This window comes from Haliotis rubra, unplaced genomic scaffold (assembly GCF_003918875.1).
Source record: "Haliotis rubra isolate DU_JTF1 unplaced genomic scaffold, ASM391887v1 Scf105, whole genome shotgun sequence".
Taxonomy (NCBI): domain Eukaryota; kingdom Metazoa; phylum Mollusca; class Gastropoda; order Lepetellida; family Haliotidae; genus Haliotis; species Haliotis rubra.
Genome location: NW_025764948.1, coordinates 1,007,941 through 1,080,029, shown reverse-complemented (window position 1 = coordinate 1,080,029; position 72,089 = coordinate 1,007,941). Strand labels below are relative to the sequence as shown.

Genomic DNA, 72,089 nt, shown 5'->3' with positions numbered 1-72,089 from the left:
GATCACAGGACGGTTTAGACTGATTGACTGGAAGACGTGTAACGATCGACAAGACTGCTTGAACTTATTTGACTGGAAGAAGCGCAAGGATCACAGGACGGTTTAGACTGATTGACTGGAAGACGTGTAACGATCGACAAGACTGTTTGAACTTATTTGACTGGAAGAAGAGTAACGATCGACAAGACCTCTTGGACTGATTTGACTGGAAGAAGCGTAACGATCGACAAGACCTCTTGGACTGATTTGACTGGAAGAAGAGTAACGATCGACAAGACCTCTTGGACTTATTTGACTGGAAGAAGAGTAACGATCGACAAGACCTCTTGGGCTGATTTGACTGGAAGAAGAGTAACGATCGACAAGACCTCTTGGACTTATTTGACTGGAAGAAGAGTAACGATCGACAAGACCTCTTGGGCTGATTTAACTGGAAGAAGAGTAACGATCGACAAGACCTCTTGAACTGATTTGACTGGAAGAAGCGTAACGATCGACAAGACTGTTTATACTGATTGACTGGAAGAAGCGTAACGATCGACAAGACCTCTTGGACTTATTTGACTGGAAGAAGAGTAAGGATCACAGGGCGGTTCAGACTGATTTGACTGGAAGAAGCGTAACGATCGACAAGACCTTTTTCGAGAATGAAGACTATTTTTATGGATATACAACTTCTTTATTCTGTATAGGCGGCGTGTCGACATAGACTCTAATGTCGTTGTCGTGCTTGACAATATTCATTGACCTTCTAAGAATATACGCTTAACCCTCTGTTACATCAACTGCGAGAAAACTCTCTGGATGTGTAAGCAATTAAGTACAACCTTCTGTACCTCCACACATTCATATATTCCGTCTTCCCACCAAGTACATCCATCAATACAGAATTAATGTAGGATACACACCCATCCATCACGGCATCTACATCATTCTCCTCCCCACCTACGTATTCCCAATCCTGGGCATCCGCATTTTCGTCCATCTACCAGAAAGTCTATCTACCAGAGAGTCAATCCAGCACGTCCATCTACCAGAAAGTCCATCTACCAGAGAGTCCTACCACAGAGAGTCCATCCAGCACGTCCATCTACCAGAGAGTCCATCCAGCACATCCATCTACCAGAAAGTCCATCTACCAGAGAGTCCATCTACAGAGAGTCCATCCAGCACGTCCATCTACCAGAGAGTCCATCTACCAGAGAGTCCATCCAGCACGTCCATCTACCAGAGAGTCCATCCAGCACGTCCATCTACCAGATTGTCCATCCAGCTCGTCCATCTACCAGATTGTCCATCAAGCACGTTCATCTACCAGATAGTCCATCCATAGAGAGTCAATCCAGCACGTCCATCTACCAGAGTGTCCATCCAGCACGTCCATCTACCAGAGAACCCATCCACAGAGAGTCCATCCTGCGCGTCCATCTACCAGAGTCTCCATCTACCAGAGAGTCCATCCAGCACGCCCATATACCAGATTGTCCATCCAGCACGTCCATCTACCAGAGTGTCCATCTACCAGATTGTCCATCCAGCACGTCCATCTACCAGATTGTCCATCCAGCACGTCCATCTACCAGAAAGTCCATCTACCAGATTGTCCATCCAGCACGCCCATCTACGAGATTGTCCATCAAGGACGTCCATCTACCAGAGTGTCCATCTACAGATAGTCCACCCAGCACGTCCATCTACCAGATTGTTCATCCAGCACGTCCATCTACCAGAAAGTCCATCTACCAGATTGTCCATCCAGCACGCCAATCTACCAGATTGTCCATCCAGCACGTCCATCTACCAGAGTGTCCATCCAGCACGTCCATCTACCAGATTGTCCATCCAGCACGCCCATCTACCAGATTGTCCATCCAGCACGTCCATCTACCAGAGAGTCCATCTACCAGATTGTCCATCCAGCACGCCCATATACCAGATTGTCCATCCAGCACGTCCATCTACCAGAGAGTCCATCTACCAGATTGTCCATCCAGCACGCCCATCTACCAGATTGTCCATCCAGCACGCCCATCTACCAGATTGTCCATCCAGCACGCCCATCTACCAGATTGTTCATCCAGCACGTCCATCTACCAAAGAACCCATCCACAGAGAGTCCATCCTGCGCGTCCATCTACCAGAGTGTCCATCTAACAGATAGTCCATCCAGCACGTCCATCTACCAGAGTGTCCATCTACCAGATAGTCCATCTAGCACGTCCATCTACCAGAGAACCCATCCACAGAGAGTCCATCCTGCGCGTCCATCTACCAGAGTGTCCATCTACCGGATTGTCCATCCAGCACGCCCATCTACGAGATTGTCCATCAAGCACGTCCATCTACCAGAGTGTCCATCTACGAGATAGTCCATCCAGCATGTCCATCTACCAGAGAGTCCATCTACCGGATTGTCAATCCAGCACGTCTATCTACCAGAGAGTCTACCAGGCATCCGAGGGTCCTGTCACTACAGTTAATATCCAAGAGAACAAACATATTACCGCCACTGACATAGACGACTGCATTAAACCACCGGTGTATCATCCAATCAGCCCCGAGTCTGCCCTTTTTAATAGCTAGTTGATAGTTCAATGATGTACAAGAGAAAATTGCGTGAGACGAAGCACTTCAAATTAATTCGTCACCATGGAAACGTGGAAATCTCTACGGATTAACAAGTATTTGACGACAATAAAACCTGCCCCAATCCTCCCAATCCTCCAGATTAAGATCTGTCAAGACAGTACCATCTCACTGTAGATGATGTCGTCAATGTGCGTGATGTGGGTCGGTAATTGATGGAGCTGCGAATGACTTTTGTCTTGTCGTTTTTCGGATCAGATGGCAGCAGTCCGGTGATAAAACTATGGGTTATGTCTTCATGTCTTTCGTTAAGAAAGTTTAAAAGAATCACAATTGTAATTCAAGCGCACACAGTTGTCTCCGGAGTTCAAATGGTTATACTCTGTGACACTATGGCATAAGTACCATTAAAGCAAACGACGAATCAATCTCACAGATGAATGTGGATCAAAAGCATTGGAAAGCGGAAGGTCGCTGGTTCGACAAGAATTTGGAGTTAATATACTGGAGTCGAGTGGAATACATGCTGCATGATATATCAGTGGGATTGCACTGCAGAACTTACATCAGTCCGGGACTAGTACGCACGCACGCACGCACTCACAGCGCTATATTGACATAGGTTTATGATGGCACATGATGTACATATTCAGCCACAGAAGTGGGAGTCAGGTAGCTGGGTAATCCATTGCTTTGAGCAATATTCCGGTAAAATCACGGCAGGGGGCACCAGAAGCGGGCACCACACACATTGTACCGACGAGGGGAATCGATCCCGAGCCTAGTTGTGACAAGTGAAACTTTAACCACTGGGCTACCTCCTATCGCCGCGCTCACACAAAAGACGCCAACCTACACCACTTTTGGTGTCCAACGATGAGGTATTCCTAAGATCTTCTAAAAAGATATGAATACCAAAAGTTGCCCGAACACACACCGTTTTACGTTGAGCTTGATAACCCGGAGGAAAACCTTTCCAGAACAAGACTCATCTGTTGGTCAATGGTACACATGCTTAGTGTTCAGTATGCAGATACAACGTTCTCGTGTTTCTTGCGGGTTTTCTATTGACAGCTTCTGTATTTTTGTTCTGGCCAAATGCAATCAGATCTTTGCAAAGAATATATTTTAAGACACGTATTTCACTGCAGTCTGTCAGACATTACAGTCTATACACAAACATACCAACATACCATGTTGTTAAGACATTTGTGTAAAAGATTTCCCACGTACAGTGCGTTTCGAGCACACGTGTTACGTGATGACAGGCTTCACACAGAGAAATGTCAGGCAGGATCAGTAAATGGTCAGTCTAGAGTGCAGGCAAAACATTTGTGCAAGTGAACTCTGTTCTGTTGAAGTTGTAAAATGTTATAGGGTACACCCAAACAGCCCAACTAATGCCTTGCGTGTTTTTCGACAAATGGCAATAGTAAACAATGATATTTTTATTTATATGAAGATTTAGCAAAGTAATACGTAGCTGTACAACAATAACTGTTGATAAGTAAGTGCTTGACCTACTAGGTCAACGTCCTTGTTTGAAGTATTTACTTTCAAGCACATATTCCTGTGGATTGAGTCAGCATAGACTTGTTTTCAGCTATTAATGGCAATAACATCATGGGTCTTGAGTCATGGGCTTTTTGAATATGACTCGCCAGAATATTTAACACATCGGAGGAAGGAAAGCGTTCTTGATACTCGCTGACAATGGGTGTGACTTTCAAAACTTTAATATCCGGGAGTGATTGACCAACTCCTCCACGCCTTGGGGAGCGCTTCCCCTCGCAGGCCAGTTGCCTTGGTAAGGAATGTGACAGGCGGACATGCGCCTTCGGGCATACCGGAGACTACACAATGGCCACGTCTCTCAGAGACGCCAACAGCGTGGCCCTGGTGAGTACATTAACTTCAAAGTACCTTTACTAGAATTACCAGGGAGAGATTAAAAATTACCTCGAACAGAGCTTTGGCAATCATTGTAATAATATCGTCGAGCTGATCGATAGTGATGGAATAGAGGAACTCTCGGGTTAATAGCATTTGAGAGGATAATAGGTCGACCGCCACAAAGCTGAGAGAGCGGCCGGAGCTATTGCTTACATACTAGTTAACGGTCATCAGGCTATTTGCTAGAAAAAGGTCCGCATTTCATATAGTTCTGATTAGTGGAGTAGCAAAGTAGATGAGTTAGAACTGGGATATGACAGCCGCCATCGGGGCTCTGTGTTGCTGCCATAAATGTTTGGTGGTGGTAACAATACAGTGAGTATATGGGGAGATGAGTCAGTGAGGGAGAGAGAGAGGGGGTGAGCGTCCGGCTGAGCGAGTGCGTGCGTGCGTGAGTGAGTGAGTGAGTGATATGGAAATGGGTTTCTGGAACAATGGGTGTTATGCTACAACGCATGTTTTAACAATGTTCCACCATAAATCGGCTTCAAATATGGAAATCAAGTAGGCTCGCGATAGGTACCAATTACAGTAATACTAGGTCTTCTTCAGTAAAGAAACGTATCATAGGAGGAAATGATGGGCGATTGAGTGGGTTGATGAGTCTTATCTGAAACACTGCGCTGATTTTAAACAACAGAAACGTTTGTTATTGGTTCGAATGAAAGATTCTAACCAATTTTGACCACTGGTACACAAATGCCCTCAAAATTATTTCTTAAGCCGTTAGCATTAGTATAGTGAACAGAATAGTACACAGAAGATCGGTTGGCAATATTAAGATAATAGTTTTTGTGCCTTAATCTTTATTTTGAAGATTACGGGAGACGAAGCTGAACTGGGCTATGGAAAGCTAATTGTGCTCTCTGACGTTGATCAATATCGGATGATATTAGGGCCAATTCATACAGAAATAGCTACTCATATAATGGACCCGGAAGTGACCGTGTAGCTCCCTATACACTTGATGCCTCCACCTTCCGGATTAGGCGTAGGGATACAACAGAGAAACAGATAAATGCCTTTGAAATACGCTGCTCATGACACACAATTTAGTCAAGCAAGAGGTTATTAGTTCTGCCCTTGTAATATTCCCTTTTAAAGTAACTTGCGGTGCTTCTTTTCCAAATTCGAAATAGTGAAACGAGACCTTTATTTTATGTGGCTGCAGCGTCTGACTCGACGAGATTTCTCTATTTCATATTCTTCACTTGCCCTATAGGTAGGTTTGATCTTTATCCATTCTGGAAAGATTCATATATGCCGTAGCTCTAAAATGTCAGATTGAGAGCTATCTGAATGAAAGATTGTGTGTCCAGCTGAAAACCAGTAAATACAAGAGTAAGCGGACAAGAAGGAACTCACGCCACTGTGAACGGAATGAAGTAATAACCCGGCGTGCCTGATTAATGTGACAGGAACAGATTCAAGATGAAATGCCCGGGGAAAAGCAGCCAAATCTGAAATGACAATATTTTCTTATGAATCATAATTTGCTTAATAAGTAAGTTAGGTGAATATGAAATTCTTCTAACCTACGACTTCAGGTCATACTTTGGCAATCTAAGTGAGACATTATGTACAGAAAAATGTCTATGTTGGTAAACTAATCTATATTTACCTGTCATATTTGTCAAAGTGCTAATTGAAATACGTATTAAAGTAACCATTAGTAACTAAAATGATATATGCTGTAAATGGGTGTTGAAGGATTCAGATGACAGAGACCTAGTTGCCCCCTCTCTCTCCAACAATTTGGTGCAGCCTTACCAGTCATGTCATGGTGTCATGTCATATAATTCGGTACCTTTAACTTCGAATTGGCCTCTTTCCTTTAAGTTTAATGACAGAAATTTAGTTAACGATAATGTGCAGCAGCTGTTCATTTTAAAAGAACCTAACTCGAAGTTCCACAAGACGATATGCCTGCAATCTTTAAAACTACACTTATAATGAATGTTGTCTCTGATATATCTATGCGAAGGAAGAGACGTTGAATACGGCCTACATGTCCCCACTGAAAAGAAACCTCTGACAAGCCTTCAAGAATAATACGCGGCCCACGATATCGGAACTCTCAACACTGCTCTTGTTTGACGTTAATTCAGTTGGAAATAGTCCTCTAACGCCCAGAAGAAGAGTCTCCTTTAACAAGCTGTACATTATAGCGGTAGTAAACTCCTCACACACCTAGTCTGTATGACGTTAACAAGGTTATCCATGCTCCTAACACAGCTGCGACAAGCGCATCCTTTAACACGCCCGAAACCAAACGGATAATGACAAGGCAATAAATACATTTTGCCAGTTCAGTGTCATTCAGTAAAAAGGAATCGATAGAGACGTGAGATAATTGATGATGTGATTGATTTTGTTGACGCAATCATATATGTTCTGATCACTTGTTTAGATACGGCTCGGTAACGTCCCAACAAGACGTCTAAGTGATTCTAATCCATCAAACATTAATACGACGTTGTCTTCTCGTTCTATATACGTTTGCCATTTCATTTCATGCAACTGCATGGAGCTTCTGTAATGATTGTGCCGGGAGCTCTCACAACCAGTTTCAACGTGATACTGAGTCAATACAAACTCGCATCTAAAACAATTTCCCACATCGTTCTATCGACGCTTTGATGAAAGCTTTAGTGAAAGAGCATTGTAAATAATCGAAATCCGATGTCATTTTCTGAAACAGTGCGTAAATATCGATGACAGTGCATAAGTGTATTAGAAAGAGACTTGGGTAGTTTACGACCGCCGGTGTATTTGTGAGGAAATGGTGATTGTAACAGAATGTCCCTGTGTGTTTACTGAAGAGATGATCTTGTACTATTGCACTGTAGCGCATTAACTGATGATCGGATTGATCCGATACCAAATGTACTTATTGCTATTCTGTGAAGACGAATATTTGGATGGATAATAATATGGATAACTTGATTTGTATAACTATACAGTATCCGATAAATACTGGAATCTAATGAAAATCAGAGTAGGATTGATTGTATGGTTTCGTCTTTGTAACAATAAGCGAGTCATCTATGATCCCGCTGTGTGGAGCTGTCCCATTGCGTTACCATTACACTACTTGCTTGCGGCGTAGAACATGCATTCTCTCTAAAGGAGGGTCTTTATATGGTGCGTTAACGAACCGCCGTTATATTTGAATGATGAATTTACAAATCACGGCTGAGATTATCCCCTTGTGTTTGTCCCATGTCACATCACAGGTTCATCATGTAAGAAAAATCAACGTTTTCTGTTTGAGAAAATGAAAGCAGTATTCCAGCAATTTGCCAACTAAATGATTGATTAATCGACTCATCCACGCACTCGAGTGTTTTTAGCAAGAGCAGCCTTCAACGTTACAGTTTGCAGGTGGTTCATGGTAATAAGTGAGTATCACCCTGTAACAAAAGACACATTCTTAGTGATGGAGATACAGGAGGAATGAACTATAATTACAATTTACAGTAACTGTTTTCTTAATGCGACAGTTCTATAGAGTTACATAGATATTCATATGCTAAAGTTGTGAATGATAAATAATTGTACAATTTTGAGGACTAAAGGTTTTCTTCAACAACGTGGTGATGTATATTTTCCAGGGCCGGCTTATAGCTGGCTCTTATGTATGACAAGCCGATTTCACATTTATTAAGGAATACGGATATCTTTAATTGTTTTAAAGATATCGTGAACGAAAATAGAGATATCATGAATTGAATAAAATATATCTCAAACAATGTATTGAAAAACTACTGATATATTAAATTGTTTTGAAATGAATTAGATATAACTATTCCTGTTACTTGTATAAATATATCAATAATTGATTTAAATATATCTTTAAATTTGTACATGATATCTTAAATTGAATTAATATATCAGTAACGATCAGAATTGAAGATACCTCTAATTGAAATAAAGATATCTATAGTTGAATTGAAGATACCTCTGAGTTAAAAAGATATCTGTAATGCTTTTGTGGATATGTATAAATTAATTTAAGATATCTTGAATTGAATTCAACATTTTAATTAATTTGTGTACAGTTGTGTACATTATAGTTTCTGTCTGTCGTCGCTATCAGGGTTCAGTTTCAGCCCGCCGCTTTGTGTTTCGTGACTCTCATCATATCATTTTCTGATCACAATGAAATGATCATTTATTTATCATATATCATATCATATCAGTATTGAGAGAGTTCACTTAGGTGGATGTCCATTCTCCCTTCAAGTTGATAATGTGGCCACCCGCTTCGAGGAACTGAAGGGTTATCTTCTTTCTCAGTCCAGGAACGGAAGATATGTGGTCGCCAATGGTACTGCATTTACCTTTACATTGATATATGACGCACTTCCAGTGTGTGGCTACTTGTCTCACAACATTCAGTCGATACATGTGTAGTACCTGTCTTCCTCTTCTCTGAGACAATATGAACTCTGGCCTCTACGGGTTAGCCATTGTGACTATCAGTGCTTGGCAAACACTCCATTTTATAGGGTTACGCTGGTTTAAAGCCTATTAGTAGCAGAGAACTGAGTATTTTACAGTGAGAAATTAACTACATGTATATCTCATCATTGTTTTTACAATTTAGCTTATGCAGTAATCCCTTTCATCTTATTATAATCCAGTTGTAACTTCTTCGTGGATGCACTAATCCTCTCTACTCCACTACATATCCTTATAACAACAGTCGATCAAGATTAGTATGGCCCTGACCAGTGAGTCAGGCTCATTATAAGAGTATGGGGGTGCATTTTTTAATCACAATTAGCCTACATACTGTAGAGACTAAACCTCCTCACATCCAGGGTTGGGGGACACAGAGGGTGGGGCGGGTGGCGCCTGGTGAGTGCTACCTGGTGGTGTGGATGGTGTCCAGCGTCTACAGCCAAACGGTGTCGGTGTGTGTGTCCGTTTGTCTGTGAGTGTATGTGAGTGTATGTGTGTGTATGTGAGTGTATGTTTGTATGTGTGTGTATGTATGTGAGTGTACGTGTGTATGTGTGTGTATGTGTCACTGTGTATGTGTGTGTATGTGTGTGTATGTGAGTACGTGTGTATGTGAGTGTACGGGTGTATGTGAGTACGTATGTGTGTGTATGTGTGTATGTGAGTACGTATGTGTGTGTATGTGAGTGTATGTGAGTGTATATGTGTGTGTATGTATGTGTGTATGTGTGTGTGTCTAATATCTTTACAAAGGAATTCCAGATACGGGAACCCATCACCGAATATCAAATATATTTTATTCGACATATGATGCGGAAACCAATTTAATAACCTCAGTGTATGAGCAAGCGTATCACGTGATCATGAATATGCAAATATAATCACTTAGCTAGAATACTTTGTGAGCAATATATATCACTATATAACTGAATAAACTAATAAATAACGCTCTCAATTAGTTTGGGATGGGTTTCTCTACGAAACCAAAAACACTATAGCATTCATCTCTGTCTCCAAACTCTCGCTTAATACGAGTTGTGTTCCTAGTATGTGATGGCGGCTATACTATGGAAGCGTATTGGTGCCACTGTCTAAAGAAACTCATCTTCTACATAGATGTAAAAAGATGATAAATACATTTTAGAATGTGGCACCCTTACGCTTCCATATTATACGGGTTATAATCTGTATTTAATTGACGTTATCGTGTATCAGTGATAAAAGGGAAACGTAATAAAAAGCCACAAGTCACCCGCATCGTGACCCTGACGTTTGACGCCAGAGAGCCCATGGTCCATGTGTATCAATCTCTGTCACTTAACGGTTCCAGATGGTCCGTCACCGGATTTGTATCCTGAATATTTATAACAAACTCGACAGGATCATCATTCACTTGGAGTGCTGACAGAGCATGAAGCATCACATACCACTGTTGTGTATATAGGTTAATAGCCATTGACCGATTCACAATATACATTGGTATGTCGATTTGACACTCCGTCACTCGTGTTCTGCAGTGGAAATGACTTACAATGATATACAGTGATGATGTTAAACAAATGCAAGCTAAACATTTATTGAAACCAATGGTCGTGCTATATATAGTATACTGAAAGTCAGCTTAGTTTAACTATTTAAAACATACCTTTGACGTCAATGCATTGTTTATTCACAGGCTGACTGTCAGGTATTGATGTGTGCGTTATCTGGAACCCACGTTTCAGTTAATGTGGAAGTGACAGAACTTTTACCTTCCACACTCTAGGGAATGATTTCGGATGTTTGTCGGAAATGGAGGTTCGTGAAAAGATCTACAGTCCTCGGTATTTGTATTCATGAACCGAGACTTGTATATTTTCCAGTGTATAATTATTACAATGTTTTTACGACAAACGCGTTGGACGAAAGAGAGAATAGGCATGCTACTCTCCGAGGTACAACGTATGATTGCTTAAGTGGGTGTATAAGGTGGGTTATGCGTACCACAGGGCCGGGAACCCTTGCTGATTCTACAGGTTGTTAGTTGCATCTGTAAGCCCTGGCTCTGTGTCGATCCGAAGCATAGAAATGGCGTAATATTGGAGGTTAGGTCGGTGAGTTGAAGTGGGGATTACCATCTCGTTCACGTTTATTGAACTCACATAGCATCGTTAATTTATGTGTGTGTGACTGCTAGTACCGGTCCAAACGTATGCCAGTTTTTTTATACTAGCCCATTGAGCATTTGAACATGGATACTCTTAGACTCAATGAAGGGAGTCGAGTGGTCTTTGTTTATTCACTTTCAGGTTTGGAAGAACTATTGTCAGTGTGTACAGCCGTTCTCAGACGACCATGCAGAAATTGGCATATTAAAAAATAAACACAAGTCGCTAACTGTGAGTATGGACAACTCTGATGGCGACATTCCTTCCAGAAGGAGCACGCTTGGGTCAGGATTGGAACCCGCTGAGGAGTACGCCCACATGCACAATGCGGAACTGAGGGATGTCGGGCTTGAAGACCTATCCTGAACGACGTCATCAAGGACATAACTCATCGCACGACATCGTCACAATCTAGTCACCTGGTGACGAATCTACGGACCTGAAAACTCCCTTCTGACTAAATGGCAGATCTTGCGTATGGACAAGAACAGCATATGTTAGGAGTGCGGTGATGTTCCTACCAGTTTCAAGGACAACAATGGTCATCCTAATTGCGATCATTCCCCGATTCGAAAGTTATTGAACACGAACGGGTCATTTTAACCACAGGGGCAAAACATCCAGGAAATGTATGCAGTGTTCCCCCAGGAGTAACAACAACAACAACTTACACTGAGCAGGGTCTTCAACTCACACTGATGAGGATGTTCAAGTCACATTGAGCAGGGTGTTCAATTCACATTGAGCAGGGTGTTCAACTCACATTGAGCAGGGTGTTCAGCTCACACTGAGCAGGGTGTTCAACTCACATTGGGGAGGGTGTTCAACTAACATTGAGAGGGTGTTCAATTCACATTGAGCAGGGTGTTCAACTCACATTGAGCAGGGTGTTCAGCTCACACTGAGCAGGGTGTTCAACTCACATTAGGGAGGGTGTTCAACTAACATTGAGAGGGTGTTCAACTCACATTGAGCAGGGTGTTCAACTAACATTGAGCAGGGTGTTCAACTCACATTGAGCAGATGACGATAGCTAGCACAGTGGCGGATACAGCTTTGGGGGTGGGTGGGTGCACATTTCATGTTCACCTGAGACTAAATAGATCGGCCTATGATTAAAAAACCTTTCAGGATAAAAGGGGGTCGGGCTGGGGACGCGCACATCTGAACCCCTCTCTGGATCCTCCTATGCTTGCATACACAACTCCATCAGTTAATAAATCACGTTGACATGTACATGAGCCATCTTTGGCGTTCATGCATATCAGATCTGAAATTAGGATACGTTGCAGGTTAATACTTTTCCTTTTTTAAACTCAAATATTGTGGTCATTTGAAGACTGATTTAGAATTGCTTGTCAAGATTTAGAATTGTTTACACAAATATCACGCGATTTTGATTTGTCTGTGTTTCCATGCTTTTATCAACACGCCTGTTGTCTGTGGATACCAAATTCAGAAGCCAGTCAGTTGGGTTCTGTCACGGCATTAAGTTCCGGATTTCACTGTGCAAATTTTGTATTCGAAGCCATAATGATCTTTAGTCTGCCAATACCCGTGCTCAATAAATTGATCAAAGTGTTAGGACATCAACAACATACGGGTCTCCGACTCGACGCTGACGTCATACATGTGTAATATACTGCACGTCGTGGACACGAAGCCGGACGATGACATCTCGTCAACGTGTGGCAAGGTATGTTCCGTCGTTGACATGTTCGACGATCTGAGTGGGTGAACGGGAGGTTTCCAGCGATGTCACGGCGGAGGACAATATACTTGGACTTCACACATTGTACCTATGTTGGGATACTTTGTATCTTCACACGTGTTGCACATGATCGTCTTCTAAAGATGACTGGATGAGTGGGTGAATGCTATTTATCGCCACACCCAACAGAACTCCACATTTATCATAACGGTTGAGTCTGGACCAGACAAACCAGTACCTAACAGCTATCGATCCCCGCTATCGGGACATGATGCCACTTCATCTCTGAGTGTGAATCCCACCACAAGCCATGGGGCACCGCGAACCTGATCCAACTCCTGTCCCAAGGGCTTCTAAATAGCATGTAAAACTAATTCTACTGCTACATGTGGAGCTGGATGTCTGGGTTAGGGCGCCCTGCCCTGTCAACACTGTCACTGTAGACCTTGCTGCATACCATATACAATGCAAAGATGCAACATTCAACATTCAACAGATGCAGTACTGTAACATCTCTCTTCCGCTTCTTCAAATACGGAGGTTAGACCGACTCGACTCACGAACCACCCGTTCAGAGATCTCACTTTTAAAAAATGTAAACTTTCTACTCTTTCGTTTTTAAACAATTGCCGAGAAAAAATAACTGCATCAGTCAAAGAGAGAAAATAACTCGTGGCGGCAAGAGAAGCATGTGTAACTTGGTATGAAATGTTGAGAAGTTACACGTTTTGTGTTAAAACGTGTATATAATTTATTCGCTTTGGTTGGGTGAGTTGAGTGAGTGAGTGAGTTGAGTTTTACGCCACACTCAGCAGTATTCCAGCTATATGGCGGCGGTCTGTAAATAATCGAGTCTGGACCAGACAATCCAGTGATCAGCAGCATGAGCATCGATCTGCGCAATTGGGAACCGATGACATGGGTCAACCAAGTCAGCGATCCTGACCACCCGACCCCGTTAGTCGCCTCTTACGGCAAGCACGGGTTACTGAAGGCCAATATTCTAACCAGGACCTTCACGGGAACTTTGGTTGGGAAAAAATGAAAATCATTGTGCGTTATCCAAAATGTGTACATGTGTTTAGACAGACTTACGATCAACGCATAACCGGTACGTCACCAGTACTTAACGAACTGTGTTATAGTAAACATCAGTGAGTTGATAGTATTGATAGCATTGGAGCAGTATTGACGTGCAGGACGTCCACGATCTCAACAACAGAGGCTGTCGAGGAAGGACTACAGACGAAGAGGTTGCATGTTCCAACCGAGGTTGCCAAAGTGTTGTGTTAATATATGTGTTTTGGTTGTATCTACCTTAACTTTCTTATTAACCACTTCCTCCACTTCAACCGTGCTGCACTGTACGCTTAGTCTCATCGGTCTATCTTGTGAGGAAATAGGAGGATGGTTGGTATAGGATCTGAGGTTGGTTGGATGGTTGGTTGGTTGGTTGTTTGTTTGTTGTTTAACGCCGCACTCAGCAATATTCCAGCTATATGGTGGGGGTCTGTAAATAATAATAAAAGTCTGGACAAGACAATACAGTGATCAACAGCATGAACATCAATCTAAGCATTTAGGATACGATGACATGTGTCAACCAAGTCAGCGAGCCTGACCACCCGATCCCGTTAGTCGCCTCTTACGACAAACATGGGTTGCTGAAGACCAATTTTAGTCCGGATCTTCACGGGTCAGATTTTTAGGACTCTTTTGTGAGGAAATAGGAAAAATGTTATAGGACTCATAGTCTCTCGTGTAAAGAAACAGAAGAACGGTTGTTAAAGAAATTGTGGACTCTCTTCAGAAGAGATGGAGGGATGAGTGGTATGGGACTTGCGGAGCCTCTTGTGAGGCATACGACTGGTGGACTCTTACGTTAATCAAAGGTATTACAAGGCTGGGATGTTCACGTTCATTTCCAAATTGTTACAGCCAAACTTCGGCTGCTTCCAATGAAGGATCCTCTATATTAACATTACGAACCTAAAGAGCGTTGTTCCTATAATAAAAACCTATAATAAGAGAGTAAAGAAATGAGCCGGGAACTATAGTTTTGCATGAATTAGTTTTAAAAAAATACATTGGAATGTCAGCGTCGGTTGGAAGGTCACGATGTCGTCTGCCACCATGTAGCTGGAACCTCGTACAACAAATCCAGGGCTGGACTGAGGGTTTGAATCGCTTACATTTACAATTCCCAACAACGCTAGCGCATCAGTAATGGGCTGTGTATCGATCGACAGTGTCTGTTTTCAGATAACGAACCACAATCTTCCTAATGCTCCGCTGCAGCTCGAAATAGCGCCGGAGCGATCACGGGTTCATTTTTTAGCCGCTGCAAGTTGGTCATATATCTCGTCCGCTGGACGACAGTCGTGATGTTCACAGGCGGCATGCTGCGGGGATATGTCGGTACTGCGCGAGACAAACAACCCCTCCCTCAACAACAACAGAGGGCACATTGGGACCGTCAGCTGCTGCCGCACGGAACAACGGGGAAATACATCCAACATCAATGGCAGCTGCAATTCAAACATCCACAGCCAAGCGACCATGATTTGCACGATGTCATGGCTTTAAAGGAACACAACGGGCACGCTGGACTTGGAAGGGTATTTGAAAACGTGCCTAGTTAATAAGTCGGTTGGATCAGCTGGAATCCCATATGACCAATGTCCAGATCACTTGGGCGTGCAACAGCCTTGATGCGCTGTCAGAGAAAACCGTGATCTTTCTCTCTGCGTCTCCTCGAGCTTCATGCAATTACCCCAGTGAGATCAATACAGTCTACTTACTTAAGTACTGACCCAGGGAGTGGAACAAATAGACCTGAAGATTTCTTGTATTACCAGCTTATCGTGATAAGAATCGCCTATAAGGATTAATTTAAGAAAATATACTTGACATATTCGAACTCTGACTGAGGTATCTATTAACTGTCTCTTTGTGCGGACGGGACGTGTTTCTACAACTGAGTTTAAATTGAGTTTATGGGACTATAGGGAGGGGAATGGCACTGTAAACTTTTCTTTTAATTTTCTTCTGACCTGGAAATATTGTCAGGGCCATGGGGGTGCTGTCGTCGACTCATTCTGTTCATGAGTGAATCGTCTGGTCCAGACTCGATTATTTACAGACCGCCGCCATATAGCTGGAATATTGCTGAGTGCGGCATAAAACTAAACTCACTCACTGTCGTCCAAGGCGAAGAAGTTCGCTTTCGAGGCGAGGTGAGGAGAGAGTTCATCGCACTTATACAGAGACTTGAATGCACGTGCGTGTGAGGCGGCTTGTGCTATGCACATTTAATTCTGGTTTTAGAATACTAGCCCTCTGAGATACAATGCCGTAGTTTAACATAGACAACCCACTCAGACACAGTATACGGACTCCAGACGACCAGTACGTGGTTTCATCAATGACATCATATGGGTAGGTTTCTAGGCAGCTAGCAACCAACGTATCTCTGGGGGTCATACAGACATGTCGTGACAGGTCATGTAGGAACGCTTTTAGTGTTTCCGATAACCATTTGTCGCCCTTGTCAGTCAGTAATCGAGTTAGAACTTTAGAGGTATAAAATTGCGAAACAATTTAGCGAGGACTTCAACCCAGAGGGGTCAGTTTCATGTAGACCTCTGCGAATTGTGTCCTTTACTCAAATGTAAAGACGCCCGAAGTACGTCCGAATTCTTAGGGTTTCGTTTTGCTGCAGTGTGAACATCTAACTCTGCACTTCGTCAGCATATGACAACCCCCTCAACCGCTAAACGCCTCATACATGGAGTGAGAATAACCTCCCTTTGATAAAGCGCAGGCACTCTTATCTGCGCTGTAGATATCATCTGTAGTTGGGCTACCGTCTTAAGGTACGGGAATTACATTGATTGCTGTTACTGTTGACATAACACTGGCCTTCTGACGTAATATATATCAATGCGCACATTCCAAGAAAGCTCGCAATTTTAGCATAATCTTTACATGAGTGAGTGAGTGAGTTGGGTTTTACGCCGCTTTTAGCAATATTCCCGCAATATCACGGCTGGGGACACCAGAAGTGGGCTTCACACATTGTACCCATGTGGGGAATGGAACTCGGGCCTTCGCCGCGACGAGCGCGATCACTAGGCTACCCCCACCGCCCCATGTTTACATGAGATGAGAACAGGTTTTGTAACGAGAGAATCTAAGAGCTATCTACATACAATGTTTATTCCCGGGAGAAAATCATTACATTGAAAAGACACCCTCGTGTTATAATCTCCAAATCCACTGATCATCAGGACTAGGCAGGGTATCAAAATATAACATGTTAAAATCTTCTGGTATGGTGTGGCCGGGATCGAACACCGACCTTCCGCTCTCCATGCAGATCCTTTATACAACGGCAACCATGATTATCATATTCAAGACAGATTTCAAAGACTTCATTTGGAATTCAAAGGACCAGTGTGCGGGGTGACATGTGATCGGAACTTGCGTCAGGTTTGCCGGGACTAGGCTCGCTATACAACATTCAGTCACACATTAATATTCACCAACCTGCAAACAGTCCACAACCGTGAGCTGTATGACAGGCATACGGCCACCGGAAACTGGTACGGATTCAGGAGCGTGAAAACCTGAACTATGCATAATTCCCAAGTCATGAAGTCACGTAGTTAACATGTAAAGTGTCTGGGGAGTGGGGAAGAGAAAGAGACCCCTCCCTCCTCCCGGATCCGCGACTGTATCTGGAACTGCCCAGGAGCGGTTGATGGTTCCATTTTCTAATTGAATGCATACAATTTGAATTGTCGTTAGAGCGTGCTTTATAAAGGCTTAATTAAATTTTTTGAAATACTGATACATTTTACTCTCAAGGGATGGAAGCTCATAGGTGCAATCAGTAAACCTGCAGCTGAGTGTTGATTTATTACGCTGTGACACGAATGTGTTGTGTCTTTATGACCCTTCCATACAACCTCCGGGTAGGGTAACGATGCTTCAGTCGGCGTATTCCGCTACGTACATACTACCCCAGGCGGCGCTATAGCTAGCGTACGGAGGGACACTGCATGATTTATCTATACATCACGTAATATCAAATCATGACGGATATATTTTGAGTGCAGGTTCATCTGTGCTTTACAAAGTCGCGCTATGGCTGAAATACTTCCTGTGTTACCTTACATTTCAACTTCTATTTAACTTAAATTTGATATACAATGTCAAGCAGAAACAGAAACAATAAGACTGCCGCCAGATTGTGTTTTGTCATGTGATAGTCGACAAAAAACGTGCACGAAAATACTTCCAATATGGCTTCCTGTCGGTGTTGACTGAGCACCTCTTGCCGAATGGTTGGTGTGGGTTTTTGAAGACCTGACTGAAAGAAGGACCATTGATGATATTTACCACAATTTGCAAGACACAGCCGTCAAATAACATTATTCTGCTCGTTACCCCGTCAAGATTCGGGTTAGAATTAGAGGTCCTCACCAACGCACGCTTGTCTTACGAGACGACTGACGAGATAGGGATGCCAGGGTCGCTGAAAGGGGTGATGCATGTCACCGCATCCTAGCTTCGTAGGTCGATGCTAACGATGTCAGTCACTGGATTATCTGGTAGAGACTCGATTCTTTACCCACCGCCGCCATGCTTCAGAGGTATTGCCGAGTGCAGCGTTAAATAATGTGAACAGGGTAATTTGGGAACAGGCATCAGTTTGTAAACAAGATGTTTAAAGGTTTTCATTCGAAGGAATCAAGGGGCGGTGGGGTACTCTAATGGTTAAAGGGTCCGCTCGTCACGCTGAAGACCCGGGTTCGACTCCCCACATGAGTAGAATGTGTGAAGAAAATGTCTTGTGTCCCAGCCGTGATATTGCTGGAATACTGCTAAAAGCGGCGTAAAACCATACTCACTCACTCGAAGGAATCAAATTTAACCCTCAAGAAAGTGTGGTTTCATATCACGTTGTATGTCTGTCATGGCGGCAATTTTGGAACTATTCTTTGAGTGAGTAATTGAGAAGGGTTTTACGCCGCTTTTAGCAGTATTCCAGCAATATCACGTCTGGGATCACCCGTAATAGGGTCAAACAATATACCCATGTGGGTAATCGAACCCGGGTCTTCTGCGTGACGATCGGAGGTTTTAACCATTAGGCTTCCCCACCACGCCAACTGTTCTGTGAGAGCATGCTGGCGAGACAGTCGCGGCATGACTTACGGAATATTTTAGTTCCATTGCCGTCTCAGGACGTCTGATAGCAGATATGGAAATGCACTAAATGAATGCAGATGGACTAAATGTAACCTGTTTCGGGGACTTTGTGGCTTTCCTCAGGGAGAATTAATTTTACTGAATGTGTGAGCGAGTGAGTGAGTGAAATGGGTTCAACGCCCCTTTGAATATTTTTTCAACTTAAACACTGCGTGTTAGCCATTGCGGGTCGAAAGCCTGAAGTCACTCTGGTTCAAGACGTTCATGATTTCAATGAAACCAAATCGTGTGCTGCCGACAGATTAAGGATCGGGGCAAATGTGGAATCCGAACCAAAGAATAATCCCAGTCAATCTAAGTAACTCAACCGGGATCTACTTAGACTTATGCGGCTGGTATCCCCAACGCACAGTTCCCTAAGCGAATAGTGACTAGGCCAGACTTTGGGTCAGCAGATCAGCTTCCATCAGTCACAAGAGTTCCAGCCTTGACATTGGGGTTTGTTTCAGAAGGACCTACTGATGGCGGGAAGGTTAATGCAAGCTGATGGCGCACACCAGGCGGACACTGACAGTCCATACATGCTCACATTTACATATTCCATTACATAGACTTGATATCATGGGTTGCTGTCGGTACGATCGGGTGCGATGTTTCACGCACCAACACGAAGTCCATCCTGGATCTAATAAATCCGCCACATGATTCATTTATGTGAGAGGGCCCCTTGACCGATTGACCATAGAATCACCATATGTCCCCTTTTCATCGCCAACCCGCTAATCGGGAGTGACAAAGCGCAGCTGATGAGGTCGGTTGACGTGGACGTCAGGGTGATGGTGCTTCCACGCTGTCCCCACTACAGCGGTGGAGTATTCGCACTAATGAAGACAAGGCAGGTAATTCACATTGACATTAGAAAGAAAAGTAACCTTCTGTCATTGTGTAACTGCACTGATTTATCCGAGTTAAGCTAAGTAGACAAGAGGAATCGGTTCATACTGATTTCTGTCATCGGGTTGTATTGGCGGTCTCTGCATTTTGACATGAAAGAAATGTTAATCCAAATCTCAACCTAATGGGGACTTTCTATTCTATGAAGGCAGTCTACAAGCCAAATACCAAGTATTCGGACACACACGTCCTACACATCATTAAAGTGTTATCATATTCGCTGGCACAATGTTATCAATGTTAACTAACATACAAGCCAAGAAATATCTTTTTATACATTCATTACACAGAAGAAAATAATATTTTCTTCCAAATGGTATTTTCGAATGTGAAAACTAGATTGGTAATATGATACATATATTCCACATCCATGGTGTGGGACAGTTTAAATGAAGACATAACATATTTTATGTGTCTTGGAGTGTCTTGGAGTATTACCAAGGGAGGTAAGTCTAGCTAGACACTGACTAAACTAGACCAACCTCTCAGACCCACACAGATCCTTCTTGCAGGTGCCAATGTACTGGACGCAGCGTATTGGTTTCGTAACAACGCCATTAGTGAAACCTGACATACTAATTAAATGGAATGCCAAGAAAACAGCATTACGTGGTTATATATGAATCTAAAAGGTCAACAGTGTAAGTTACAAATAGCTAGACTGTGATGGGTTTGGGCCACATATTACATTCATATAGAAATTATCTCATGTAGTCATTAACCAGTAGGCTACCCCCGCGGATGTAGGGGCATATAGAAAACTCATGAAGTTCCTGGATTATGGGAAATCTGCAGACATATTTAACCATAGACCCAACATGTCTCTCGCCCCTAACGTTGCATGGTGTAACGATATATTGAGGTCATGACGTTGCATGGTGTAACGATATATTGAGGTCATGACGTTGCATGGTGTAACGATATATTGAAGTCATGAAGTGGCATGGTGTAACGATATATTGAGGTCATGAAGTTGCATGGTGTAACGATATATTGAGGTCATGACGTTGCATAGTGTAACGATATATTGAGGTCATGAAGTTGCATGGTGTAACGATATATTGAGGTCATGAAGTGGCATGGTGTAACGATATATTGAGGTCACGAAGTGGCATGGTGTAACGATATATTGAGGTCATGACGTTGCATGGTGTAACGATATATTGAGGTCATGACGTTGCATGGTGTAACGATATATTGAGGTCATGACATTGCATGGTGTAACGATTTCTAAGATGCCTAGCGGTTAGAACAATCTAACATCACTTGTGGAAACATTACGTTTATGTTTTCTAACGTTTAAATGTCTCAATTCGACTCGCAAGTTTTCAGCGACACGGTAACGTTCGCAATGTTTACATTCCCACAATGCAATCGTGGAATGTCGCTAGACTACTCAGCTTCGTCTGGATGTACTGATCTAAACATACGTTGGTAGTAGAAATGCGACGTTCGCATGGTGCACGTTAATCACAGATGTAATTAAAATACTTTAGAGGAGATATTTAATCCGAACGTAAACCGTCAGAAAACAGTTTATCATTTGTTTTTCTGATAACGTTCGTCTTAACGTAGGGAGGCAGACACATCAATAGAACAGCGCGCCAGTTATCCCTGTGCGAGGATTCTTAATTTAGGTCACCGACACCGTCGTTTGTTTTCTGCCTTAAATTAATCGTAAGTATCCTAGAAAGTATTAAATTTGGCATCTTAGAAAAGAAATACAGTTCGCTCCACCACCATGTATAGTGTAATAAAACACACTTTCGCCCTGAACTATTATGACGTTAAAGCACTCGGACGCTTGCGTCCTCGTGCTTTAACTATAATAGTTCAGGGCAAAAGTGTGTTTTATTACACTATACATGGTGGTAGAGCGAACTGTATTTCTTAAATATTGAGGTCATGAAGTTGCATGGTGTAACGATATATTGAGGTCATGAAGTTGCATGGTGTAACGATATATTGAGGTCATGAAGTGGCATGGTGTAACGATATACTGAGGTCATGACGTTGCATGGTGTAACGATATATTGAGGTCATGACGTTGCATGGTGTAACGATATATTGAGGTCATGAAGTTGCATGGTGTAACGATATATTGAGGTCATGAAGTTGCATGGTGGAGTGGTAATTTTTTTTTTAAATCTTGTCTTGCCGGGGAAAATATAAACACAGTTAATGCTTGCCCTGATGTTTTCATACTTGCCAACTATTGGAAGGAAATTTAATCTAAAAAGAACTAAGATATTGGTTGTGAATGGTTACTAAACTGTGATTTACTCAAATTTGACTGGAATGTTAATGCACTCAACATACTCACTAACTGATATTTTGTATAGCTTTCAGATGCCAGCAATGGCTGTACTTACCCTCACGAACATGGTAAGCGGAAGTTGTACGCCCATGGAATCTGTATCGAAATGTCGTATTCACGACGTCATCCATCAAGTTTGTTTAATATCAAAACACTGCTGAAAACAGTCTCACAGTCCTAACACAAGTATGATACCCGTACAAACACATCACCGTCATATAACCATTTCTGGAGTGGTTCATCTTACCCACCATTAAAAATGGCAAAAAATGTTTGCCCGGCAGTTTATGACGTGGCTTCCCTCGGCAGAGTAGGGCAAGTATTACCGTTAGTCAGAAAGGATAATGAAGACTGTTATAGACGTGTGAAAATAAACACATTTTAATTAATTTCTCTTGTGATGGTATGGACGACACGTCTTGTCTTCTAACATCAACATCCCCACCACCACCCTCAACCCCACAACACGTCCAAGACAAGGCGTTCTACCACCCTCAACCCCACAACACGTCCAAGACAAGGCGTTCTACCACCCTCAACCCCACAAAACGTCCAAGACAACGCGTTCTGATGTGTTGGGAGAACTCGTAAAATCCGGGATATCTGACTTCACGTTTTCCGGGACAGTCCATCCAGGATATCAGCAAGAGATGGGTGCTGATGACGGTTGATTTACACAGTGCGACGATCTTTGCTATGGGGGTAGTAATGCCGAACAACTGTCTGAGTCCAAGTCCGCTGAGAAATCAAAACAATTGGTGGAAACCGATTATTATCAACACTGTTTACAATGGCACCTCGCTCGCGTTGTGTTTATTTGAAAGATAGCACGTAATGGTATTCCTCGTATTGTTTTAAGATTACTACTTTGACGGAGGGTACTGTCAGGATACGGTGTGGTTGCCACTGAAGCTCCATCAGTTAGTACCACTACATCTTACCACGCATAAACTGGTGCATTATTGTTTCGCTGGGTCGGTAGGGTGCGTTTGGCCGACGGTACATAAAGGTTACATACTGATAATGTCTGTGTTTGTTTGTGCGTGTGTTTGCTGGCCGCGTTCAGCAATATTCCAGCTACATGTCAGCTGTCTGTAATCGAGTCTGGACGAAATAATCCAATTTCAGTGATTAACATCGATCATTCTATACGGTGATCTGTAACCAACAAATCAGCGAGCCTGACCACCCGATGCGGTTAGTCCCCTCTTACGACAGGCATGGGTTGCTGAAGATAAATCTATAAAACCCGGATCTTCACGGGTGATCTTTTTCGTCTGTTTGCCGAAATTCTAGGAACTATGACTGGAAAAAATGAACAAATTTAGTGCTTAACATTGAAGATTACAATACTAGTTCAATATGGAAACCAACAAAAGTAACCAAACTTAAAACAAACAACCCTCCACGGCTCCAAAAACAAATGCAAAATATAACAAAAACATAAATTCAACAAAACATACATGACGCAAAACCGGCTGTAAACATTGAACATTATACTTTTTCGCGAAACTGGTTGAACAATGGGATTCACAATGCATACACAATGCCATTTTCAAAGTGATCAAATGTAAGAAACCTAATGTTTGAGATTACACTTTCTCAGTAAATTACAGATTTTGGGGTGGCTGATTGGGTTGGATTGCTGACTGTGTGCTAGCGACTAGGTGACTAACTACGAAAGTGTCGGTTCGACTCTCGGATGGGACTCGACCCAAAAATGTACTGGAATGGGTACTTTATTGAGAAGGTGTAGTCCCAGGGATTAACGATGTAAAATATATGGTAAATGCCGAAGCATTTTTGTATTTTGGTAAGATAAAAGAAATGACAAATCACATCGAATATATTCAGAATGTGTTAAAGATTCCTGGATGACGAGAAATGATTATGACAGGGAACACGTTGATTGTAAATAACCAAAGTATCAATGCTAGATTTCCAAGCTTCACCGCAATAGTACGATAAATATTGAAGTCATATCTACTCTTCATCTATTTTACGCACGCTTCGAATTACCAGCCATAAATCATGTCTTACGAAGCGCCATGAAAATAACCGTCATGTGTGCATGTTTTGAATGAAATGTAGTGCTGTATTGGTTTCATTGTTTAACGCCGCACTCGCCAATATTCTGGTCAAATGGCGGCAGTCTGTAAGTATGGGACCAGACCAACCAGTGATCGACATCATGAGCATGGACCGACGCAGCTGGGATGCATCCATCAACCAAGTCACCGAGTCAGTGTGCGAAATAGCAACTGGCCCGCTAGCCCGTGGCTAGTAAAAATCCAGTCGGGCCAGTAAATCTCCAGTCACTGGCCCGATAGGCTAGTGAATTTTTCATTGGGTCATTTTGTACATATATCACTCTCCCGCACTTGTTAAGTTAGAATACACTTACTGATACGGACTGATAAAATGTTCATCATACTTGAAGCTTCATGATGAAACCCGTGCCATGCCGACATTGTCTTATTCACATCTATTATTGTAATCTTTTGCTTAGATTCTACATTCAAATTATTAGTGAAATTATTTTGAGGGCAAGGTTTCAGACATAGCTAGACCGACTGGCTAGCATAATTTGGAAACTATTTCGCACACTAGGCCCAGACCAATTGGTCACTGGTTTTGAAAAGGCTCTGGTCCAATACGTCTTCACTTCAATGGTTGCGATTGTGATTCTTTGTGAACTAATATGATCAAACGGGTTAACATGCTGATCCAAACACAAATATGTATAACTCAAAACTGTCCCATTCTCTGTCTTCTGCGTATCCGGGAATATCCGGGTTTGAATTGATCTTCAGTAACCCATGCTTGTCGTAAGAGGCGACTAACGGGATCGGGTGGTCAGGCTCGCTGACTGGGTTGACACATGTCATCGTATTCCAGTTACATAGATGGATGCTCATGCTGTTGATCACTGTATTGTCCGGTCCGGACTCGATTATTTATAGACCAACACTACATAGCTGGAATATCGCGGAGTGTGGTGTTAAACAAAAACCAAACCAAACTGTTTTCTGCGTAGTCTGACCATGTGTTAATCTCACGAAGCACCCTGAAAATGACTGACATGCAAGGAGAGGGTGGGACAAAGTAACAGAAGAGTGGTATGCTGGAAGGCTAACAGGGGTAGGGGTGAAATGTAGTGAGCAGCGGGTGGCACATTGTCAGGCATTGACGGTGGTACATACATTGACACTAGCTGTGAGAAGAGGGTGAAATATAGTGAGGGGGAGGGACCATACTATTTCGGACCTTAGTTTTAAATGAAGCAAATCTAGAATTTCCAAGGGTCTAGGATCTCCTATCTCACCGAGCCTCTTTTTCAATTAAGAGGTAGTAATCTGTTTGAATCAAAATTATATGTAAGACAGAGATTAGCGATAGTCCAGGAGCTGCAAAGAGAGGACGGTGATATACAACAACAGTTGGCATGTCGGCTGCCCCCATGATACTTGTGGTGGGAGGAGACTTAATGGATCGCAGACTCGGAGACTTCCTTCCCAACCTATCTATCTACCAACCAAAACAAAACAAAACATATTTCGTCAGAAAATTGATACAGGTTTTGATGATCATTCATGGAACTATATTTGAAAGTGGGCTGATGTATTTGCAGGTGAACTTCCGAACTTCCTGTCTCGAAGTAAAAGTTTGTCCCATCGTATTCTGTCTGTATTCATTTATTTCTCAGTTTTGTTGAACCTGGGAGTGTTTGGTTGTACGAACAAGACAAGGGGGCCTCTCCAAACAACGAAGCAGTCCAGATGTGTCAAGTTAAGCAGTATGAGAGCACAGAGTACAATAAGCCATACTGGACTAGGTATTGGGGCAAACGCCGATATCTCCATATCTTCACAAACAATACTCTTAGACGTACGTTCTTCTATCTTGGCTTGTATCCGACCATATTTCAAGATCTTTGTTTATTTAACTTCTCAAACATGTGAAGTATCGTTGAATCTCTAGGTATGCAAACACCATAACGTTGTCTATGGCCTCCGAGGTGTGAGAGAGCCACGCTGAGAGCAATGATGACATTGGCAGGGCATCTGCGTACAGTGAAGTGATGTGAGAGAGACATAGATCAACCATGAGAGGTCAGGCAAGAGTCAGCAGCATCACAGTATCCCCGAACATGATTTTAAGCCGACGGGCTGTCTCGAGACCGATACAACACTTAAATGTACCGTTAACACACATTCTGGACCTGAATAGCTTCTCTTGTTCTGTGGATGTAGTTTCTGCACAGTGGTCAGTAAATAATTTTATGTTGGTTAACTAAACTAGTGGGATATTACTGCTGGCGTATGCTGGCTGGAGTAGCAGAGGTCCAGGGTGCCGTTCCACTAACCGATCTTACCTAAGATCAATCTTAGCAAGTTACGCCAATTTTACAATCGTCTTAGCTAAAAGTTACACCCGTTCCACTACCCGATCTTAGGCCGATCGTAGCCGGTCCCGATCTTACGATCCGATTCAAGCTTAGATCGAGACTCTTTCTTGCGAGAGATAGAGGAATGCGAGGCACGAGTTATCTCCCTTTGCATAGTCTAGCCAATGATGGAAGTAGTTTACGAACCAACTGAGTGAGTGAGTGAGTTTAGATTTACGCCGCACTCAGCAATAGTCCAGCTATATGGCGGCGGTCTGTAAATAATCTAGCTAACATGCATAGCGTTCACTAACATGAGCGTTCATGTTAGTGAACGCTATGTATCTTAGCTATAAATAATCGAGTCTGGACCAGACAATCCAGTGATCAACAGCATGAGCATCAATCTGCGCAGTTGGGAACCGATGACATGTGTCAACCAAGTCAGCGAGCCTGACCACCCGATCCCGTTAGTGGCCTCTTACGACAAGCATGGGTTATTGAATTCAATATTCTAACCCGGGCCTTCATGGGTATTTTTCCAACCAAGTGTAAACGTGGAGAAAAAAACTAGAGCAAAATATTAGGGTAGTGAGCACCTTGGTTTCAGGTGCATGTGCGTGTGAACGCTGGGTATCAGGCATAATATAATAATAATAAATGCATATTTATAGTGCGCCAATTCCACATCCTGGGGCATGCTCAAAGCGCTATGTACAGATAATTTACACGAGAGTATTTACAGCCGAGGTTATAAGTAATATACTGAGAACAGGTTTTAAGTCTGGACTTTAAAAATGTCAATTGTGTCAGAGCTTTTAATATGTGCCTGAACCTTGTCAATCAGAATAAACAAGGCGTGAGGAGGCATCCTCTATAACGTATGTAGAATTTGTCAGTGGTCTTGAATAACAGGCGGCCTGCCTTTAGAATCCCCCACCAAATAAGCGCACGTGAAATCAAACATATTTGTATCTTTTTGTTTCAGAACATTGTTCACTTCACGGCTGTCCCTATTCTTAACCATGACTTTGCAATATTGTTGTACAAATGTGTTACACCGACTCGCTCGGCTGTGTTCCCATGACGACAGTGGTCAGACTGGCCTGACATTTGTAAGGTTTCAGTGCAGTGTTTGTTTACATCACAGAAATATACAAATTCATTTCATGGGGGATTTTAGGGGACGCTCACGGTGAAATACTCACTCTTATTTTTCACATAGAATAGAAAAGCCACCATTTTGGTTTCTCTTGATTTTAGCTATCCTAAGTTGGTCATGAGCAACTTAGACTTTGAATCTTAACTTTACGATTGACTTAGGTAAGATTGGTTAGTGGAACGGTATGCCGATCGTAACGTCACGCTAAGATTGGGATTTTAGGGGTTTACGATTGGCGTAGGGCTAAGATCGGTTAGTGGAACGGCACCCTGGTAGAGACTTGTCTAGCTGTGGCGGCAGGTTCATTCTGTTGCTTCAGAAATGATACGTCCTTAGCCCGACTGGCCCTGTTGAAGAATTTGCTGTGCAGAGTCGCCTCCCTTAGGTATGCCACGCGGATGTAATCACCGATTCGCCCGGACCATGACCCTTGGTTTGTCATCGGAACACTTATACTTATTGGTTCCCCAGCATGTTATGAGCAAAGTGACAATAACCCACACTGTACCTATAGGTATCTTCACTCAATTAACACTCAACTGTTCCATATGAATACAGCTATTCTGTCAATGCCCTCAAGGGCAGACAACTGAGACATTTCAGTGTACTAAGGCAGCATTATTAGTATCGACTTGTTCTGTGTAGTGTAAACTGCCAGTAAACATTCAGTTTGTCCTTCTTGGACTGCCCGTGGTAATAACTTGATAATGGTTACTGGAGTTCAGAGAATAATATATAGTAGCCAGTTTCAGATAATCTTTCAAGTATGAAATGTCTCTTGTTTGGGGGGTGAATTATTTTGCACTCATTCAATTTTTCCGAATACTATAGCAAATTGTTCGTCTAATTAGTGCTATTTGATCAAATATAAACACTCTTAAATCTCCCATGTGGGGGGCATTACGACAATTACAAATGAAGAATCGGTATAAAAGTTAGAAGTTACTTAAGGTTTAGAGGCAGAGGTTTTCCACCTAAATAATATCAGTTATATATAATATACTGAACATCATTGAAAACGCACCACTCATAAAAGTTCAGATTATTAAAAGCACGTGTAAGGAATTGATATTTTTTGAGTGGATAATAACAGATGGACGACTGACAAAAACAACAACGCAGAAAAGACGCTCATTCATTGAAATGTTCCACAGTCAGAAAGGATCAAACACACGTGGGGTCAAATCGAAAAGTCAATATCGCGTGTGACCGCCATTTGCATTGACACATGCAGCTCAACGTCTCCTCATTGAGTCAATAAGCGTCCGAATAGAGTTCTTGAGGATGGCATTCCACTTCTGCAGTAGTGCAGCCTCAAGTTCCCGGATGTTTCGCATCTGTTGTCACCACTAAAGACTTTGACCAATTTCGTCCCACAAGTGCTCCATGGGGGATACATCTGGCGACTGTGCTGGCCAACGAATAACCTGGATGTGTTGCTGGGCCAGATACTGCATGGAAAGTCTTGTTGTGTGTGCCCGTGCGTTGTCCTGTTGAAAAGTATGGACATCTTGGTGGTGATTGAAGACAGATACGATGTGATTCTGAAGAATCTGCACACGGCAATAAAGGGCATTAACTCTCCCTTGACAGACATGAAGGCGGTCCTGTGATTGTAATTTATTCCACCCCAGACCATGACACTCCCACCACCCAAAGGTCTGTCTGAACCACACACTCATCAGCATAACGTTCACCACGTCTACGCCAAACACGTAATCGGCCGTCAGCATTACGTAGATGAAGACGTGACTCGTCAGTGACTACCACACCATGCCATTGTTGTAACCTTACTGAAAATGCCTGCAAGCCCATTGTATACGCTCATTACGGTTTCTGTCAGTCAGAATTGGTCCAACGTAAGGACGTCGGGCATGGAGCCCTGTAGCGTGTAGACGGCGTCGCATGGAGTCAGTGCTGATGACCCCCATGTCAACCTTGAACTAGTGCAGCAGTCCTGGCAGTCGGCAGTGTTCAATCACTGATATGGACATGGTCAATATGGCAATCCTGATGGAGCGTCGTAACACGTTGTTGTCAAGGTCATTGAAGGTCACGGGTGCTGCCTGTCTACTGATGTCGTCTATGAAGCCTAACGATGGTGGAGTGGCCAAGTCCAAGTTGTAGAGCAATATCCCTGCTGCTAGTGCCAACCTGAATCATGCCTAGTGCACATTCTCTTTCGTGAGGTGTTAACCTCGGCATCTCTGTCCTCGTTTCACAATCGTTAGTGAAGCAATGACTGACTGACTGACTGAGTTTAGTTTTACGCCGCTGTTAGCAATATTCCAGCAATATCACGGCGGGGAACACCAGAAATGGGCTTAACACATTGTGCCCATGTGGGGAATCGAACCCGGGTCTTCGGCGTGAGTGAAGCAATGAGAATCGGTTCTCATACACCTGCTTTTAATGTCACAGTCAGTATGATTTCAGAATGAAATTCGTGCTTTTTTCATGGAGTGGCTGCATGTTGATGCATTTTGGAATTAAGAGTCATACTGTGGACAGGAATTTGTTTCTAAAGCATTGTTTCAACTGGACATGCCCTTCGACTTTCATGTTAGTTATATTCATTGATCATTGTCATGCTGAAATCCATCTTGATGAAAATATGGACAATTTTAGACTGGTGCAACAGGTCCAATATAAGCATCTATAACTTGAACTAGAACAGTATCTCCCTTGCAGGAACAACGATAAGCACAAAAAACATCCACAAAAACACTTTTTGGCATTTTGGTTCTACCCAGCTCTGTTGATAACATTTTTAAGATTAATGAATTCTGTGGTTTCCCTTTTGAAAACCCATTTTCTAAATTAAGTTTGTAGCCACTTCTGTACCCAAGTATGGTAATGGACATACAATGTATTATGAAGCTGGCTCATAACTTTGTTCTCATCATGTGTACTACATCATATCTAACTGAAAACCAAAATCATATCCATGTGTACATGACTCCACAGGGTTCCACTTTAACATAAGTCCATGCACTCACACTTTATCAGACCTGTACATAATTGAGGCTGGGCCACACAGCGGTTGATAGCATGAACAATGTTATAAGTCTACTACTCACAGCCATAAAACCAGTCAAAGAGTCTTACCATATTAGGATGAGTGATACCTCAACAAATAAGAAACCCTGTTTCTCTTTAAAACAGACTGTCCCCATGACAAAACTCACCTCAGAGATTAAAAAAAGCCAAAACTGTAAGATGCAGGCAGGTATCTTCCTGGTATTTCTTTGTATTCAGAGAATTACAGAAGTCATCACAGGTTTATCCTGTTTATTTCACACATGAATTCTAGGTATGTGATGTGTCCACATGGCAGTTGTCTCGAAAGAGAACCCTGTGTGTGTCTGCTGACCATCTAGTAACATCTAGTAAGGTATTACAATACAAAACTGTATCTTCCTTGATGTCCTGAACACTTGGGAGGATGGAGTAGAGAGGCTCACACACAAGATAATGTGGCCTCCCACCATCTGGACTTCACATAACTCACACGTTCTTGTGGGATTAGATACCAGCATCAGACAGCAACTAATACACTTGTCAGAGACAATAACGCTAACCTAAAAGGGCCATATATTCCTTTCACAACAAACAAAGCCAAGTGACATGCTGGAGCTGAAAAATCCAAAGATGGGAACACTACATCCTGATTGTGAGAAGAAGAATTTCAACACACAGATCTTGGTATCTTGACTAAGTAACACTGCTACCATTCCAGGCCATCAGACACCTAGTCCTTGGTGTCCTTGTATGACTTAAGGTAGATGGGTTTGGACTGCTCTATCTGCCGTTTCTGTGCCCTCATCCTTGCCCCACGTGGCGGTAATGTCTGTTGGGGAATGTTCACCTGTAATCCCACAAAACACTATTACATCTCTGAAAAAAGTGCCATGCTACTGTAGCTCACCTTGATGACTTGTCAGATGTTAAAACGTCAACAAAGACAGACACTTACCAATAGTTGCTGTCAGCATTGCCATTCAAATATTTTCTGCATGTACATGTATATACTTAGAACTAAAACCTGAGTGTCATAAAATCAGCATGACACACATGCCAGTCTAATAATTTCCTTTTACTATAATCAATTTACACTCCCCTTTGGATAAATGCTTAATGACAAGCAATTCAAAGAAAATGTTTGTAGTGAGATGTCATTCCAACTTTACATCACAATTAAATTACCGGTAAATTGATGAGATCAATGCACTGGTGTGATATTTGCTCCAGGCTACCTACCCTATTTTTGGATGGGCTGTCAAATAAGCATGAGTCTTCTGCCATTTGACACACTCTACCATCATCACAATGTAATTGGATAACAGCACACACAGAGGTTCACTTACTAAGGAAAGACTAGATACTGTGAGATAATTTTTCTTTGAAATCTTTTACATAAATACAAATTAATGGAACATGTATTTTATCTTTTGATGTATTCCACTGAATACTTGTTGACCACCTTTGGCTGGAGACATTTCCTTGCACTGTGTTTGCTAGTTTGTGGTTTAATGCTGTACACAGCCATATTCCAGCTATATGACTGGCCTGTAAATGATTGAGTCGGAACCAGACAATCCTGTTACCGACATCATGAATAACGATCCACACTGTCCTGGTACAAATGACAATCAAGCAAGTCACTGAGAGTGATAACAATCCTCTAATTTGCCTCATAGGTTGCATGGGACATGCTGTATTCCAGAATCCAAGCAGCTTGTGTGATGTACTTACTAGTGGTGGTCCGATTAATTGAAATAATCGAAGATTGGTCGCAGTGACTAAACGACCAAGCAATCATGTTTTCTCATAATCGAACACAAACAATTCTAGAGCACTTGTTTTTATTAACAGTATTTTTCACTAGGTTGGTTTTGTCTGTTACATTTCATAAGCACTACAAGCTCGTTCCCAGTCATGATTGAATTTATCTTAAAGACTCTAAGAAATTTATGTTCCTCCATACTAGTCATCCTTTAAAGATGTGAAATTTTGCCAAACCCCCACAAAGAACTACATGTTTTTTTCCTTATTTTTGTGCATTAACACATTTCATAAATGACGCTAACCAATTATTTTCGATGATTGATCGGTTGTAATGAACCAATCATCAATTATGAGATTTTAACCAATTCCCAACACTAGTACTTACTGGACGTGGATAGGGAACCCTGTAGTGAAGAGCTGAAACATACACAAACAGATGTCGCTGAAAGTCCTGCAATAACATAGTTTGTCCTCAAACAAAACTGGGGACGTATTCCACCCCTGATTCTAATTAGGGAGAGAAACCTTGGGTACTGCCCTGTGCCAGAATCACCAGAATGATATCAAAACATGCATATTAAAGTAAGTCCCTAGCCTAAGCAGGAACATTTTCAATATATCTGGGGCAGGACCAATGCTCTACAATGTATGGGCAATAAAGTTCCCTCAATGTCTATCTCAGCTACCAGAGTTGCCTGTTTGTTGCATACTGCTTGGGACCACAAGCCACTGCAGCACTGGGTTTATTTTTTATTTCTGCACTCATGAATATTCCGGCTATATGACATATAACTTAATTTGCATATAATGAAATTGATTCATGATTACATGATCTTAATTCTAAAGCATGTACCCAGAAGAAGAATCAGGGCGGCGTGATAGCCAAGTGGTTAAAGTGTTCACCACGCCGAAGATCTGTGTTTGATTCCCCACATGGGTACAAATACTACAATGTGTGAAGCCCATTTCTGGTGTCCCCAACCGAGATATTGCTTGAATATTGCTAAAATTGGCGTAAACTAAACTCACTCACTGAAGAATCAGTTGATTTGGGGAATATTACTTGTAGTTCTTACATGTTACAAGAGTTTAAAGTTATGTAGACCATGGAGTAATCAATACCCACCTAGTTCTATCCTTGTCTCCGCTTCTCGCACAAATTCGTTTATTTCTTTTTCATCTGTCACCTGTTTGAACAGACACACTTATGGTCAATAGGCCAGGTCATTTGGGGACAGTAAGGACATGAGGCAGCGACAATCCATCCTCACAGATATCATGTCAGAACTTTTGACAAGAAAACACATCATAATGAGGAGTCTGTACTCGTTAGTCCGGTTCTCCAAACCATCTCAAAACGAAACGAGGAAGACATACACAAAATACCTCCATCATGGCACAACTTGTTTATAATTCAGTTTGACTGGTTAATATGGCTAATGTCATTTTGTACATTTTGTGAGCTATATGTTGCTCAGCAATATTACATTATTGTATTTGACATGGCTTGTAACAATCATGCAGTGTGTCCACTTTCTAAATGACATTTTGCATTCATAAACAAGTGTGTTGAGAACAAGGCAATGATCCACACCAACAGGGCACAATGGCATGCAATCATACTGTACAACAAGCCTGGTTCCAGGGGACCAATCCTAAACTTGAGTTCTCAAGAGTCAACTCTGGGGTCAAGTTATGAGGTGGTCAGTGAACAACCTTCATAAAGTTGAGCAACACTATGTAACATGTTATATTTGGGATTACACTTTCTCAGTGGGGGGGTTGAGTCCCATCTGGGATTCGAACCCACACCCTCAGAATCAGGCACCTAATCGCCAGCACACAAAGTCAGACACCTAGACTGCTCAGCCACCGCGGCTTCCACAAAAATGGAAGTTGGACATCTGGTAGTCTAGACTGAGGACTTTGTGTACCCCTCTGATAAGTGTTAATTGGCAAGGCTCCCACGGCCGAAAGCTATGAAATGCACAATCCATTTTAGAAAGTGGTCAAATGTAACATATGTTATATTTGGGATTTTCTCAGTGGGAGCTGTGCCAATTAGGATTGCGATTAGGTGCCTGACTCTGAGGGTGTGGGTTCGAATCCCGGATGGGACTCAACACCAAAAAGTACTAGAATCTGTACTTTACTGAGCAAGTGTAATCCCAAATATAACATATATTACATTTGACCACTTTCTAAAATGGCATTGTGCATTTCAACACTATGGCATGTCAACCACACACCACAGTGTCATTGGTGTGTCCCACTGACTACACCCACAAGCACTGGTATGGTATTTAGAATCAGCTCAATCAGGAACTTTGAACTGAATCGGCAGATCCTGGCAAAGTAAGGAAGACAACACTAAAATCAGTGGCCCACCTGGGACACTTATTAGCATGAAAGTGGCACACATAGTATCAATTTGTTAATTGTTTCATGTGCTTCCTATGATAATGAATATTAACATATATATTCTGAAAGATTTAGCTATGTTCATTTATCATGCCTCCATGTACAGATTTAACATAATTCCAAAATATGAGTCTGATATCTAGCTGGATGAGCTTTTACAATTCTATTTATATTTTTATACTATGTCTGATCGTATATTTCATATTGTAATGTACTATAGGCCTGTGGCCTTATTAAGAGCTGAAATAAAGATACAGAACATATATATTGACCTTGTCTTTGCCACAGGGGCTTGTAACGCTAAAAACTGCCATCAAGGTATATACTGTCACTGACGGGGTCTTAGTACTATAGACCGCCTCCGTGGTGTAGTGGTTAGAGCGTCCGCCCGGAGAGCGGGAGGTCGCGGGTTCGATCCCCGACCGCGTCATACCAAAAGACATTAAAATATGGTACTTGTTGGTTCCTGCCTGGCGTTCAGCATTAATGGGTACAACAAGGACTGGTCAGCTCGGGAGTCAGTATAATGTGTCTGAGTGGGGTATTCATGCTACACTGCGGCATGGTATCTCAGTGGGCTAGCACTATAAAACCAGCTTAAGTCTGGGCTAGTACAAGCAGCCGCACATACACATACACACGCACGCATGCACGTCGTCATATGAGCAAAATATTCTCAAGCACGACGTTAAACCCAATTTCACCTCACCTCTTAGTACTATATACAATGATCCTTTATATAGTACTAAGTGAGTGAGTGAGTTTGGTTTTACGCCGCTTTTAGCAATATTCCAGCAACATCACGGTGGGGGACACCAGAAATGGGCTTCACACAATGTACCCATGTGGGGATTCGAACCCGGGTCCTCGGCGTGACGAGCCGACGCTTTAACCACTAGGCTACCCCACCGCCCCATATAGTACTAAGACCCCCGTCAGTGACAGTATATACCTTGATGGCAGTTTTTAGTGTTACAAGCCCCAGTGGTCTTTGCAATTGCTGAACAAGCATGTGTTTTATGCATATCTTATCCTCAACCAGACACTTACAGTCTTGTTCTTCCTAAACAGCAGCCTTGCTTCAGTCCTGATGTAGTCTCTCTCTGTTTGGGTTTCCGCAGCAACTCCTGACTGTGACTCCCAGGTTCTAGACAGTCGCAGGATCTGTCGATACAGCGCCAACACATGCCCTCTGGTGGTCATCACAATCAACTTGGGTAAAACATTACAGATCTCCGATGATAAATATGTGCTGATTAAACTGAAGGTCCCACTGATTTACAAGTAACCTGCAAATGGAATCATTAAACAACATAAATGAGTTTACAAATACAATAAAATAATATGGACCAAAGAGTAAATATTCTTAACACAAGTCTCATCCTTTTACTTGTCAGCATCTATGAATATTCTGATACACTGTCATGACCGTGCTGGGCTATGGAATGAAAATGGCATACAAGTGTATCACACTGTTGAAATAAGACACCTTGACCAACTATGATATGGAACCAGAACCTTAACCTAGCATAGCATGGTACAGGGAGGCATTTCTGGCATTACCAAGATGTTATGGGTATAACTGGAAACGTTTTGTATAACTCTTTGGACATGTTTTCTGTCACATCACATCTTGCCACACTTGATGAGGGAAGAAAGCCTAAAGTGACACAGGTGTTATCGTTTATCACTGTGCTTGAAACCTTAGAAGCGTGGGCATGTAACAAAAACATGATCAGGGGGAACTGGGATTTGAACCCATGATCTTAGGGTTCAGGCACGCCTGATGGATGCAACACTACACAGAAGATCATTTCCCCAAAACTGTACATGAATAATATACATAATATATATATGTCAGTTCATAATCATATATGGTATGTGCTGTATCTATACTATAGTAGTCAATGGGGGCTAGCGTCATTTTAACTACAGAGTTGGAATTGGTTATCATTATGTATGTAAACCTAGTAATAATATTTCGTTTTTTCCATGCTCTAATTTTCTTACATATTCATCAGCTGACTAAGTGACTTGAACATTGTCTTGAAGCTGCTTTGACTCCTAGTCCTATATAGATCTAGTCTTTTGTGTTATTTAGGTGAGGCGACAATACTACACCTCTGAAGGCTAAATAGGATTTAATCTGAGCAATATTGTAAGGGAAATAAAATATAACGCGGTTACAAGCTAATATCTCAGTTTATACCAGTGAGTCTTCACCTCTCATGCCTCTCACATGTGAACACTTCTCGTCCGGAAGTTTACAATCCGGGTTTAATACAAAAACATGGAATGCAAGATCTCAAACGAACTATGAATAAATAGCTTATGTATTCTTTCATTGTATATCTAAGGCCTAAATCTATAGAATATGACTTTATATAATCTAATATATTTATAATTTATTTGTGATAATATTATTGTAAAGACAATGCTGTGGATATGTGTCATGGTAACTCTGTGACTGCGAACCTAGTCCTTCTTTTCATACTTTACGCTGACTGCTAGGTATACTTCCGGGTTCCAACTTCCGGAAAACATTGGTTGGGGTTTTCCAAAACTTTTTTTGTAGGTGTTTATCGGCCTGTTCCCGAAGTCATGAGCGACGGGAGATTAACAAATGGGTCGGTAGGACACCCACCTAGACTAGGAATGCAGGTGCGTATTGCCACAGGCTTCAAATCCCATTTTTGATCTGAAGCCTGATGCACCTTGACAGCGAGTATTATCCTCTTTCCTCTGCAAGAATTTGGGGGATGCAAATGTTGCAATGACCCGTGCTTTGAATAGTGTGCGAAATGTTATATGTGCTACATGTTTGTTCAATAGCTAAGGGGATGTGTTGTCACTCATGGCATGTTTAATTGTAACGACTGCCCTGTACTTACATCTGTATAGTTGGCCTAACTGTTTAGGGAGGGGCGGGTGTTTTAGAGTATCAAATGCTGGGATGTTAAGAAGTTAGCGTACATGTGTAATTAATTGCTCCCGTTTGCTTATTTCCAAAATCGTGTATCCCAAAACAAATTGATCCTAAGGAAAAATGGTTTGATGACAAAACAGTATTTAAAAGGGTGTTATTCAAGTTTCTCCTGAGTGCATTGTTAAAGTTAAAATCACCCACAGAATCATGGAGAGAATATAAACATTCATTGTTATTGTACTTGATGTAATCCAAAATTCAGTGAAATGTATGACAAAGACTTCTTATCAATAATCATGGATGATTATATTATGCTAAATTACTAGTATAAATAACAATATTGTGACTTGATCAATTCCGAATAAACCTGGATATATAGTCCCATGAACGTGTAAAGTCCTTAACAACAGACATGTTTTGGCCTATATGCAAAGAAGTAAATTGTCAGGCAACACCATCATACCCACCCATTTGTCTGGTGTCCAAGAATGATTGAACTGTATGATTAATAGCATTTAGGGCATGACAGTAAGTTAATCAGGAAGTTAAAATCAACTACACATGTTAAACTTAGGAAAAACATTTTGTAAGCCAAATAATATGAACCTGAAAGGCCAAATTGATAACAAACTAGTGGCAAGTACCTCATATTTATGCACCATCTTGCACCAAGTGCATTTTAATAATTTCATGATATCATGATACAGTGTTTATATATCCTGAAATAAGGATAGCGCTTATTGTATTATTTACAAAACTGTAAAGATAGTTAGCCATTTTAGACAATATGTAGGCCACAAGAAGAGGATGTTAGTGTTGCTATTGATTTGGACGCATGTCTTGGAAGAATGTGTATGTTCACCAGGATTACATGTGACCATACAAACACATTTTTGTCTGGTGCAAAAAAGTTATTACCTAAGGTTGCACTGGGTGCAAGTAGGTTTAAATTCCTTAAAATGAGCCCGGACTATAATGTGGAGTTTTTTTCCATATATTTCATCGTAAACATGATAACATCAAGTCATTGACGTATTAAAAGTTAATCCACTGTGTGCATGGTAAATGATCTTCGAATCTCAATATTAGCTGTAACTCTTCCTGGTATCATGGTTATGCCCCTTTTTTCAGGGTCACGCTCTGAGCTGGACAGATGACCTGCCAGTGTGCTATCTGTCTGGTGTTGGTTTCTCCACCAACCAGATTTACAGAGATGATGGCCACCGACGAGAGGAACATGAGTTTGAAGACAAGAGCTTCCATTTTAGGTTTGTATCTCATCAATGTTATCTGTATCATGTATATTTTTATAATTGCTGATGTGTGTTATTTTTTAGATGGGAATCCAAGTAAGACAATCATAATTAATAGCAGCGTAAAATGGCAGTGTCCTCAGAGCATACTATAGTGAAAGATATGTTTTAATAAAACGGAAATTCACAAAGCATGTTATGTTAATCTGTCATCGTATAGGAGTTGAGGAGGGAACAGGTCAAAATGGCCACACTGACCCTAGTCAAAATGGCCACACAAAAAATTCAAAATGGCCACAACCCCTAGTCAAATGGCCATACCAAAAAGTCAAAATGACCATAGAAAAAGTCAAAATGGCCATACATTATTTTTGTTTCATGTTTTTATCCTGTACTTTGAGGTGTTTTTTTCATGTAATACTTTGACAATGTGGAATGTGGTGGTGTGGAAGAAGTTGTTGATTTCGCTGAGAGAGACAAAGGGAGACAAAATGTTCTTGGCAACTCCAAAACATCGAAGTTTTCCAGTAGGGCTCAGTCTTAGACATCTTCTCTATGTTTCTGTTGTCTGCTGTCAGCATGATTTTCATCCATCAGATGTGTTTCTGTTGCAACTCAAAACTGCATTTGTCTTTGCAGACCTTTTGATGGCTGTTTTCTGTATGGCATGTTTGATGGCCACAGTGGAAGCAAGGCTGCTAACTTTGCTGCTCAGCGGATGCCAGCAGAGCTGTTGTTTGGGCAGCTTAACAACAAGACATCTGATGAAGCCATCTTAGGGGTTTTGCGCCAGGTTTGACTTAGTTTAACCCCCCTTAATTGCATACTAAAGACAAATTTGTAAATGTCAAACCTTCTCCTAAAAATGCCATCATACGAGTATTTACCAGTGTCTAGACTTTTCCCTTGCTTGTTATAGTGAGATAAATCTTGATGGACATGATAAATGATAATGATTTTATGATAAAATCATGACCATTTGAAAATATATGATGTGTAATCTGACGATAAGAGAGAACATATTATCATAGTAGGTTGAGATGTAATGTATCTTAATAATGAGTTTGTTTGCAATAGTTAAACAATAAAGGACAGGGCATCTCTTTCCTTCAACACTGTTCAGCCTCCAAAGTGCACCTTGTATCAATGGTTTATATCTGGACTCAGTCATCCTCTTTGAATGCTACAGTTTGACCATATATGAATAGCTCAGTTGTCCTGTGAAAATCAATGTGGTTACAGTGGCGAACCATTACAAGCTGTGTTTATTTTCTGCACCCTATATGTCCTCACTGTGTGTGTATCTGAGTTATAGGAGGTAACTTCTCAGGGAGTTGAGAATGGTGTGCACACTGAGTCATTGACTTGGGTAACAATAATGTAGCACCACTTGGAATGTGGAATTTGTTGTGTACTCTATCGACTTATTAAATCTACATGCTCATGACAATGGTATTTGTGCTTACAGGCCTTCCATGCTGTGGAGAAGGGGTATTTTGAAACTATTGATGATCTACTTGCTCAAAGAACAAACTGTATGCTGGAAATGCCCGATGTAAGTGACTTGGTGCTAGTCATATGTATAAAGTGTTATCACACATTGTCTGTGGTTCTAGTCATATGTATAAAGTGTTATCACACATTGTCTGTGGTGGTAGTCATATGTATAAAGTGTTATCACACATTGTCTGTGATCCTAGTCATATGTATAAAGTGTTATCACACATTGTCTGTGATCCTAGTCGTATAATGTATAAAGTGTTATCACACATTGTCTGTGGTGGTAGTCATATGTATAAAGTGTTATCACACATTGTCTGTGGTGGTAGTCATATGTATAAAGTGTTATCACACATTGTCTGTGGTGGTAGTCATATGTATAAAGTGTTATCACACATTGTCTGTATGTATAAAGTCACACATTGTCTGTGGTGGTAGTCATATGTATAAAGTGTTATCACACATTGTCTGTGGTGGTAGTCATATGTATAAAGTGTTATCACACATTGTCTGTGGTGGTAGTCATATGTGGTCTGTGGTGCTAGTCATATGTATAAAGTGTTATCACACATTGTCTGTGGTGGTAGTCATATGTATAAAGTGTTATCACACATTGTCTGTGGTGGTAGTCATATGTATAAAGTGTTATCACACATTGTCTGTGGTGCTAGTCATATGTATAAAGTGTTATCACACATTGTCTGTGGTGGTAGTCATATGTATAAAGTGTTATCACACATTGTCTGTGGTGGTAGTCATATGTATAAAGTGTTATCACACATTGTCTGTGGTGGTAGTCATATGTATAAAGTGTTATCACACATTGTCTGTGGTGGTAGTCATATGTATAAAGTGTTATCACACATTGTCTGTGGTGCTAGTCATATGTATAAAGTGTTATCACACATTGTCTGTGTACAATGACATACTTGTAGACATGTCACGCATTGTGTGCGATAACTCACTGTTTCTTTGCACATTATCTGTGTTGTCTGTCACGATGAAGCTGTGTTATTGAATGTCGAATGTGTTGGTGACTTGTTGCCTTTATGTATCTGTCTGTCTTCAGGGCATCACCCAGTACGATGCCTTCACAAAGTATCCCGACATTGTGAACAAGCTTCAGCAGTTGGATTTGGAAATAGCAGGGGGGACAACTGCGTCTGTTGTGCTTATCTACAATGAAAAGCTGTATGTGGCTAATGTTGGTAGGTGAAGTCTGTTTTTTTTTCTCACTGTTCAGTTGTTCATCTTCATTAATATATATATAGTCTCATATAGTTACTTGAGTGTTTCAGTCTTGTATTGTGAGGTCTGTTCTCATTGCTCACCTTTATAAATCCTCCATTTCGCAGCATGATGTGCAAAACAATTAGGTTTCACGAGGAAAAGGCTAAGACCTGTTACGTTAAACTGAGACTCTGAGCTGTAAGTGAAATACTGTTCAAAGTGGTGCGAACACCTTCCATGATGTAGTGGATAGGGCAGTGGTTTGATCCCCTGGTTACTTCAAACCAAAATATATTACAAGATGGTCCCAGTTGATACCCTGCCTGGCACCCGGTATTAAACCTTTAAAACAAGGACGGTCCATCTTGAAGACAATATACCTTCAGAGTGAAGCTTCCATGCTCAATAATGTGCCTGAGTGGAGTATCCATGTTAAACCATAGTATCTGAGTTTGCTGCAAGTATATAACTTGGCTAAGCCCAGACTGACACAAACATGCACATCACTATGTGAGTGAAAAATCATTTGACTTCTTCTCAGAGTGGAGTCATTCAAGAAAGCACTCACTTCTATGTTCAGGTGACTCACGAGTTCTGCTTGTGGTGAAGGAGGACAACCGTGTCCGTGTCAATCAACTCACGTACGACCACACCCTGAATGATGAATCGGAGCAACGCCGTCTCACCAAACTTGGTCTGGATGTGGAACGTCTGAAACAGCTCCGGAAGATTGGGAACTCTGACAACACGCGCTGTATTGGTGACTACCATGTGAAGGGCGGTTACAAGGACATCGATATTCTACGGTTGGAAAACATTTCCTATCAGTTGGTTTCTAATGTGTTTGGCCAAGAAATTAGAGTTGGTGGTGAAAACATAAGTAGCTAAAATATTTATAAATTTATATTTATAAATATTATTAGTAAAAGTTGCCATGACGGAGTCTCTGTGTTTTTGTTCATGTCTTTCTGTTCAAATCCAGACAATGTGGGTCTTTATATCAGTGACTGAATTGTCAGATCCTGACTTGATTATATACAGGCCTTCAGCATATACCTGGAATACAAAAGTATGTGTGGTTTTATAAAGAAAATAAAAACTCACACTGAATCACACAAATTCCTGACCTAATTATTGTTTTGTTTTCAGTAATGCAACAAGTGAGCCTGTGATAGCTGAGCCCCACCTGGAGGGAGGCGTGCCCCTGACTGGCAACACCAGCTTCCTCATCATCATGTCTGATGGGCTTTACCAGGCCTTGCAGGATGCCACGGGCACAGAGAAGGTGAATGTGGAGATCACCTACATGGTTCTCCAGGAGTTCGGGAACCAGTCCACACTGAACGGTGTGGCGCAGGCTGTTGTTGACAAAGTTGTCCGTATACACCATGACACATACATGACAGCACAAGGCTACAGGAAACAGCTATGCCAAAAGAGAGATGATATCACACTGTTAGTACGAAACTTTCACCAGCCTTTACGTAATGGAGTTGAAAGTCCAACTGCAGCAACACGATACAACCCTGTGCCTGTCTCTCTGCCCTCTTTCTTCAACTCCCCGCCCCCTGCAGCTGTCCCGAGTCTGAACATCCCCAGCCCAATTAGTCCCTCCAACAGCAACTACTCCCACTCCAACCTCTCCGTGGGCAGCTATAGTGACTCCCAGCCCCTCACCCCTACCAACAACCCTGGCAGTCAGTACCTCACCACGGAGACCACCATGGGCACGAGGACCAGCACCGGTACCAGCACAAACTCCACGCAGAGCTCCGGTGACGCTCGACCCTTCCAGCAGAGGTACCAGGCTCCAAAGCTGGAGCTTGATGAGAATGGCAGAGTGGAAGCTTATGTGGATTTCTCAGAGTTCTTCCGTGCCATTGAGAGGCTTACAGGTGACCAGCAAGCATCTTTTGAAGCAGACGTCAACCCCAAGTCCAGCTATGATCCCATCAGCGAGGAATCGGAGACTGCCACAGGACCAGAAGACTGAGAGGATGTGAATGATGTGTGCACGAACGAGAACAAGGTGTGACTACAGATAATCATTAGGATGAGTGCTACTGAATTATCAGGATTTCAGCAGTAGGTTTGCTGGACAACTACTCCGCATAACTTCTAACACTTTAATGGATCAACGTTTCTTCAATATCGCTCTCATTTTTCCACCATCTAGATCATGCCATTTATCTTATCTCCATTCTGTTATCAAAAGTACCCTGTACCCATTTACCAAATGCTGTCAATAAGCAAATAGAAAAATAGTGGTTATTTCACTTTTCAGCATCCTTGCAGAGAATGTCTCTCTCTCATGGATGTATTTTATATGGACGTGGCTTATTTCAAATCAAATGAAAAACAGTGGTAGCTAATGGCTCCAGGATATTATTGTTTACAGAAAGTTGATATAATCTAGATGATTGAGGATGATTTTCTTGCTGCCAGTCACTGTAACTTGGCTCAGAATAATATTTATTGGCATTTGTTCGATGGACCAGTGCATAATGGAACAGTTCATTGTGTAGTGGACCAGTGGTATAATGCATGTGCCTGTATGACGAGTGCAACCCTGTCAAGACCTGGAGACTGGATCCTGCTGGACCAGTGCAACCCTGTCAAAACCTGGAGACTGGATCCAGCTGGACCAGTGCAACCCTGTCAAGACCTGGAGACTGGATCCAGCTGGACCAGTGCAACCCTGTCAAGACCTGGAGACTGGATCCAGCTGGACCAGTGCAACCCTGTCAAGACCTGGAGACTGGATCCTGCTGGACCAGTGCAACCCTGTCAAGACCTGGAGACTGGATCCAGCTGGACCAGTGCAACCCTGTCAAAACCTGGAGACTGGATCCTGCTGGACCAGTGCAACCCTGTCAAGACCTGGAGACTGGATCCAGCTGGACCCGGGCAACCCTGTCAAGACCTGGAGACTGGATCCAGCTAGCAGGTCGTTCAGCCTGGTTGTCTCATGTCAGGAAGGTATCAATCAGGGATATGCTGTTGTCAGTACTAAGATGTTTTGGCAGTAAAACAGTAAATAATATAATGGTGTGCACAATAATGACATGTAAGGTGGGTTACGATGCTTTACCTCAGTACTAGAGTAGAACCACCAGCATAATGAGTATAAGGTTTTGGCAGCATCCTGCTACATGTTCCAGACTGAAGCATTCATTGTTAAGGATCCATTGTGGAGTGTCCACTGTAGAGAGTCAGTTGTGGAGCTTCCATTGTGGGGTATCCTATAGAGTGTCCAGATCACATGCACTGCTGTAAGGCAGATAATCAGCATGATGTATGTTGTGGAGAGTCCATTGTGGAGCATCCATTGTGGAGAGTCCATTGTGGAGCATCCATTGTGGAGCATCCATTGTGGAGAGTCCATTGTGGAGCATCCATTGTGGAGCATCCATTCAAGTGGAGAGTCCATTGTGGAGAGTCCATTGTGGAGAGTCCATTGTGGAGAGTCCATTGTAGAGCATCTATTGTGGAGCATCCATTGTGGAGTATCCATTGTGGAGAGTCCATTGTGGGTGGAGTCCATTGTGGAGCATCCATTGTGGAGAGTCGATTGTGGAACATCCATTGTGGAGAGTCCACTGTAGAGCATCCATTGTGGAGAGTCCATTGTGGAGCATCCATTGTGGAGAGTCGATTGTGGAACATCCATTGTGGAGAGTCGATTGTGGAGCATCGATTGTGGGGCATCGATTGTCCATATCACATGAACTGCTGTAAGGCAGATAATCAGCATGATGTATGTTACTGGTCATATACCAGATCCAGAGTTCCTGCTGTGAGTTGATGTGTGTGAGATCTGCTGCTTTAGTGTGGTGCTGTATGCGTATCATCAGCTTAGTAACTGCGTGTACAGTAGATGTGTATTGGTTTACACATATGCAAGTGATGAACAATATATTTTATTATCTAAAAACCAATTTTATACATTGTCTAAAGATATTAACGTTCATGTAACTGCCAGACTGACTTGAACATAGTGCATTTAGCAGTATGTTTAGATAGGTTTTGAAAAACAAATGTCTCATCCTGTTTTTTTACCCTGAATAACCAGACAACCGTAAACCATGACTTAAAAAACCATTTGGCCTTGAAGTTATAATGTGCATGTGTGGAAGTTCCACCTGACTGTAACAATAGCTGGCTGGGGTGAATGCCTTGTATGTATAGATGTGTCATCTGTGTCAAGATCTCAGTAAATCCGATCTATTACTCTGATGTCACTCTGAGATATGAAAACCCCTCACGAAAACTGTGTCAATTTGTGCCAAGGCTGCTGAATTCTGGGTTTATCAAGTTTCTGTGTCTCGTCTGCACAGACAGTCCTGAATGTAAAGAAAAGAGCCACACCATTATATTGTGGATATCTTAGACACTTTTGCTTCTTTCCATAAAAACAAATCAAAATTAGTACCATCAGAGCAGTGTTTGGGTTCACTGGTAAAACATAAATTTCTTAATTGAGGTGGTCATGGAAAGAAGCCATATCATATATAAAACCCAAGATCTAATTGGCTAAATAGCCATCACATCCTTCATTTTGAATCTGTTTTGAGGGCTCATAAAAACTTCTGTGGAGGTTTCCTGAGATCTCCACCTAGAGAGGTATCCTATGAGGAAAGAACATCTAATTATATTAAGATAGACTCTCACTGCTTTGTTCAGCTCTGCTTTGTAGGGGAGTAGAACAAGTGGTTGTCTGTCAGACCAAAAACCTGGTTTGTTTCCCCAAGCGGTGACAATATGTGATGCCCCTTTTGGGTGTCCCTGCTGTGATAGTGCTAACATCGTGTTAGAATATAGTGTAGATATGTAACTGTAATCAACTTGTATATAGATTTAATGTGTGTTTTATGTATGTAAATAGTGTAAATCACTTGTAAAGTCTATTTCCAGTGTCATTTCTTTGTAAGTGCAATTTTTAATAGACACTGTTAAGTATGAGGTAAATGACATTGTTGAGATTCAGTTTGTTTCTTGTAAAAACTATCACATATATAATCAAGCATGTCATTTAGAATATACACCATTGAACTTAACTGGTGACTTGTGTTTTGTGCTTGGAATCATTGGTATTTGGTAACATGATATATTTGGTAACATGATATATTTGGTAACATGATATATTTCGGATAACACTTTGCCAGTATGGTACAGAATCTAACACTTTGGGGTTTGAGTCCCAACCGGGTCAGTCAGCCACCGCGGCTTCCACAAATATGGACGTCTGAAAACTTGATCAGGTAGTTTGTGTACCCCTCTGATAAGTGAGTGGCATGGCTCCCATGGCAGAAGCTATGAATACACAGTGCTGATATAGTGTAATGCCAAATACAGCAGATTTTGAACAGGAGGATTTCTAGCTCGAACTTGGCGTCCAAAACATGTTCGATGGGGCCTTTTATCTGGACTCCTTGCAGGCCAGAGTAAGGTTTCGATGGCCTTCTGCAAATGGGCTCAAGGACGATGAGGTATAGAGTTTGTCATCAATGGATATCGGACCACTGGCAATTTGGTGGCTGTCAAACTGGCATGACGACGGTATCCAGTACTTCCTGTTGATAACATTGACCGCTTAGTGTCCCAGGTACTGTAATGACATCCAACTTGGAGTCATACGATACGAAACACAACCCCACACCGTCACTGAGCCACCACCCAAGGGTTCAGCTGCGTGGATCATCTCCGGGTGATATGTCTCGTTACAACGTCTCCATGCACCACGACGACCGTCGGTAGCGTGTGGAAGATAGCACCTTCCATGAGATCAATGAACCCTTCGCCATGTCCTCAAGTTGCTGTTTTCTCAGGGTCTGCACCACGTCAGACGTTCATGTCTGTGCCTGGCCCTCAGACCAGCATCCCACAGCTTCCTTCTGATGATAATGGTTTAGAGTCGGACTCCCACTCGACACTACCAGCTCAGTTCTTCGGCATGGGTCATGGGATTGCATCTTGCCAGAATAAGTAGGACTGGGCCATCATGCTCAGTGGTCTTCATCCGTTTTCCAGATCTTAGAGGACCGTTTGCTTCACCGGTGTCCATGTGCTTCATCGCAAGTTGACAAATAATTAATGTTCATGTTAGCAGCGATGCAGCAACAGGACAGCCCCCGCCCCAATAACTTGCCATCGTGTATTTTCTGAAAGTCAACGTCTTGCCTTGGTTGTCTTTTAAATCAGTCCAGAAACTGTAGTGCACATGCTACAATTATGAAATGTTTACGCCAATGTGATTGGTGCTCCTGAATTTGAAACCCACAGCTTTTGGGATATTGTGTGAAAAACCTGCTTTACATGTGCATTCCAGTATGACAGGGTATGAGCACCTGTTCGGACCGAACGTTTAAGAATTGCCATTGGATTCTTGTGGTGGATAATCAATGTACATATTGTCTTCAGCAACCCATGCTTGTCGTAAGAGGCGGTTGTCAGTCGATGCATGTCAATGTAGGTCAATTGCGTAGATCGGTTTTTGTGGTGCCAATCACTGGATTATCTGGTAGACAATATTATTTACAGAAGCCCGACAAATAGATAGAATATTGCTATATTACATTATATACAATATATCTATCCGTTACATGATGAGGCGATATATTATAAATTAAAGTATCCCGTATATATCGCTGAACAAAGTGCTATAACGTCCAGACTATGCCACATATATCTAGAGACAGTGATATATAGAGACTCCTAACAATGAATACAATACAATCTCATTAAAATCAGATTCGCTCTCGCTACAAGCCAGACAAAGATCTGAGGACATCCATTTCATTCGTGACCAACTCGTGTTATTCCGGGACAAGCCGAAGAGCGATCCTCTTACAGGTTACAGAAACCGGTGGAGTGGTGACGAATGCATCCATTCCGGATCACTTCGAACGACTCTTCATCCGGACAACCGGAATGTCGCACACCAGATCGGGACAGTGACTATCAGATTGTGTCTTCTAATCATTCCAACGTCGTAAAGGTTTACAAGGGGTTCTGTAAATAACGGCTGCGTACTGTATGTCTGATTCCCTCACAACCATCGTCTGTCTCTCGTTGTTGGATAAGCGTTTAAACGGACGAGGGGGAAGTACTACCATGCCATCCCATCGCATTCGTGGCCAGCTCGTGCTGTTCCGGTACAAGCCGGACGTGGGTGACGTTCAGACGGAAGTGGTCAGGAATGGGCGAAGAAACTGTAAGAGTCAGGAACGAATCGACATTCGATTTAGTGATTCTGAATGTGGACCAAGTCAAATGAATAATCAAATGAAACTACTGACTGACTGAGTTTAGTTTTACGCCGCTTTTAGCAATATTCCAGCAATATCACGGCGGGGAACACCAGAAATGGGCTTAACACATTGTGCCCATGTGGGGAATCGAACCCGGGTCTTCAGGGTGACGAGCCAACGCTTTAACCACTAGGCTACCCCACCGCCCTTACCGAAACTAAACGGCTAGAGAGTTAAGTACTGCGACTGCAGCATGGTTGTACCAAGTTGACAACAATGTAAGACCAGCCTATAAAACTTCACTACATTACTCTACACTTCACCACACTACACTACAACACTATACTTCACCACACTGCTCTACAACACTACACGTCACCACACTGCTCTACAACGCTATACATCACCACACTACACTACAACACTACACTTATATACCTATAGCGATAGGATTATCGCCGCTATCATAACACTATCTGACAATGACAATATTATCACCTCATTGAAAACACACCACGTGGTGCATGTTTGTTTAAGTCTCGAGTCACGTGATCGCACCTGGTTGGTTTGATCAGTTCATCATATCTGGGACATGATTGCCCGTCGTGTGCAACAAAGGGATCCTCCTGTACAGTACCTGGCCAAATTGGAAGCCGCTTGACACGAGGAATGGCGTAGACTGACCCTTCAGAGGATCAGGTGGCTGACAGGAGAATGCTGGCTTTCATACAGTCACATGGAGGTTACACTCGGTATTGACCTTGAATCGTGTAAGATGCGCAAAATGACATTTTGAATGTTCCCATTCACCAATAAATTCAACATTAAAACATTTCAGGGCCATACTTGTACAGACATGATTTTGTATTAAACTCGGTGTTTTTTAAATCAGCAATTATCATATTATTAAAAGCAACATGGATTCCGATCATTTTGTCGTTTTTTTAAGAGTCAAAGGATCATACGGGTAAAAAAAACCCGCATGTTTTTCCATCGTGGTCACCACGAGAAGATTTATGTACGTGTACATATCATTGCCAAAATACTGGTGGTGCTTAATGAAGTTCTTTGTGTATATCTTTAGGCAGCGATTTGAAGGCAGATCCCGTTCCGGTCCTAGCGAGTTAAGTCGTTACAATTTGAGTTGAAAGTCTGATATCTGAAACTTTATGCTGTAAATCAAGCAACCGTGAATGATTGCCAAAAAATAAATGTGAGACAACTTGTTTACATGTATATCGTCAATGTAAATATCTATTCTGGCACTAGCCAGCAGACTCTGCCTTTAACACATGGCTCCGAATTTGTAAGTTCAAATATACATCAATACAAATACACATAGTGAAATGGTCAGTTAAAGGACACTAAAGATACACACGACATTGTCAGCAACAGCTGAACATGAATCATTCGCAAAAATATTTGTTCATATTTTTTACATTTTTATATTTATCTTTTACTGACATAATTTTATGTCACCGTTCCCTGATGGCATGTATTGTTGCTCATGCTTTTATCCACTAGTTTGCCTGGTTCAGCCATGTGCTAATGATATTTCCATGGTATTCACACCCTCTTGATTGGTTTACTTATGCAACGAGAAGGATAAGCAGGCGACAAAAGTCTGAGTCTTTCAGACTTAACAGTCTGTCTAACCCTTTAAATGTATTCCTTGTCTGTGAAGACACAGCATTTTTGTTAATAGACATATTTTTCTAGGCTATTAAATGCTTTATATGTGACGGCTTCCAAGGCGTGGCCTTGAAATAAAAAGGTTATGCTTTACAGCTTAGTCACCACGAGTTGCTCCTCCATCTCTTGTACGCTTTACATTGTATAGTTCCTCATCAGAGGTTGCGTGGAAGAGATCACTGCACTTTCAGTTTCCTTCTCGGGAATTATCTTTAGCAAGATAATGACAATTTGTATTAGTGAATACTGTTTTGCGTTAAGATAATGTTATTGACCTAACACCCAGCTGGGTTTCAAATAACGAGATACTTCCTTACAGACAATAGTGCCATTGCCATCTTACAAACAGTTGCAGCTGATATGTGACCATTGAGTAGTGACAATAGCGACGTACGTCAGGTAACACTGATGGACATTGTCCAGGTCCAATACGAGCGTTATAGGTCGATACTGACGCTACACGGGACACGTGTTGCATCGGGTCAGTAATCACAATACATAGGGCGAACACTGGTATTTAATGACGGGCCAGACAACGTGTGACCCTCCTGTACTTAAATACAATACATAATTACAACAGACAAAGCAACATCTGTTCTACTCCCCTCAGCAGTTCACGTTGATATTAAAGAAGGATTAAGCCTGATACCAATGGCTAATGGTAAATTTGATTTATGTTATTCGAGTCTCATTAAAACCAAATCTTAGCTCTCGCTACCACGAGAGAAAGGTTTGAGGACATCACATTACAAGTCACATCCTAACAGAAGACCCAACCAACCTAATTTGTCGTTCAAAACTGGGGCGGTGGGGTAGCCTAGTGGTTAAAACGTTCGCTCGTCACGCCGAAGGCCCGAATCCCCACAATCATAGGTACAATTGTGAAGCCCATTTCTGGTGCCCCTCGTTGTGATATTACTGGAATATTGCTAAAGCGGCGTAAAACCACTCACTCGTTCAAACCCTCGTACAGACTCAATTCTATGACGTATACCAGTCTTGCAAATGCTAATCATTGCATCTCGATCTAGAGTGGACGTCCGCATTTAGCTGGATATACGGCTCTTCGTCTCTATTTCCTAAATATATACACGATCATTTCTAAAGAATCAATCTACTCTACGCCATACTTTTTGAGGTGACATCACGCCGTCACAACTGACGGCGTTCGGTATGAGATACGTACAATACTGAAAGTCCGACTGTCATGTACAAATATTCTCGCGGAGTTTGGTATTTGGTACTAGTCTACAGGACCTTACTAACTCAACGTTCTGGAACCTTCGGCTTCTAGGTGTCCAATATCGTTCACCAGCCGGTAATAGGGTAAATGTTTACTTGTACACTAACTTTATTGTGTTTCTGTGTGATTTGTTTTTGCAGAGGCTAAACCCCTGTGCATTCTCTCTTCGTACCAAGATAGCGTTGGTATTCGAAAGAAGGATTTCTCAACAGATGTTTATATTTTCGGTGTATCTATAGTTGGGAAACGAAGTTTCACGAAATGGCAGGAACATCTACATCCTTCATTTCCCATGTTCTTATTTCGCCATTCTGTAAGAACATATACTCGACGGCACCGATTCTGTGACATTGATTCCTTTCGGCCCGATGCGACATGCGTCACGCTGAAAATAGCCGTGTAGAGGTTACGCGAACTTCAGTCTATAGTGAACGTGAATAGTTTTCAAAATAATCCAAAAATACCTGGTGTGTACTTTGTTCTATTTCTTTGTACAATGCGTTAAAAGACAACTCAAGGAAGACAAACAAATCTAAACATGTTCATTTCAGAGAAAAAACATAAGTCAAGGTAAATTCTTCTCCATGTTAAGTCATACTACTGGTGGTTGTAAACGGTGACTTCTTGCCCTTCCATGACATATACTCTAAATAAATGATGCGGTACTACATTGTATTGATCGAAAACACGATTTCTGTGGCACAACGAAAGTTGTTCGTAAAAGCCAACGGTACTTCCGGTCGTCGCGCCCCTAACTCGACTGTCTGGGACAACGTAACCAGATTCCCGATGTCCAAGTTAGTGCATCAACGCGTCACGTGTAACTAGCGAACTGTAGGAAGAACAATACAGACATACTAAAAGACATTGGATCGATTTATTTACGTGATTCAGGGCAAATTGTTATATTGATTTTCTTTTTTTACCGCAGTTTGTTGTTGCAGCGTCCGCATAAACATCAATATGTAATTATGATGGTTGGGGTGAACCACTGCAGAGAGCGAGGCACGCGCTGCGATGAGTGTGCAGTTAGGAGGATTCGCTGTAAGGTCACTTTCGTTCCTCACCAGCGGTAAACTTGTTAGATCTTTTTCTCTGACACCACCTACATAACACTACTAACAGCAAGGTTTGCCTCAAATGTTTTCTGGTGAGCACTGTAAGGTAGTTCATCGATCCACTCATCCCTGGTGTTGAAGCATTGGGATGCAGTGCGTTATCACCTGTCCTCGGAAATCAATGATTCAGGTAGTGTTGCATGTCAACACACACAGCTCCGTACCAACAGCATGTATCTCAAATACATAGTATATTTACCATACCGGGGAAACATTGATTCAAGATCTGCCTTCAAAACACGTTTTACCTTTCGCGGAATGTTTTTGCAAACAGGTGGCTATGGCATATCGGGAGTATATGTCAAGGTTACCAGGTTCGAATCCTCTCTGCTGCTATTGTTCCTCTTGGTCCCTGAACTACTGGTGCTTTGGTCTTCTTCCTGAGATGAGTGACCTTGACAAAGCGGTCTTGTGCAGGTGTTGTAAGTGGGTCAGAACACGGTCGATCTGCATCGGGCGCTGCTGGTGAAAGATTCAAGCCGACCACAGACAGAGACGATGTAGATCATCAGGTCTACTCCCATTTGTGAGAACTCCCAGTTGTGAGACAGTGGAGTAGGTACTTAGGAAAGAAAACAGACCTTACCTTATCTGATAGAATGGATTAACCGCAGCTAATTATGGATTAGCTATTTAACTGAATCTTGTGGAGGTAACTTAATGAAACTCTAAAAGATAAAGTAATTAACGTACTCAGATAAATGGCTTTAAAAATAAACACTTTGTGTAGGTAACTTCGTGATCATTTGAAGAGAAATTAATTTACCTACTCAGATTTACGTGTTTGAAAAATCTAGCAATAACTGTTGCAACAATAATTAATCCAAATGTATTTATTAACCTTTGACTACTCTTTCCGATCACCATTATAGCAGGCCTTCAACAAGTAGAATATATCACCAGTTCAGGATAATCTTTTTCAGTAATTCAGTATCTATTGAAAACAATAAATGCTCTTCAACGAACAATGTCTTCTGTGTCAACTCATTAATGAACTATGCCTCCTGCGGGTACTCTTCAATAACAGGGCTGTTCAACAACAAGGCTGTTCCCACTTTCATCGTAAGGATGGGAAAGCACCACCTGTGTGCACTGAACCGTTAATTAATGTGTCTCACAACTGGGAGTTCTCACAAAATGGGAGGACACCGATCATCCCATCTGTTCCCCTCGCCATCCAAAGTCACAGCAATACAATGTACCTACACACACATAGGCAAGCCAGTCTGTTATGGGCGTCGAACCCAGACTACAGCCCACGTCTTCTTGGTTGTTGCTTGATAATCCCTGTTCGTATTTGTAATCCTACCTTTACAACCACTTCGGATCACGTGCTTCTTAGGGCACTGATCTTTGTACTGGAGTGTGTAGTCTAGTGGCTAAAGCGTTCGTCACGCCGAAGATCCTGGTTCGAATCCCCACATGGGTATAATGTGAGAGACCCATTTTTGGTTCCGCTGCATTGATATAGCGGGAACATTGCTAAAACGGCGTAAAACATACTCACTCACTCTACTTTGTATCTAAACGTCACATGGAAGCAACAAAGAGGTGGAGGTCAACTCTGTCGGGTTCTAAATCAGAGTGACATGCTATTGGTTAACTATGCAATATTGGTATTTATATCTCCTCTAGACATAGACCTGTGTTGATATACTTTCAGGTGAAGAACGCGAATTCAATGCTACAACACATGATATCCTGATGCATCAACATGTGGAATAGTTGGTGTACTGGGATTCAGACTACTGCCAGCATGTGTGCCAATGTAACTCGTATAGCTTTGGTTATCGTATTCTTAAAGCTGGGTCTTGGTGAACACTTCTCTCAAACCAATAATCAGCATCAGCATCACCAACACCCCCGTGTGGTCATTCTTTTATTGAATAATAAAAAATGGTCCATACACAACTATAACAAATGTATTGATGGGATTTAATTAAAGTAACCACTAATAAACCTATGAACAATCCCTGCACTATATCCAGGGAGCCGTTGTACAAAACAACCTTAACGCTATGGCTACTTTAAGTAGTTAAAGTATGGGAGTTACGGTCACCTTAGCGCTAAGATCGTTTTGTACAAGGACCGCCTCCGTGGTGTAGTGGTTAAAGCGTCCGCCCGGAGAGCGGAAGGTCGCGGGTTCGATCCCCGACCGCGTCATACCAAAAGACGTTAAAATATGGTACTTGTTGGTTCCTGCATGGCGCTCAGCATTAATGGGTACAACAAGGACTGGTCGGCTCGGAGTCAGTATAATGTGTCTGGGTGGGATATTCATGCTTCACTGCGGCATGGTATCTCAGTGGGCTAGCACCATAAAACCAGCTTAAGTCTGGGCTAGTACAAGCAGGCGCACATACACATACACACGCATGCACGTCGTCATATGAGCGAAATATTCTCAAGCACGACGTAAAACCCAATTTCACCTCACCTCACCTGTTTTGTACAACGGCATCTTGGTGTCTCTAAGTTATGATGTTATCAACCCAACATAATATGGCAGTGCTGGCATGCTTGGGTCAGGCCAAAATACACGCCTTCATACCCATGGCTTCACATACCACACGATGATATGTGAAGTCCACAAAGCTTCTGGACCTACAAACACTGAACCAGGGCACCAGAGTACAGTGATCACTCTGGAAACGGAATCTATTAAACACCATAACATGCTATATGTTATATGCTATAACAGGCTCGGCTGTAACGACCCTAACAAAGTCTGGATATACGCTCTATATGCTCACACGAAGATGGCTAGAAAGAATAATGAAGTCGGATCCAAAGAATACCTGCAGTGATTAAGTCGATTATTAAGACTATATTGTTACGAGGTGATTTCCTCATCAAAACGCAAACGCTAGCCTACAAAGAGGTTCGTACAGAACTCTATTGTGAAATCAGCCAATGACCACATAAGATCAATGACTAATCAATCAATCATATTGATTTACGTCTGTCTTGTTTAAAACTGCACTAAGCATTATTCCAGCTATATGACGGGGGGCTGTAAATAATCGTGTCTGTGATCGGCATCAAGAGCATCGACGACGCAATTGGGAAACGACGACATCACCACTAAATCAGCAAACCTGACATCCGATCCAAAGTCAGGTCGTTCAAGGCTTCAAATCTTTCTCTGTGTTTGCGTGCGTGCGTGTGTGTGTGTTTATGTGAGCGATATAAACAACACGTCCGGCTACAATATGGTGGCGTCCTGCTACAATAAGGTTTGCTTCCACTACCAATCAATATGTACACATCATATTACAACAACTGCGATGTAATAATGTGTAATATAGAAGTCGGTTAAAAATATTTGTATGTAAATCTATAGTGTAAATTGAAATATTTATGTAAACAATGATGTGACAGTATACAGAGAGAGAAAAGGTTGCTAGACATTAAATGAAAGATTTAGAGGTTCAATTTAACAATGCAAACCTTTTATTGAGACACCAAAACTATTTCAGTTAGCCAAAGGTATTGTTCACTTGATTACGCGTAAATAAATACCGATAAAAAGAACCAAACTTTTCCACATCCACAAAAAAATCTCTGCTTAAAAGAAGAGTCGACTGTACAATTCCAACAATATCATTGCCAGGTGTTTATGAGCAAAATGTTGAGCGTATCCTGCCCCACCGTTTGAACCCGTCACAAATACATGCAATGACTAGTCAAATGTCCACCTAAGAAACCACAGCAAGTCAAAATGGGGAATTGCATCAAACATCAATTTGGTCACTGGTGTGTCAGATTTGATAATGTCCTCCGCATGTCTACCACAGAACGTTTTGAAAGCTTTACTGGGGCCTTGAATATGTTGTAACCTTGATCGAACAACTTTGATCAACAATCATATATGCTAGATTGTATCTCAAAAGTTGTGAAATTTAAATACCGAAAGCTGGAGCTGTTGAAATATAGCTCGACATAGAAACGAAGATAAAGCCAATCCTCTGTCATACAGCCTCGTGTGTTTGTCACTCTGACTTTGTATGCATAGATCCAAATATGAAACACATCAAGCGGTCTCATTGAGCTCCATTGGGTAAATCAGGGAAAGGGAATTGACTATTTCACTATACTAGCATATACCCGATGCTCACAGGCTGATACAACTTTTTGAGAATGGGGGTGGGGGTGGGGGTTTTTTTTTTGTGGGTTTTTTTGCACTCTTTTGAAGAGGAGGAGGGTTGACACTTCATTTTCACCCGTTTTGCACGAGAGTTTCAATAATAATAGGAGGGGAGGCTGCTGTGACACTTCATTTTCACCCGTTTTCACGAGAGTTTCAATAATAATACTTCATTCGCCCGAAAGGGAATTTGTTGTACATCAGCTGCTGTGATACATAGAGCAATAAATAGTACATGTAACAGTATGAGAATCACCAAAACAACACAGTATTTACACAAGGGGACTATGATGTGACACACATAACAACACAGTATTTACACAAGGGGACTATGATGTGACAGACATAACAACACAGTATTTACACAAGGGCACTATGACATGACACACATAACAACACAGTCTTTACACAAGGGGACTATGACATGAGAGACATAACAACACAGTATTTACACAAGGGGACTATGACGTGACACACATAACAACACAGTATTTACACAAGGGGACTATGACGACACACATGGGACTATGACACACATAACAACACAGTATTTACACAAGGGGACTATGACACACATAACAACACAGTACACACATGACACACACATAACAACACAGTATTTACACAAGGGGACTATGACATGACACACATAACAACACAGTATTTACACAAGGGGACTATGACGTGACACACATAACAACACAGTATTTACACAAGGGGACTATGACATGACACACATAACAACACAGTATTTACACAAGGGGACTATGACGTGACACACATAACAACACAGTATTTACACAAGGGGACTATGACATGACACACATAACAACACAGTATTTACACAAGGGGACTATGACATGACACACATAACAACACAGTATTTACACAAGGGGACTATGACATGACACACATAACAACACAGTATTTACACAAGGGGACTATGACATGACACACATAACAACACAGTATTTACACAAGGGGACTATGACATGACACACATAACAACACAGTATTTACACAAGGGGACTATGACATGACACACATAACAACACAGTATTTACACAAGGGGACTATGACATGACACACATAACAACACAGTATTTACACAAAGGGACTATGACATGACACACATAACAACACAGTATTTACACAAGGGGACTATGACATGACACACATAACAACACAGTATTTACACAAGGGGACTATGACATGACACACATAACAACACAGTATTTACACAAGGGGACTATGACATGACACACATAACAACACAGTATTTACACAAGGGACTATGACATGACACACATAACAACACAGTATTTACACAAGGGGACTATGACATGACACACATAACAACACAGTATTTACACAAGGGGACTATGACATGACACACATAACAACACAGTATTTACACAAGGGGACTATGACGTGACACACATAACAACACAGTATTTACAAGGGGACTATGACGTGACACACATAACAACACAGTATTTACACAAGGGGACTATGACATGACACACATAACAACACAGTATTTACACAAAGGGACTATGACATTACAACACAGTATTTACACAAGGGGACTATGACAACATAACAACACAGTATTTACACAAGGGGACTATGACACTATGACATGACACACATAACAACACAGTATTTACAGAAGGGCACTATGACTATGACATAACAACACAGTATTTACTATGACATGACGTGACACATAACAACACAGTATTTACACAAGGGGACTATGACATGACACACATAACAACACAGTATTTACACAAGGGCACTATGACATGACACACATAACAACACAGTATTTACACAAGGGGACTATGACGTGACACACATAACAACACAGTATTTACACAAGGGGACTATGACATGACACACATAACAAGTAATACATTCAACCACATCAGTGCAATGATAACTGGTATAAAAAATGTAAAGTTTGGTAAAAGAATATTATGGTAAGTGTTCTATATACATAAAGGAATAAATATTAGCACTCAAAACAGGTTATGAAAGAGTGAATAAAATAACATTGAGGTAAATGCCTGATGCAGAAGCTACACATTTAAAATACAAAAGATAATAAATCAACGGGGCGTAAGATGTGAGGGTGAGGTTTGAGAATAAAACCGATAAAAATTTAGTGTAAATATACTGGTTTAAAATAGCGATGCTGGTTGGAATAAATGTTTTTGATGCCCTGTTAGTTGTGAAAAGTGGAGTTTGGAAGCGGCGTCCGGAAGGTAGAAGTTTATATTCGTTATGAAGAAAATACTCGGAGTCGGAAGCAATTTTGGAAGCAAATTTTTCAACATGCCGCGTGCCTAAAAGAGTTAGATTTTCCAAAGAGACTCCTGATAATTTGCTGGTTTTATTGATGATTTTGGACTATTTGTTTTTGTTTTGTAGTGAAAGGGACCCAAACCAGCTTTGTATGCTAAAACAATGAATGCTTTGAATAAAGGTTTTGTAATATAAAACAAGTGTGAAAGAATTGACATTGAAAAAATGGTCATTCAATAAACTTTCAGGACAATAGGGGGGTGGGGATGCGCCCCCCTGCAAAACCCCACCCCCCTGGATCCGCCTATGATGCTTCGGTTAACTTTCTTGGCCAAATTACCTTGTTTTCATTTTGCAAACCCTAGCAGAAATCATGACCCATATGTCATTTTTGACAAAATGTCCTGAACCTCTGAGGGTAGAAATGTAAATATATCAACACGGATGAAGGAATTTAATTATTTTTCATTACGTGTGACATGTGGTGTACAAAGTTGACAAATCAAATGTTTTTTACAGATATGAACTCGTTCCGGAACTGGAATTGAAAACACTCCGGCAAAGCCATTGAGTTCACATGGTCTCAGAACCTGTCTGTTAATTTAAAAAAGGTCCTTCCTTGATAGTGTTAAGTATTGTGGTGGATCTTTTGAGACGATGAATTGATGGTACATTTCCTGGTCCCAACAATATGTCTCCCTTTGTGTGCCTGTTTCTGAAGTTATAATCCAATACGAAAGAGGAATGGGCATGTCTTCCGGTTTTAGCGTCAAGCGACATACAGTGGAAGTAGAATCCTGCTTGTATCGAAGTACGGATAACTCTATAGCGTATAAACAGATTCACGCATCGAGTCAATAGGGTTTCACATTTATTTCAAAGGTATTTATGGTTTAATCGCACGTTGAACTACATACAGCCAATAGTTGTACATAGAGTCTCAGCAGCAGCAGCTCAACATCAGAGTATCCTACTGAAAAGAAGAAATTTGATTTATCTCACGGGATCTTATCTTTTAAGTTTTTTTAACTTAGCAGATGCATGTGACCACTGGCGGACGGATATTAATAAACACAGAGTAGAATTGTATCCCGACTCTTTAAATGAAATAAGAAAACCATTCTCTATTACAGCTGCAGATATAAGAGACAAGCCGGTAAGCTTACTTGTTTACCAGCCTGCATCCAGGGAGATGGAAATAGTTCCGAACTTAATTACATCTGATGCAATGCCATGCCTTATTCATGTCTTGGCATGGCCGATAGGTGCAGTAATCGTCATCAGGAAAATCGGAGCATGCTATTGTGGCGTGGTGTGTGTACGTGTGCGTGTGTGCGTGCGTGCGTGCGTGCGTGCGTGCGCTAGCCTGGACTATTGCAACTTTTTTTAGTGCTCGCTCACAGAGTTGCATTCAATGCCGAGCGCGAGGTCTGGTAACAGAAAGTATCATTTCAGAACTGAGATACAGAGAAGCTTGTTTATGCGTTCGCTCGTCGGGCGGACCGCCTGGTTCGATTCTCCGCGTGAGTACATCATGTGGCGAGTAGCCTCAAATCCAACTGTAAACGTGCATGTCTGCATGTTGCCTGCAGTATTTTGCAATGTACCTGTTATATGGCGATATGAACATAATGGAGTCTGGGTTGTGAAACCAGTGGTTGATAGGAACGGTCCACCCAATCTGGGTCCACCCATGTGACATGTTGTAATCATCCATTCTTTATCTGTCAGCTCTTACCAAAACATAATTACCGAAACATTATTGGCCATATTCTTCACGGGGTCATAAAAGGGGATTTCAAGCGCATATCAAATGGGGTATTGTTTTGGGTGCGGGTGTTGGGTGCGTTGTGTGCGTTGTGTGCGTTGTGTTTTTAGCCAAGTAATAACTCATACACTCGAAGTCTGCCGTCCAAGGATAATTATTTATAGAATATAGAAGAATCGGATGCCATCAATTAGCAACAAATATTAACTCAGGTTGGAGGAAGCAGCAATAAAGGCAAGATACCGTATTAATGAGTGAGTGAGTGAGTGAGTGAGTGAGTGATTTTAGCGCCACACTCAGCAATATTCCAGCTATATGGCGGCGGTCGGTAAATAATCGGGTCTGGACCAGACCATTCAGTGATCAATATAATCAGCATCGATCTACGCAGCTGGGATGCAATGACATGTGTCAACCAAGTCAGCGAGCCTGACCACCCGATCCCGTTACTCTCCTCTTACGCATGGGTTACTGAACTTGATGATCAAGTCTAACCCGGATCTTCACGGGTCTGTATTAATGACAAGTTCTTTTTTCTATTATAATACGACCTTTCTTTTATCCGTGTAGCTCTTTATAATGTGCTCGGTGGTGGGGTGGCCTAGTGGTTAACGTGGGTTCGATTCCCCACATGGGTACAGTGTGTGAAGCCCATTTCTGGTGTTCCCTGGTGTGATATTGCTGGAATATTGCTATTGTAAATCTAAACTCACTCACTCCTTATAATATCATCAAGTATTTGAGATTATGATTGTGAGACGGTATAAAATATACAAAGCTCATACGTTTAATTACAGATGATAACTGGAGCGCTCTGTAGTTCAATCAACTCCTTGTAGGCAGATGGGATGAGGTAGCCTACCCTTGGTCTCTGTTAAATTAGGGCTTGTGTCGGCGGATATGAACTGCTTCTGCTAATATTCCATTGCCATTGTTCACTCTTGCTTGGCAACAGTATAAAGATCTATAGTGAATAGTCGCATCATAATACCAGAATGAAGAAGCTGTCATCTATAAAGTACCTTGCATTTATTGTTTCTCACCAACTTCTAAAATGACAATCTAACAGGTGGAGGATACAATTTGTGAATTACTATATCGCATAAACAATGAATTAAAAAACCAAAACAACAATACAAATTGTACATGGAACCTGAAGACGTTTTGGTTTTAAACACATCATATCTATGTTTACTTGTTACATCCTATCCGTTATCGGGTAGCACGTTTGTGAGTGCCAGTATCAGATACCATATATCTGGTTTAACATGGAGTTTTAATACCTGAAAGTGGTTCATTCGATTCCCAATAAACAGTTTCAATGTATATCGCAATATGAAAATACGGTTTTATTGTTAAACGGGAAACATCTGCGTGGCAACATGGGTCAAAACCGTGGCGTGGAATAAATAGCCAGTGAATATGAACTCATAACGCGTACAGTGACGTCACGATGTCAAACAGGAAGTCGTCCATGTTTGTAGATGGCGGCCGGGGAGAAAGGGTTGATCCTTCGAGGAAGGAATTTAGTTTTGCATCGACTATGAAGAGTTTGGAGACATCACAACACGACGAGAGTTCAATGAACATATTATAAACCACCAGGGATGCAATTTAATGCATCTAGAACGTCCATGGTCTCTGAAGTTGGGTGAGAACTTTGTCAGTCGTTGCAACAACACGTCTCTCTAGTGGCATCTGAGTGTCGAGAACAGTGGTGTAGTATTCATTGCTGAGGTTTCGTTGTAATGTTTATAGTTCCGCGTTAATCTCACCCTACAGGTTAACCGTCGTCGACTTTGTAACGATTCACTGACACTGCCTGTTCAGCATGAATTAGACATAGATATGAATTTTGAAAGAGGTCTGAATCGTGTGTGGGAGATTTACCGGTGTGTTGTTTACATATTTTCCACTCTACAAGGCGTTTTACAAGATCTTTGTAACATGGGTATATGATCCAAAACGCTCATTTCTATCATTTAGAGCTTAAATTCATCATGATATAAATACCCATTATGATTTCTGTTAAGGGGAAACAAGTTTGATCAAGGTATGTGATCAGAACCGAGATTTCTATTTCTAATTCTATTGATCTCTGACATATCCAGACTGTTCCTTGATGCAACCAGGTTATGCGTCTATGACTTTCCATAATCATGATGACAATAACAAGCTTGTAGTTGTGTGCAGGTGAGCCATGCTTGAGAATGATGGAAATAACAATTAACATCCATAATTTCTTGTGTATCTGACAGGTTGTTTTACAGAATACATCAGTGTGGAAGTTTGTATGTGACTGCTGAATAACTGTTTATATGAAGCATGTTTGTTTCATACCTGTTTGAACTAAGTGTTTTCTGTACGTGTTTATCTCTGAAAAGAAAATGTAACACTCTATGGTTTTAATCTGCACCCTAGGGCAATCATCTTGGGCACTTATTAAGGTGGATGGAGTACCCTATAGTCATAGTCAAGCTACAGACTAGTTATTCTGTCACTGGTATTTTAGGATCAGTCTTACCTGTGTGTAACCATGACATATCCAGGGGTGGAAATAACTTTAAACTTGCTAGTGTACTCTGGTACAGTTGCACATGTAAAATCACTTGCCCTGATAATTTTTCCACTATACCGGCCGTTTTCGTGTTTGTTTTTTTAAATAAACAACATAATTAACATCGGAAAGTGAACTGGACACCGGGACAGTGTGATATACAAATTTGCTTGCCCAACAGAAAAAACACTGGACTCAGACGTCGGGCAATGGGTTATTTCCACCCCTGCGTATCAGATAAACGTGATTGTGTATCACATTACCAGATATTTTGGCTTCTTGCATGATAAGACTAATAATCCAAATATTTAAAATTCAAGTTTGAAGAAGACTTTTAGGGTGAAACAATAAAACAAGGTCACGAATTAATAGATATCATGATGCATGTCACAATACAATTCATGATATGCATTACTTCATGTGGAGACGTCTGGTGCATATTGACTATAGATACTTCAGAGGTGGTTCAAAAGGAACATGCAGCTGTAGTCCATGGTGGACAGGTTTTTGTAGCGACTGTTTTTACGTAATTGAAATGTTAATTGACAGTTTGCAACACTTGGCGTACAAGAGTACAATGTGTGAAGCCCATTTCTGGTGTCCCCGTGCTGAGGTATTGCTGGAATATTGCTAAAAGCAAGATAAAACTAAACTCATTCACTCTTTCACGTTGGTGATTTGTTTTTCATGTAGTAATACATTACTGGTGCATCTGAGATGTAATTCTGGTGAATGACTGAAACAGTATTGGATTAGCATACATCTTGGAGTTAGTTCAGATGAATTAACAACATGTATATTTTGGATAACTATACTCTTAGCATGAGAGTACTTGGTGGTGTCCATATAACTTTTTCAATGTTTTGTCATCCAAGACTATGTGCCATGCAAGATCAACAAATTGATCATTAATTCTAATGGCCTGATCTCTTCTTCATGTTCTTATGCTTGTGGCTATACCAATCATCATGTCTATAAGCAGTGATAAGGCAGTGCTGGAAATTAAGAAATGTTTGAAATTCTACAAACCTTATGATGCCTTTAACATCAACAAAACTGATCCAAGCTTCAGGGCAAGGGCTAAATATAATCTTCCCCATAATGACTCCTTTGGAAAATGCTGTTAAAGATGAAATTAGGAATAGCACCACAATTTACTGATCATTTTGCAGATCTTGCAGTGGACATTAAGATTTTTACAACAGAATCTTTAAATTGTATGTATGGTAGCATGTTTGGGTTCATGTTACTGTTAGCAGGGGCGGTGGGGTAGCCTAGTGGTTAAGGTATTTGCTTGTCATGCCGAAGAACTGGGTTTGATTTCCCACATGGGTACAATTCACTCATCTTAGCACATTCCGTTCCTTGTCTATCTCATTTTGAGGCCATGGGTTCCAGGGAATGACTTCTCTTGTACCTCCCCCCAGGGTATGCAGTGTACATTTTTTGCATCCAATCACAAGTTGTGTGTGATAACGACACGGTATTTTGTACCTGATAAAGTACTGATGACGGTTCATCTGATCAGAGACCAAATATTTCATAGATTATCATGATTATATGGTCTCTTGTCTTATGTTTAACCCAGTCTTCCACACTTGCACCATGCTCACTGACATGTCTGATGGGTGCTGTAATGTTTCTCAAAATTGACAACCCAAAGACGAAACTGCTTATCCAGCTTCTGCGTATCTGCTGCGTTTTCAAAATTATTTCCTACTGTATTGTGCATATTATTTATCCGTACATGCTGATACGGCCCTTATCTGGAGCCCTGATTACAACTATGAAAATTCAAAATAGAAAGATGATAAAGTAACCAATAACATTTTGAATAATAATTGATCAAATGCATTCTAAACATTCGATAAGGACAAAATATACATATCTGTTGGCATGCTGCAAATATAAATTGAAAGAAACATTCTCTCTAACAGAAGTAATTGCATGTTTCCATGGTTACTGTAAAATAGAAACAACTCTCTCTCTCTACAGAAAAATTGAACAAAAATGAGCTGATGTTTTGTTTGCTTGTTGTTTAACATTGCACCCAGCCATAGGGCGGCGTATGAGCTAACGAAGGGGGATAGTCTGGTTATTTATGTTTCAGATATTAATTAAACACAGCTAGTTCCTAGCATAATCAGTGTTGGCAGCAGAAAATAAGTCTTATCGGGGGATCATAGTAATCAATACATATATATTCCTAATTGATAGATACATTCCAACTTAATTATATCTGTTGATGATGTCCGTATCGTACCACGGACTAATGTTGGTGCTGTATTGATTCGGTTTTCATGACAACCAACATGTTTTTGTCTGTGACTGCAAGTTCCACAACATCCATGCAGTAAGCTGGTAGGAAATTGGTGTCTAATCATTCATGCTCATGTGATATCCTTGCATGTTACAATGCCCAGGTGATAACGAATAATGGTATCAAGGACTTACTGCTACATGTCCTTAGGGGCAGATATTTTGACCCTAGTCATTTGCAGATATAGGAAGCTTGTATTGCTGAGGTGACTGATAAAAAGGACAAGTTGAATGCTTTTTGTCATTATGATGCAATGATAGACTTTAGATAATAGTAACGTTGACAATTTCCATTATTTATACGGAATCAAACTATTTTTCCCAAATTGCCGTTTGGATGAATAATTTAACTGCAATGATCCAATAGCTGAACATCCTAACAGAAGATCTTTAGTAAGGCCCAAGGTAGCGTATGTTGTGTACATGGACTACACTAACTATATTATGCGAGTGTGAATGGCCTAGGGCTAAACTAATTTTGTTATTGTTGCAGGCCTACTAACTGCTAACTGCCTGTGCGGGTGTGAGTGGCCTGTAAGATGGGGAATTGTATGTCATGCTGTAAGACTAAACTAATTTTGTTAATGTTGCAGGCCTACGCTAACCTAATTTTGCAGGCTGCCTGCTGGTGGTGTGAGTGGCCTGTCAAATGGGGAAATGTTTGTCATGCTGTGAGGCTCCAGGACAGCCTGGTCCTGATGCCCAGTTCGTTGACCCGCAAAGCGCCATCTCATCTTCACAGTCAAGGTCATCCACAGGATTTGTCTCCGAGTCCAAAGAGCTGAAACGTACAGCAGCAGCCACAGACACCAACTACGGAACTGGTCGACCACCGATAGCGCCGTCAGACAAGAAAATGTTCACGCAATACCCTAAACTCCCTCCAATTAAAAAACAAAGTAATGGTGATAGTAAACGATTGTCACTCATTTCTAAGGATTTTCAAGAATCAAAGGTTATAGCCATGTTTGACATGTATAAAGATGCAGAAGGTGATGATGTCATTTTGGCAGAGGGTGTGGAGAAATTCTGTGAAGATCTGGATGTGAAGCCAGAAGAATATATTGTCCTTGTCATTGCTTGGAAGTTCCAGGCTGATCAAATGTGTCGTTTTACCCGTGATGAATTTATTAATGGTTGTAGGAATCTCAAATGTGACTCTCTGAAGAGCATCCGATCCAAGTTCCCAGAACTTCTTTCGGAAGTGGAGAACAAACAGTCCTTCAAGGACCTTTATCGCTGGACGTACAAATTTGGCCTTGATTCTGACACAGGTCAGAGGACTTTGCAGACTGAGATGGCCATGAGCTTGTGGAAGCTGGTGTTCTCTCAGCATGAGCCACTGCTTCTTGATCATTGGCTTGAATTCCTCTCCAAACATCAGAATATTCGAGGCATTCCAAGAGATACGTGGGACATGTTCTTGAACTTCACCGAGCAGGTGGGTGAGGATCTGACCACTTATGACGACACAGAGGCGTGGCCAAGTCTGTTTGATGATTTTGTTGAGTTTGAGAATGATCGTCAGAATCAAAATGTTATGACTGACTGATGTTCGATGTTCTGTGATTATATGAGTGCTTCTGTGTAGTAATAGTGATATAACTGTGTTTCTATCTGGTTGTTCGGGAAATGGCCGTGTGTGTTGGTTATGTAAGCTAGTGTTTTCATCTCGAGAAATTATTTCCCTTCTTCAAATTCTTGATAGCAGAAGAAATTTACCATGACGGTATGAATGTGGGCTTGAACTGTTTATCAAATTTCAGGAATGTTGGTGATTGGAGAAAATTGATAACGTGACCTTTTTCATGGAAACCCCCCAGTTTCACCATAAGGCCTTTACTCTTGTCTCACTTAACACTAACTATATGTGTTCATCAGATCATGCTCATACCCAACGTCCCACTGGTGGCCTGTTAGCTTTCACTGTCATCACTTTCATGTTCATGCATCGCTTGTACAGGTGTCCTCATCCTTCATCGTCGTCGTCGGAAACAGTTCACTGTGTGCATGCACATAAACGGTTTATAGACTAGAAGTGATTTCTGCAGTTTCGTAACAGAATGGAAGAACAGACTGGATCATCCAGTATATTCTCCACTACTCAAAAGACTTTAAGGATTACTCCTTTGCTTGCATTCAGTCATGACACAACAAATTAACTCTAGTGAAATCAAAGATTCTTTCAGTGGTCCTTAACGTTTGTGAGCTATAATATTATAAATACCCCACAAAGATTTGCTGTCTCGGTTCTTTGTTGCATGATTCAAACGGCATGATGTTAAAATTTGCTGTCCAATCACCTTTGTTTGTTACACTGAGAAATTCTGAAGTTAGAGATTGGAGTGATCAAGTTAGGGATATCATTTCTGAAATGGAAAGTTAAGACTGTGAATGGACCAAGAATATTTTTCAAATCAACTGGACATATAATACACTGGATAACGGAAAATATCTTGAAGTAAATTCACAACCAAATGTTATCATGATTGTGTGGAATAAATATCAAATGAGGTTACAGATATTCACAATGACAGTGATGAAAGCAGATATATATACTTGTTTCTTTTATCCAAGAAAGCCGTTAGAATGAAAGGGTGGGTATGAATAGAAGTGTAAATGATCAGTTGGAATAGCATCTTGCTGTTGCAAACACTGGTTTCTTATTGTTAATAGGCCTCAGTAAGAGTAAACTTGATCTGTTGTCCTTAGGCCTTGGCTTACACATGACTTGTAACTCTCTTGTCATCAACAACAAAGGCCTGTCAGTTTTCATCTACATATGTAGTGGTGATGTTAATGGGCTTCGTTAAATTTCACATTATGTAATTGTTGTAATGAAGAAAACCAAAGTTTGGAGTTACCATGAAACTTTCACCACCTCTTACTCTTGAATAAAGCCAGAATTCAGAATTGGCTCCATTAAAAGTGTCCAAATTTCCCCAGTCTGATTCTCATTGCCTTGGTCACTTGTAGAAATGTTACAGGTCATTTTGTTTTGGATATGTTTGTTTTCTTTCGCAATATGTGCAGTTTCATTCCCAGGCACAGTTTTAGAAATATGAAGGGAAAGGGCGGGATCCTTTTCAATACCTTCAGACCTCAGTAAAATAGTAAGTAGATATTTGCATTAGTGGATGATGATAATTACTGTCTTAGCATATTTATAGTTGTAATGTGTTCTGGCAGTATGTAGTTATCTCTAAATTGATTTCTGGATTTTGTTGAAGCCAGAGAGGAATGAGCTTGTCTTCATGTTGTACTTGCCAAGTTTGGAAGGAGGGTTTATATATATCTTATAAAACAGTTCAAAATGTATGAGAGGATTACTCCTGTGGGGCACAAAGTAGAAGCAGCTGATTGTGGAGTTAACTTCAGTTTCCTACTTGTTAACTGGTATCATCATCATGCTGTGACGATATGGCAGCCTTTGTCATAATAGTCATATAGTTTTGATAACTGCACCACATTTGTGAACATACAGAACAGTGCAGAAAATATGTATTTTTTGTTGTTGTTGCTTTTATCATGTTAATTTGATTTAAATTATTAAGAAGCTCACCGGAACATAGGCCCTGTAGCTGCTCATCATGGCTTGTGAACTTATGTGAACCTTGCTTATGACCAACTGCTGTAAAACACCACCATGGACCATGTTGAAATCTGTCAGCGTGTTAAGATGAAGATATGTTGTTGCTGTGAACAGTTACAACAGATGGAAAGTCCTCAATGTCAAGGCACTAGTGGTGGTCCGATTAATTGAAATAATTGAAGATTGGTCGCAGTGACTAAGCGACCAAGCAATCGAACATGTTTTCTCATAATCGAACACAAACAATTCTGGAACACTTGTTGCATTAACAATGTCTTTCACACGGTTGGTTTTGTCTGTTACATTTCATGAGGACAACAAGCTCGTCCAAGTCATGATGGAATTTATCTTAAAGACCCCCAAGAAATTTATGTTCCTAACATACTAGTCATCCTTTAAAGATAAGCAATTTGCAAAAAAACAACAACCCCAAAGAACTACAAGTTTTTTTTATATGTTTTTGTGCGAACAAACATAACCGGGAAAATCTGATAAATTACGCTAACCAATTATTTTCGATGATTGATCGGTTGTAATGAACCAATCATCAATTATGAGATTTTAACCAATTCCCAACACTACAAGGCACATTTGTAAGGTTAAGGCGTGAGTAACAACACAGGCACAGCTTGCCTGCCCTTCAGCTGGTAGTGTGTTCCTGTTGTGTTCAGCTCAGCTGTAAAAGTCCACGTGCCAATACCAGGATCCTGTGAACCAGGCCAATAGATGCAAAAGAAATTCTGCCATTAGTGCGTGAAAACGGATCCCAACGGTCCTCCGTGCCCAATTGCTGGCATGTTGCTGAGAGTGGTGTTAACCAATACCTATTTGATGTAATCATGGTAACGGATTATATTCCATTATACTGATAAAAAAAATGTCGCAGGATTATTTGGCCATAGATGTTTGGAGAACTTTGACCAATGCTCATGAAAAGAAATTATATTAATAACAAGATGGCACTCACAGGCTTGTGCTAATTCGTATCCATGCCTTTGAATAGAGGTAGACTAGAATCTGACAGTGCAAGAAAACTTAAATGGAAGGTCAGTCTATTGTCACTTATTAATCTAGCAAGTACTGGTACTGTCTCAGTTTTTACAAATGCACTCTTAGTTTTGTAGCACATTTAGAATCTTGTGCAAGGAGCTCTGTAGGAAGTAAGCCTCACCAAGCAGTGAATATGTATTGGGCGAGATAAGATCGCAATGTCACTGTGAACCTTCTAGTGCCTCATAAGCAGCTTGGGTTGTACACACCTCAGGGAGTTGAGAATGAAAAATAGAGAGCACACTGATTCAACGATTTTTTTTCAAGCATGTATTGTGTATGGAGGTACACACTTTCGTGGACAATTATTAGTAGTTTGTCAATGAGCACCTGGCCATGTCGCAAAGACTCTCTTTGTCTTGATTCTAGTTCGTTTCCTGTCTCTAAACCCTATCTTCTTCCCTGTCATCGTATGTTTAAGATATCACTAAGAACTAGTGTGAAACCACCTCTTTTGCTCACTCATCATGGGTATGAGTCATTGTGTAATTGACTTGAGGTAATTTCTGGAGAGACTGAACATGCTATAATTATAAACTGGCCCGTTTAAACAGCTGAGTGTAAGTATTGTCAGGTGAGAATCGTGCAGGGCCAGGATCTAACCAGTCATGTAGGGCAGTGCATCCACAATGCAGAGTTGGGTCGCTTTGGCACACCTGATACTTAACATTGTGTGGGGTAGCGGGGTAGCCTAGTGGTTAAAGTGTTTGCTCGTCGCGCTGAAGACCCGGGTTCGGTTCCCCACATGGGTACAATGTGTGACAGTGTAAGTAATCTTAGGCTCAGTATTATTCGTTACACTGCTGTACTGAGTCTAACAAACCCTAGTAGAAGGTTGCGTCAGCTAACCTTTTGGAGTGACCAATCAGAACACAACTTACCAAATCATGAAAGTTAACATTCGCACATACCGTTTGAACTTTTACCTAAAAACTCGACGATTCCGAATGCTATTTTCCACACGGTCGCTTCCGAGTGATACACATGGAGGACGCAATGAGTTAACAGTCGCTGAAAATAGCGTT

The 72,089-nt window shown here is 41.4% G+C and overlaps 3 protein-coding genes and 1 long non-coding RNA gene across 8 annotated transcripts; 3 read left to right on the top strand and 1 right to left on the bottom strand.

Moving 5' to 3' along the window:
* The first annotated feature begins 4,288 nt into the window (after positions 1-4,288).
* Positions 4,289-12,168, top strand: LOC124276372. Its single transcript, XR_006898531.1, has 3 exons — positions 4,289-4,485; positions 10,682-10,803; positions 11,295-12,168. It is a non-coding gene; the product is annotated as an uncharacterized LOC124276372 (long non-coding RNA).
* A 19,009-nt stretch (positions 12,169-31,177) lies between these two features.
* Positions 31,178-37,400, bottom strand: LOC124275968 (LYR motif-containing protein 1-like). Of its 2 annotated transcripts, none has more exons than XM_046711651.1 (5): positions 37,319-37,400; positions 36,160-36,398; positions 33,815-33,875; positions 33,074-33,105; positions 31,178-31,768 (listed from the first exon to the last, which is right to left on the bottom strand). In XM_046711651.1, exons 2-5 carry the CDS (start codon positions 36,310-36,312, stop codon positions 31,652-31,654), a joined length of 363 nt encoding a protein of 120 aa, XP_046567607.1. In that variant the 5' UTR covers positions 36,313-36,398; positions 37,319-37,400; the 3' UTR covers positions 31,178-31,651. The 2 variants fall into 2 exon arrangements, with proteins under 2 accessions (XP_046567607.1, XP_046567608.1); XM_046711652.1 differs by having other exon boundaries at positions 37,333-37,370.
* Positions 37,401-37,631: 231 nt separating this feature from the next.
* On the top strand, positions 37,632-47,073 carry LOC124275943 (TGF-beta-activated kinase 1 and MAP3K7-binding protein 1-like). Of its 3 annotated transcripts, none has more exons than XR_006898388.1 (8): positions 37,632-37,770; positions 39,167-39,303; positions 39,928-40,081; positions 40,757-40,843; positions 41,858-41,996; positions 42,599-42,824; positions 43,168-45,362; positions 45,458-47,073. XR_006898388.1 is itself a non-coding variant. In XM_046711650.1 (7 exons), the coding sequence occupies exons 1-7, from the start codon at positions 37,711-37,713 to the stop codon at positions 44,009-44,011; spliced, it is 1,647 nt and encodes a 548-aa protein (XP_046567606.1). In that variant the 5' UTR covers positions 37,632-37,710; the 3' UTR covers positions 44,012-47,073. The 3 variants fall into 3 exon arrangements, 1 of the variants encoding a protein (XP_046567606.1); XR_006898387.1 differs by having other exon boundaries at positions 45,444-47,073; XM_046711650.1 differs by having other exon boundaries at positions 43,168-47,073.
* A 15,948-nt stretch (positions 47,074-63,021) lies between these two features.
* On the top strand, positions 63,022-70,426 carry LOC124275928 (DCN1-like protein 3). 2 transcript variants are annotated; one of them, XR_006898385.1, is made up of 2 exons: positions 63,022-63,197; positions 66,916-67,009. XR_006898385.1 is itself a non-coding variant. In XM_046711635.1 (2 exons), exon 2 carries the CDS (start codon positions 67,072-67,074, stop codon positions 67,972-67,974), a length of 903 nt encoding a protein of 300 aa, XP_046567591.1. In that variant the 5' UTR covers positions 63,022-63,197; positions 67,016-67,071; the 3' UTR covers positions 67,975-70,426. The 2 variants fall into 2 exon arrangements, 1 of the variants encoding a protein (XP_046567591.1); XM_046711635.1 differs by lacking the exon at positions 66,916-67,009 and adding an exon at positions 67,016-70,426.
* Positions 70,427-72,089: the final 1,663 nt, after the last annotated feature.

Excerpts from the sequence above, each read along its gene's own strand:
- LOC124275968 (XM_046711651.1), bottom strand. The coding sequence starts at position 36,312 with ATGACCACCAGAGGGCATGTGTTGGCGCTGTATCGACAGATCCTGCGA. Across the intron at positions 33,876-36,159 it reads TGTTTAGGAAGAACAAGACT|GTGACAGATGAAAAAGAAAT; the intron begins GTAAGTGTCTGG and ends CTGTTCAAACAG. Across the intron at positions 33,106-33,814 it reads GGAGACAAGGATAGAACTAG|CTCTTCACTACAGGGTTCCC; the intron begins GTGGGTATTGAT and ends TGTATGTTTCAG.
- LOC124275943 (XM_046711650.1), top strand. The coding sequence starts at position 37,711 with ATGAGCGACGGGAGATTAACAAATGGGTCGGTAGGACACCCACCTAGA. Across the intron at positions 37,771-39,166 it reads CACCTAGACTAGGAATGCAG|GGTCACGCTCTGAGCTGGAC; the intron begins GTGCGTATTGCC and ends CCCTTTTTTCAG. Across the intron at positions 41,997-42,598 it reads GCTGTATGTGGCTAATGTTG|GTGACTCACGAGTTCTGCTT; the intron begins GTAGGTGAAGTC and ends TTCTATGTTCAG.
- LOC124275928 (XM_046711635.1), top strand. The coding sequence starts at position 67,072 with ATGGGGAAATGTTTGTCATGCTGTGAGGCTCCAGGACAGCCTGGTCCT.